Source organism: Salvelinus sp. IW2-2015, linkage group LG20, assembly GCF_002910315.2.
Source record: "Salvelinus sp. IW2-2015 linkage group LG20, ASM291031v2, whole genome shotgun sequence".
Lineage (NCBI taxonomy): Eukaryota > Metazoa > Chordata > Actinopteri > Salmoniformes > Salmonidae > Salvelinus > Salvelinus sp. IW2-2015.
This window is the reverse complement of record NC_036860.1, coordinates 46,563,834-46,619,594: the sequence shown is the minus strand read 5'-3', so window position 1 is coordinate 46,619,594 and position 55,761 is coordinate 46,563,834. Positions and strand designations below refer to the sequence as shown.

Sequence of the window (55,761 nt, the reverse complement as noted above, 5' to 3'; positions counted from 1 at the left end):
TGATCAGCTCCTTTGTCTTGTTGACTTTGAGGGAGAGGTTGTTGTCCTGGCACCATACTGCCAGGTCTCTGACCTCCTCCCTATAGACTGTCTCATCGTCATCGGTGATCAGGCCTACCACCATTTTGTCGTCAGCAAACTTAATGGTGTTGGAGTCGACATCCCACGCCCTAATTTTTTCTGGTTCATATACAGTCACTGAACTTGGCAGACCAGACCCAGCTGCTATTTCTTTGGTGCCTAATGGAGAGCCACAGCAGATCGGAACTGTGACCATTTTGTCCAACGTTAAACAGACTGAGTAAGGCATCTTAATTTATCCACCTTTGATGCGGCCCTATGTCTGATGGAGTTTCAGTCTTTTCTGCTGAGGTGATGGCACTAGTGTGGGCATTGGGGTGTGTGGAAGAAGTGGGGCGTAAAAGGGTTATTTTGGATTCAGACTCTGCCACTGCCCTGGTCGGGCTGAGATAAGGGAGGTGTAGAACACAGACTTGTTATTTGAGCTGTTGATGGTGCTTTATAGGGTGGGGAAGAAAGGGTGTTTTTTTGTGGGTTCCAGCTCATGTGGGGGTAGGGAGAAATGAGGCAGTGGATAAAGTAGCTAAGGAAGCTCTGAAGAGGGAAGAGGGAGGAGGTAGATGTGGTGGTCCCATTAGGGGGGATGGAATGCAGAAGTATTATAGCGGAGGGGACGACCCAGAAGTGTCAGCGTGAGTAGGAGATAGAGGAGAGGGGGTGGCAGTTTTTCAATATTCAGAAGTCAATAGGCACCTGGGGAGTGAAAGGAGAGATGGGGTTCTGTTGACAAGGATGAGATTGATTCATTGTGGATTGGGAAGTGGGTAACTTTTAGTCTGGAAAGACCTAGATGGGAAGTGTGGGGAGGTGGAGACTGGGAAATGTTGTATTGCAGGCAGTATGGGGAGATAGGAGGATATTTTTATGTGAGCTGGCTGAGTTGGGGGTAACCACCTTTTCACTTGTAACCACAACAATTCCGGCAGACTGAGATAGGAAGTTGTTGACATTTCTCTAGTCTATTCCACTGGCCAGCATCTTCCAGTGTTAGGCTAGTAGATACAAAATTTAATATATAATATTAAGGCACAGCAAAAGACTGAGCTGATCAGAAAAGCTTTCAAGGACCTATGTTTATTTTGTTCTCCTGCCTAACCAACTGTGCTATTGTGTGTGTTTTTTCGCATTGTTTGTAACTTATTTTGTACATAATGTTTAATGCAGGCAAACTTAAATCCATTTTACCTCATTTCTACCAGCATGTTACATGTGCAACCAGAGGAAAGAAAACTCTAGACCACCTTTACTCCACACACAGAGACGCAAACAAAGCCCTCCCTTGCCCTCCAATCTGACCATAATTCCATCCTCCTGATTCCCGCTTACAAGCAAAAACTAAAGCAGGAAGCACCAGTGACTCGCTCAATATGGAAGCGGTCAGATGACACGGATGATACGCTACAGGACTGTTTTGATACCACAGACTGGAATATGTTCCGGGATTCATCCAATGGCATTGAGGAGTATACCACCTCAGTCACCGGCTTCATCAATAAGTGCATCGACGACGTCATCCCCACAATGACTGTACGTACATATCCCAACCAGAGCCATTGATTACAGGCAACATTCGCACTGAGCGGAAGGCTAGAGCTGCCGCTTTCAAGGAGCGGGACACTAATCCTGACGCTTATAAGAAATCCTGCCTTGCCCTCAGACGAACCATCAAACAGGCAAATCATCAATACAGGACTAAGATTGAATCATACTAAACCGTCTCTGATCCTCGTCGGACGTGGCAAGGCTTGCAAACTATTACGGACTACAAAGGGAAACACAGCAGCGAGCTGCCCAGTGATGCAAGCCTACCAGGGCGAGCTAAATGCCTTTTATGCTTGCTTCGAGGCACGCAACACTGAAGCATGCATGAGAACACCAACTGTTCCCGATGACTGTGTGATCACGCTCTCTGTAGCCAATGTGAGCAAGACCTTCAAACAGGTCAACATTCACAAGGCCACGGGGCCAAAAGGATTACCAGGATGTGTACTCAAAGCATGCACGGACCAACTGGCAAGTGTCTTCACTGATATTTTCAACCTCACCCTGACAGAGTCTGTAAAACCTATATGTTTCAAGCATACAGTACCACCATAGTCCCTGTGCCCAAGATAGCGAAGGTAACCTGCCTAAATGACTGCGGCCTCGTAGCACTCACGTCGGTAGCCATGAAGTGCTTTGAAAGGCTGGTCTTGGCTCAAATCAACACCATCATGCCGGACCCATTCCAATTCACATACGGCCCCAACAGGTCCAAAGACGACGCAATCGCCATCACACTGCACACTGCCCTATCGCATCTGGACAAAAGGAATACCTATGTAAGAATGCTGTTCATTGACTACAGCTCAGCCTTCAACACCATAGTACCCTCCAAGCTCATCATCAAGCTAGAGGCCCCCGGTCTCAACCCCGCCCTGTGCAATTGGGTCCTGGACTTTCTGACAGGCCGCCCCAGGTGGTGAAAGTAGGAAACAACATCTCCCCTTCGCTGACCCTCAACACTGGGGCCCCACAAGGGTGCGTGCTCAGCCCCCTCCTGTACTCCCTGTTCACCCACGACTGCATGGCCATGCACGCCTCCAACTCAAATCATCAAGTTTGCAGACTACACAACAGTAGTGAGCTTGATTACCAACAACGACGAGACAGCCTACAGGGAGGAGGTGAGGACACTCTGAGTGTGGTGTCAGGAAAAAAAAAACTCTCACTCAATGTCAACATGTCAAAAGGAGATGATCGTGGAATTCAGGAAACAGCAGAGGGAGCACCCCCCTATCCACATTGAAGGGACAGCAGTGGAGATGGTGGAAAGTTTTAAGTTCCTCGGCGTACACATCACAGACAAACTGAAATGACCCATCCACACAGACAGTGTAGTGAAGAAGGCGCAACAGCGCCTCTTCAACCTCAGGAGGCTGAAGAAATTTGGCTTGTCACTCAAAACCTTGACAAATTTTTACAGATGCACAATCGAGAGCATCCTATCGGGCTGTATCACAGACTGGTATGGCAACTGCACCGCCCTCAACCGCAAAGCTCTCCAGAGGGTGGTGCGGTCTGCACAACGCATCATCGGGGGCAAACGAACTGCCCTCCATGACACCTACAGCACCCGATGTCACAGGAAGGCCAAAAAGATCATCAAGGACAACAACCACCCGAGCCACTGCCTGTTCACAATGCTACCATCCAGGGGCGAGATCGGAGGGCCTCCCGGGTGACGCAGTGGTCTAGGGCACTGCATCGTATCGCAGCGCTAGCTGCGCCACCAGAGTCTCTGGGTTCGCGCCCAGGCTCTGTCGCAGCCGGCCGCGACCGGGAGGTCCGTGGGGCGACGCACAATTGGCCTAGCGTCGTCCGGGTTAGGGAGGGTTTGGCCGGTAGGGATATCCTTGTCTCATCGCGCTCCAGCGACTACTGTGGCGGGCCGGGCGCAGTGCGCGCTAACCGAGGGGGCCAGGTGCACGGTGTTTCCTCCAACACATTGGTGCGGCTGGCTTCCGGGTTGGAGGCGCGCTGTGTTAAGAAGCAGTGCGGCTTGGTTGGGTTGTGCTTCGGAGGACGCATGGCTTTCGACCTTCGTCTCTCCCGAGCCCGTARGGGAGTTGTAGCGATGAGACAAGATAGTAATTACTAGKGATTGGATACCACGAAAATTGGGGAGAAAATGGGSTAAAAAAWTTTAAAACAAAAAAATTWGAAGGCGAGATCGGTACAGGTGCATCAAAACCGAGAGACTGAAAAACAGCTTCTATCTCAAGGACATCAGTCTGCTAAACAGCAATCACTAACTCAGAGCGGCTGCTGCCTACATTGAGACCCAATCACTAGCCACTTTAATAAATGGATCACTAGTCACTTTATATAATGCACACTAAATAATGCCACTTTAATAATGTTTATATATCTTACATTACTCATATCACATGTATATACTATATTTTAGACCATCTATTGCACCTTGCCTATGCCGCTCGGCCATCACTCATTCATATACTTACATGTACATATTCTAATTCACCCCTTTAGAGTTGTGCATATTAGGTAGTTGTTGGGGAATTGTTAGATTACTTGTTAGATATTACTGCACTGTCGGAACTAGAAACACAAGCATTTCGCTACACTTGCATTAACACCTGCTAACCATGTGTATCGTGACATGGTATGGCAACTGCTTTGCATCCGACCGTAAGGCGCTACAGAGGGTAGTGTGTACGGCCCAGTAAATCACTGTGACCAACATTACTGCCAACAAGGACCTACAGTTGAAGTCGGAAGTTACATACACTTAAGTTGGAGTAGTTAAAACTCGTTTTTCAACCACTCCACAAATTTCTTGTTAACAAACTATAGTTTTGTCAAGTCGGTTAGGACATTTACCTTGTGCATGACACAAGTAATATTTCCAACAATTGTTTACTGACATATTATTTCACTTCACTATTATTTCACATAATTCACTGTATCACAATTCCAGTGGGTCAGAAGTTTACATACAGTAATTTGACTGTGCCTTTAACAGCTTGGAAAATTCCAGAAAATTATGTKATGYCTTTAGAAGCTTCTGATCGGCTAATTGACATAATTTGAGTCAATTGGAGGTGTACCTGTGGATGTATTTCAAGGCCTACCTTCAAACTCAGTGCCACTTTGCTTGACATCATGGGAAAATCAAAAGAAATCAGCCAAGACCTCAGAAAAAAATTGTAGACCTCCACAAGTCTGGTTCATCCTTGGGAGTAATTTCCAAACGCCTGAAGGTACCACGTTCATCTGTACAAACAATAGTACGCAAGTATAAACACCATGGGACCACGCAGCCGTCATACCGCTCAGGAAGGAGACGCGTTCTGTCTCCTAGAGATGAACATACTTTGGTGCGAAAAGTACAAATCAATCCCAGAACAACAGCAAAGGACCTTGTGAAGATGCTGGAGGAAACTGGTACAAAAGTATCGATATCCACAGTAAAACAAGTCCTATATCGACATGACCTGAAAGGCCGCTCAGCAAGGAAGAAGCCACTGCTTCAAAACCGCCATCAAGAAGCCAGACTACGGTTTGCAACTGCTCATGGGGACAAAGATCGTACTTTTTGGAGACATGTCCTCTGGTCTGATGAAACAAAATAGAACTGTTTGGCCATAATGACCATCGTTATGTTTGGAGGAAAAAGGGGAAGCCAAAGGCTTGCAAGCCGAAGAACACCATCCAAACCGTGAAGCACGGGGGTAGCAGCATCATGTTGTGGGGGTGCTTTGCTGAAGGAGGGACTGGTGCACTTCACAAAACAGATGGCATCATGAGGAGGGAAATTATGTGGATATATGGAGGCAACATCTCAAGACATCAGTCAGGAAGTTAAAGCCTGGTCGGAAATGGGTCTTCCAAGTGGACAATGACCCCAAGCATACTTCCAAAGTTGTGGAAAAATGGCTTAAGGACAACAAAGTCAAGGTATTGGAGTGGCCATCAGAAAGCCCTGACCTCAATCCAATACAAAATGTGTGGGCAGAACTGAAAAAGTGTGTGCGAGCAACGAGGCCTACAACCTGACTCAGTTACACCAACTGTCAGGAGGAATGGGCCAAAATTCACCCAACCTATTTTAGGAAGCTTGTGGAAGGCTACCCAAAACGTTTGACCCAAATTAAACAATTTAAAGGCAATGCTACCAAATACTAGTCGAGTGTACGTAAACTTCTGACCCACTGGGAATGTGATGAAAGAAATAAAAGCTGAAAGAAATCATTCTCTCTACTATTATTCTGACATTTCACATTCTTAAAATAAAGTGGTGATCCTAACTGACCTAAGACAGGGAATTTTTACTAGGATTAAATGTCAGAAAAACTGAGTTTAAATGTATTTGGCTTAGGTGTATGTAAACTTCCGACTTCAACTGTATATACTAGGAAGGCCCAAAAGATTGTCAAAGACTCCAGTCACCCTATTCATAGACTGTTCTCTCTGCCGCACAGCAAGTCTAGGTCCAAAAGGCTCCTCCCAGCTCACGGATCCCGCTAGCGGGATCAAAATCGACAACATCCGGTGAAGCTGGAGCGCGCCAAATTCAAATGACAAAATCGTAATATTAAACATTCATGAAAATACAAGTGTCTTTCATCGTTTAAAAGCTTAACTTCTTGTTAATCCAAAGCTGTTTCAGATTTAAAAAAGGCTTTACGGCGAAAGCATACCATGCAATTATCTTTGGACAGCGCCCCACACCAAAATACTTTTCCAAACCAGCACAGGCGTCACAAAATCCCAAATAGCGATAAAATAAATCACTTACCTTTGAAGATCTTCCTCTGTTTGCAATCCCAAGGGTCCCAGCTACACAACAAATAGTCGTTTTGTTCAATAAAGTCTTTCTTTATAATCCAAAATGTCAGTTTAGTTGGCACGCTTGATTCAGTAATCCACTCTTTCAACATGCATWCAAACAAATCCAAAAGGTTACCAGTAAAGTTCGTCCAAACAAGTCAAACGATGTTTCTAATTAATCCTCAGGTACTCTAATATCTAAATAAACAATACAATTTTAGACGGACAATAGTATTTTCAATAGGGAAGATAAATAACGAAGAGCGCCCACCTCATTCACGCGCAATAAGACTACATTTCTAATGAGAGACACCTTGGAAAAACTACAACTACTTAATAATTTTTCAAAAAACAAGCCTGAAACCCTTTCTTAAGACTGTTGATATCTAGTGGAAGCCATAGGAACTGCAATCTGGGAGCTATTTATTTGTATATCCCATAGACAAGCATTGAAATGGACTGTGACCTCAAAAAATCTTTTTCRGGGTGGATTTTCCTTGGGTTTTCGCCTGCGATATCAGTTCTGTTATACTCACAGACATTATTGTAACAATTCTAGAAACTTCAGAGTGTTTTTTATCCAATGTTGCCAACTATATGCATATCCTAGCTTCTGGGCCTGAGTAACAGGCAGTTAACTTTGGGCAAGTCATTCAGCCGAACTTCCGAACACTGCTCCCTAGCCCTAAGAGGTTTTAACGGCTTCTACCCCCAAGCCAATTAATCATATAGCCACCCAGACTATTTGTTTGTTTTTACACTGCTGCTACTCACTGTTTATTATCTATGCATAGTCACTTTACCCCTACCTACATGTACAAATTACCTCGACTAACCAGTACCCCCGCACATTGACTCGGTACTGGTACCCCCTTTATATATATTTTTATTTTATTGGGTTAATTTTCAAGCACTGCATCGCAGTTTGGTAGGCCCGGGATTACCTTGTCTCATCGCGCCCTAGCGACTCCTGTGGCGGGCTGTGCGCATGCACACTGACACGGTCGTCAGTCGTATGATGCTTCCTCCGACACGTTGGTGCGGCTGGCTTCCAGGTTTATAAAAAATAAATAATTTAAAATATTACATTTACATAAATATTCAGACCCTTTACTGAGTACTTTGTTGAAGCACCTTTGGCAATGATTACAGCCTCGATCCTTCTTGGTTGTGACTCCACAAGCTTGGCACACCTGTATTTGGAGAGTTTCTCCCATTCATCTCTGCAGATCCTCTCAAGCTCTGTCAGGTTGAATTGGGAGTGTTGCTGCAGAGCTATATCCAGGTCTCTCCAGAGATGTTTGATCGGGTTCAAGTACAGGCTCTGGCTGGGCCACTCAAGGATATTCAGAGACTTGTCCCGAAGCCGCTCCTGCAATGTCTTGACTGTGTGCTTACGGTAATTGTCCTGTTGGAAGGTGGACCTTCGCCCCCGTCTGAGGTCCTGAGAGCTCTGGAGCAGGTTTTCATCAAGGATCTCTCTGTACTTTGCTCTGTTCATCTTTCCTTCAATCCTGACTAGTCTCCCAGTTCCTGCCACTGAAAAATATCCTCACAGCATGATGCTGCCACCACCATGCTTCACCGTATTGATGGTGCCTGCCAGGTTTCCTCCAGACTTGACGATTGGCATTCAGGCCAAAGAGTTCAATCTTGGTTTCATCAGACCAGAGAATCTTGTTTCTCATAATCCAAGAGTCCTTCAGGTGCCTTTTGGCAAACTCCCAGGGGGTTGTCATGTGCCTTTTACTGAGGAGTGGCTTCCGTCTAGTCACTCTACCATAAAGGTCTGATTGGTAGAGTGCTGCAGAGATTAGGGGTTAATTAGAACAGTGGTTAAAACCAAATGGCAAGAGTTTTGGCACAGGGAGAGAAAGGGAAGACACCTGTATAAGATCCAGGAAGAGAAGGGGGCAGGATGTCCTCAGGCCAAGAGAGAAGGGAGGAAAGTGTAATCACAAGGCTAAGACTGGGACACACAAGGCTCAATAGTACATTGAAATTGGTCGGAAAACATCCGACTGGGAGGAGAAGATGGAGACAGTGGAACCTGTTCTAGTTCAGTGCCAGAAATATGCGAGGAAAGTGAGCGATTGTTATTATATTTGAGGAGTAATGCGGTTGAAGAGTCAGGATTAAGTGAACTGTTGGGTAAATCTTCAGGGGATGTGGTATTTACTTATGTATTTTGTTTCCCTTTGGAGATGAGAATTTTGGGTAGGATTTAGACCTTCACTGTCTCTGGTCCACTCTCCAGTCCAGTTGATGGCGGTAAGGCACCTTAAAGTTGTTTGCCAAATGCTATTGAACAGGAATATGTGATGGTGGAGGTGTGGTTGAGAGGAGGGGTGCTAGTGGTAATGAACTACTATAATGTCAGATATTGAAGCTGGAGGTGCTGGAGAGGGTGGAGGGCCAGGATAGAATTAAGGTAATGTGGTGTGGGGATTTTAATGCATACAACACGCTTTAGGGAGGGGGGGTGAAGTCTGCCTTGAACCTCGACAGTAGGGAGTGATCATTACCCCATAGTATGCACAGTAGGCCGGAGGGAGGAGGAGGTGCCAGTGGATAGAGTAGGCAGTGGGATTCGTTTCAGGAGCTGAGTGAGCAGGTGATGGCTCGGGTGGATATGAGAGGGGATGTGGATAGTATGAATAACTGGGTGAGAACTGTGTTAAAGGAGGCAGCTACTGAGGCTGTACCTAAGAGTTCAGGGAGGAGGAGGAGGAGGAGGAAAAGAGTCCCATGGTAGACGGAGGATTCAATATAAGCAAGCTCTGGTGAGGAGAACTATCCGTCAAGGAAAGAGGTCATGTTGGCGTCGGTCCTGTGACGCCATTGGAAGGACGACACCTGTGGGAGAAGTGTGGGGGATGATTAAAAGGATGAGTGGGGTCAGAAGAGAGTGGGATTATCCACTGTTGATGAGTGGGAAGGATGTGGCAGTAACAGATGAGGAGAAGGCAGAGATGATGGCCTAAGCGTTTGTCCAAGTGAATAGCTCTGTGGCAGAGGGGGAGAGAGAGAACGAGAGATTAGAATCCTGGAGTGCTGGATAGGAAGGAGAATGTAYATGATGCCTTGAATGCACCATTTACCATGACAGAGGTGAAAAGGGCAATAGGTAAGGCAGGGTTAACTTCACCTGGGAAAGATGAGGTGTACTATGTTATGTTGGCCCATCTTAGTGATGAGACACACTACAGGTGGAGATGGGGGATATGCCATTGCAGATTAGGAGACAGCAGCTGGCAATTAATTATTGGGTCAACCTACAGGGACATGGGGTGTCTCATCCTGCGAAAGGGATTTTAGAGGCATGCTGGGTACATAAGCGAAGACAGAACATAAGTTTTGGGTGGGTGGGTAATGCCTAAGCGAAGGAGATGGGACTGTATGGAAGGGAGTTTAGTCCATCGGGAGCTATTCCTGTAAATTCAACATGGCTAGTATTTGATCTAGAAGTGTTGGAGAGACTACAGAAAGATAGGGAGGGTGTTGATCCATCTGATTTGTTTAAGAGACGTCTGGATACTGTGTATCAGGATTAAGTGGCCATTTATATAAATGGTTCAAAAGATCCAAGGACAGGATGTACTGGGTCAGCATTTGTAGTGCAGGKATGTGGGGTGGTAGTCAGGAAACGTATTACAGATCATCTGGCTGTATATACGGCGGAGCTGATGGCCATACTGTTGGCCTTTTATTTTATTTTATTTCACCTTTATTTATCTAGGCAAGTCAGTTAAGAACAAATTATTATTTACAATGACGGTCTACCAAAAGGCAAAAGATAAAAAATAAAATATAAAATTTAGGACAAAACACACATCACAACAAGAGAGACACCACAACACTACATAAATAGAAACCTAAGACAACAACATACCATGGCAGCAACACATGAAAACACAGCATGGTAGCAACACAACATGAAAACAACATTGTAGAAACACTACATGGCAGCAGCTCAACATGGAAGCAGCACAAAACATGGTACAAACATTATTGGGCACAGACAATAGCACAAAGCGTAAGAAGGCAGAGACAATACAATACAATACATCACATGAAGCAGCCACCATTTTCAGTAAGTGTCCATGTTTGAGTCTTTGAATGAAGAGATGGAGAGACAACGGTCCAGTTTGAGTGTTTATTGCAGCTCGTTCCAGTCGCTAGCTGTAGCGAACTTAAAAGATAAGCGACCCAGGGATGTGTGTGCTTTGGGGACCTTTAACAGAATGTGACTAGCAGAACGAGTGTTGTATGTGGAGGATGAGGGCTGCAGTAGGAATCTCAGATAGGGAGGAGTGAGGCCTTGCAGTGGATGGAGGAAGTCAAGCCAGACAGAGTAGTTATTTTCTCTGATTCATGTGCAGTGTTGCTGAGTCTCCAGTCCTTTAGCTCACGTAGCAGACAAGACCTGCTTTATGAGGTGCAACAAACCCAGCCCATGTGGGGGTGGAGGGGAACGAGGCAGTTGATGTACTGGCTAAACAAATAAAATAACATTTAATTTGTCACATGTGCTGAATACAACAGGTGTAGACCTTACAGTGAAATTCTTACTTACAAGCCCTTAACCAACAATGCAGTTTCAAGAAAATCCCTAAAAAAGTAAGAGATAAGAATAACAAATAATAAAAGAGCAGCAGTAAATAACAATAGCGGCAGGGGGTACCGGTGTGTCAATGTGCACCTCAACCGGTGTCGAGGTAATTGAGGTAATTATGTACATGTAGGTAGAGTTATTATAGTGGATATGCATAGATAAAAACAGAGTATAGCAGCGTAGGGGGGGGGGGGGGGGGGGCAATGCAAATAGTCTGGGTAGCCATTTGATTAGCTGTTCAGGAGTGTTATGGCTTGGGGGTAGAAGTTGCTTAGAAGCCTCTTGGACCTAGACTTGGCGCTCCGGTACCGCTTGCCGTGCGGGAGCAGAGAGAACAGTCTATGGCTAGGGTGGCTGGAGTCTTTGACAATTTTTAGGGCCTTCCTCTGACACTGCCTGGTATGGAGGTCCTGGATGGCAGGAAGCTTGGCCCTGGTGATGTACTGGGCCGTACGCACTACCCTCCTTGCGGTCGGAGGCCGAMCAGTTGCCATACCAGGCAGTGATGCAACCCATCAGGAAGCTCTCAATGGTGCAGCTATAAAACCTTTTGAGGATCTGAGGACGCATGCCAAAACGTTTCAGTCTCCTGAGGGGGAATGGGTTTGTCGTGCCCTCTTCACAACTGTCTTGGTGTGCTTAGTTTGTTGGTGATGTGGACACCAAGGAACTTGAAACTCTCAACCTGCTAGGAACAGTGGGTTAACTGCCTTGTTCAGGAGCAGAACAACAGATTTGTATCTTGTCAGCTCGGGGATTTGAACTTGCAACCTTTCGGTTACTAGCCCAACGCTCTAACCACTAGGCTAACTGTCACCCCAGATCTGTGGATCTGTTGGTGCGGTATGCAAAATGGAGTGGGTCTAGGGTTTATGGGTTGATGTGAGCCATGACCAGCCTTTCAAAGCACTTCATGGCTACAGACAGAAGAGAGGAGGCTATTTTTACAAGATTAAGGGTGGGACACAGCCGGTTGAATAAGACCTTAAATGTGATAGGAAAGCATCCAACATGAAAGTGTGGTTATTGCCAAGAAACACAGACCGTGGAGCATGTATTGCTACAGTGTGGGCAGTATCAGAGGGAAAGAGAGGCTGAGATCTAGTATGAGGGAGAAGGGGATACAGGAAATTAGTTTAAAAAGTATATTGAGTAGAACGTCATTAGATATAGTCTCAAATATTTTGTTATCTTTTTTTAAGAGCAACGGGGCTGGCAGATAGGATTTCGTTTCTCCCTGTCTCTGGCCCACACTCCAGTACAGTAGGTGGCGGTAATGCACCTTAACATTGGATGCCAACCGCTGATAAAGAAGAAGAAGACACCGTTTGACGTCATAACTGTGCGACACTCAAAAGCTGATACGTGGGGAGGTGACTTGGCGAAAGAAAAAAAAACGATTTTGAGTGAGATTGTTTGAGAAACAAGTTGACTCATTTAGCTGTTCATTTGTTTGATTTAAAAGCTAGTTTCTTAAGAATTGCAAACAGTCAGTATGTTGTCTGGCCAGAGGCTAACTAGACGGCTTGCTATCGAACCAACGMTAGCTAGCTAACACGGTGGCCAGTTAACGTTAGCTACCTTGCTTACCAAACAACAAGGACTGAATCCCGAGGCTTCTGTTATTTTGCATTTGTAACTTTTTCGAACTGTTGGAAACATAACATCGAGCTAATCACTACCATGAGTTTGACGATGGAGACCAGTGTCTCTTTCCTCAAATATGAACTTGCATCGACCATCGAACAGGCAGTGAGGTGTGCAGTAGAAGCCGTTTTGAAGGAAACTGCTAGAGTAGTCGGTATCAAACTGGCCGCTGCTCGGACTGCTGCTGCTGAGTCTCATCGTGAGAACCAAAGTTTGAGAGAGAGACTTGACGTATCTGAGGGTGAACTCAAAGCAACACGGTACTACATGACAGCAGCCGAGAAGAACATCAAACAGTGTTTACTTCTTAATCACAATCAGCCTAGATCAGGTGCTTTAGGACCTGGTTCCGAAGAGTCTCCTTTTCTCTTTCCCCCCACTGCTTCGGGGAGTCCTTCCAATATGCTCACGACCCGTGGCCCCAAGTCGTTTCGAGCCTCATCCACACGATCACAGTTTTCTAAGTCACTCCCCAGTGTCGGTCTTTGCTTACCAACAGTGCAGCATGAATGGCCCAGGAGCAGCGAAAACTTGAGAAGAATACGGACATCCTCCTCCACTGTCTCTTCTACCAATCCCTCACGAACATCCAAAGTGCCACAATTAGAGGTTGGAAACTCATCTCATCACAATGAGGAGGATACAGAGGGTCAATTCTACATTACAGACGATGGCGTTGCAGAGAAAGGTAGGCTTACATCCTACACATATACATTTATACTGGGCGATTCRAGCTCAGCCCAAAAATATTTTGGGTATCTCAGATTTTATAGTCAATTCTCACAACTTCATTGGGAGAAAGGATGTTTAACATGCATTTTACCCTTTTCACAAACAATTTGAGAAAATATGACACATGGTTCCTGAAAGACTATGATCTGTGAACCGTACACGATTCAGATATGTTGGTGTCATTATACTCCTAATAGTATGCTCTAAAATATGGAGTGTGGCTATATTCTTAAGAAGAAAAAAACAGAAATGTATTCAACATAAAATGCCCTTTTTGATTTAGCTTATTCTTTAGACATTGTTTGCAACAATATACTCATCAAACACATCACATTTCCAGAGTGGGCTCTGCCACTTTTGAAGAAATTATCATTTTTATACATAGAAATTGACATTATAGTTCATTAACCAACCACTGCCCTCCTGTAGGATTCAGCAAATCACCATCAGAGGGAGTTATAATATATGCCATTTAGCAGATGCTTTTATCCAATGCACCTTGCAGTCATGCGTGCATACATTTTACACGTGGGTGGTCCCGGGAATCTAACCCACTATCCTGACATTACAAGCACCATGCTCTACCAACTGAGGTACAGAGGACCACTGAGTTCCCCTTGAATCCATTTTTGCATTCACTGTGTTGGTCATAAAATTAATCAGAACTTTAAAAGTAACAGTCCCTAATCAGGAAATGTGACGTACTTGTATATTGTTTAAAACAATGTCTAACAATTTACCAAATCAAAAAGGGTACTTTTGAAATATTAATATTAGTTTTAATGTTGAATAAATGCATGTGTGCAATTTGTATTTTATAATATAGCGATTCTCCATATTTTAGAGCACTCTATTATGAGTATAACGACATTAAGCTGTTGTCTGTATCATGTACGGTTGGTTCATGGATCATTGGGTCCATGTATAGGTCTAAAAAGTGCCAAAATTGCCACTTAAATGTATTTTAAWTMTTTTATCATGATTACAAATGTAAAAAACATATCAAACATCCATCTTCCCAATGAAGTTTCTATGTGATAACTGCCAGAACAATCTGAGATACCAAAAATATATTCAGGCTATGCTGGCATGGAATCGCCCTATTTGCATGTACTCAACAAATGAAAAGTCTCCTGCTCACTGATCATGATGATATCATTTATCTCTTTCAGAGTACAAAGTCCGTGCAAGTGGAGGAGAGGACTCTGGAATAATTCAACAGGAGCAGGAGGGAGGAACAGTGGCAGCAGAGGACCTTCACAGAACTTCTGATATTACCAACTTTGAGTTGGAGATGGACCAGAGTCACCCAGCAGGCAATGTGAATGACCTGGGCCTGATCCAGGTGCTGGATGAGGTGGATGAAGTCAAAAGAACAGTTAAAATTGAAAACGACCCTGAGGTCCCAAGTATGCTGGAGTCCCACCTCCCTGGGTCATCACAACAACTGCCACAGACGCCAGCTCACATTGATAATGATGGTGACAATGATGGTAACTTCATGGGGTTTGTCCCACCCTCTGCAGGGGACGCTGGTCTTCTAGGGGCTTTTGAAGTCCGAAGGGAGAGCTCGGATAAGGTGCATCGTTGCAACGTGTGTGGCCGGGGATTCCGCCGCTTCTACTGCCTGAAGACACACCAGCGCATTCACACGGGTGAGCGGCCATATCCCTGCAGGTATTGCGAGAAGCGTTTCCGACACCTGGACAGTTTGCATAAGCACCAGCGCATCCACACTGGGGAGAGGCCCTACCGCTGTGCCCAGTGTGGCTGCTGTTTCAGGGAGCTAGGCCAGCTCAAGAAGCACAGGCTGACCCACTCACCTGCTCCCACCACAACCCACCCGGCAGTGGCACTGTCTCTACTCCAAGCAGGGCCCTCCTATACATGGCCACACCTCCACTCACAGTCCCTGGATTCCTAATCAGGATGGATTTGGTACACACATTCATACAAACATATTTTGATGTTTGGGGTGACATGATATGATGGTACTAATTTTGTGTGTTAAGTTCACCCTAATCAAAGTTAATATTATTTAATTGACAATGTACATAAGCTGATCATGTAAGAATCATCTATTTCAGGTAGGCTAGTGGTTAGTTACCCTTTCCTTTTCTGGGCCTCTCGAGTGGTGCAGCAGTCTAAGGCACTGCATTGCGGTGCTAGAGGTGTTACTACAGATCCGGGTTCATTCCCGGGCTGTGCCACAACCGGCTGTGGCCGGGAGCCCCATAGGATTGCGCACAATTGGCCCAGCGTCGTCCAGGTTAGTGCTCATCGCACTCTAGCGATTCCTAGTGGCGGGCCGTGTGCCTGCGGACTGACTCCGGTTGCCAGTTGAACCGTTTTTCCCCCAACACATTGGTGCAGCTGGCTTCCGGCTTAATTTGGCGGGTGTTAAGGAACGCGATTAGGCAGGTCATGTTTCGGAGGACGCATGACTCCACCTTCGCCTCTCCTGAGCCCGTTGGGGAGTTGCAGCGACGCGACAAGATCGAAATTTGGGGAGAAAGGAGGGTAAAATACGAAAAACAAGTAAAGAATAATCTATTTCTATTACTGCTTGTTCACAATGTTCTTAATTGGCATAAAAGGGTGTTCATTATGCAGTCACAGATAGGAGCAGGTCTGCAGATTCCACCTGGAAAGGTTTATACAACAGTTTGGCATCAAGGGTTGATTTTCGTTAACTACACACACCTGGTAAAATGGAAATAGAGAACACTTTGGCTGAGTTGATAGCACAATACAGAAATTAAGTGTTTTTGTTGGTATTAAATGCAGATCTTTATCAACAGTTTAACACTATAATTATAAAGCCAAAACTGAAMGGAAAATATGTATTTAAAGTGATGCTTCGGTTGTATATTGTTTTCATTAGCCTGTTCATTTTGAACAGGAATGAATTTATTTTGTACATTTTTGATTTACCAATAAAAAGTCACATTTTCAGAGTGTTATTGGATTATTTTGTTTAATATTGTTACATTAAAATATGACTTCATAAACAGTACACTAGACACCAAGTTTATTAATTATAAAATATGGTTATTACAATATGTTCTACACATCATAAAACGCAGATAACTATACTACCCTGCCCTTGCTGTCTGGCATTGCTCATCTAGGGCCCTGTGTTTTGTACAATCATGTAACAGCAAGATTGTTCTACATTGTAGAATAATAGTGAAGACYTCAGCTATGAATAACACATGGAATCATGTAGTAACCAAAAAAGTGTGAAAAAAATCTAAATATATTTTAGATGAAAGATTCTTCAAAGTAGCCACCCTTTGCCTTGATGACAGCTTTGCACATGCTTGGCATTCTCTCAACCAGCTTCATGAGGTAGTCACCTGGAATGCATTTCAATTAACAGGTGTGGCTTAAGTTAATTTGTGGAATTTCTTTCCCTAATGCATTTGAGCCAATCAGTTGTGTTGTGACAAGGTAGGGTTGGTATACAGAAGATAGCCCTATTTGGTAACAGACCAAGTCCGTATCATGGCAAGAACTGCTCAAATAAGCAAAGAGAAATGACAGTCCATAATTACTTTAAGACAAAGGTCAGTCAGATAGCCTAGTGGTTAGAGCGTTGGGCCAGTAACCGAAAGGTTGGATCGAATCCCTGAGCTGACAAGGTAAAAATCTGTTCTGCCCCTGAACAAGGCACTTAACCCACTGTTCCTAGGCCATCATTGTAAATAAGAATTTTTTCTTAACTGACTTGCCTAGTTAAATACAAAAAATAAAAGTCCATCCTGAAACTTTGAAAGTTTCTTCAAGTGCAGTTGTAAAAACCAAGTACTATGATGAAACTAGCTCTCCATGAGGACTGCCACAGGAAAGGAAGACCCAGAGTTACCTCAGCTGCAGAGGATATGTTTATTAGAGATAACTGCACCTCAGATTGCAGCCCAAATAAATGCTTCACAGAGTTCAAGTAACAGACACATCTCAACATCAACTGTTCAGAGGAGACTGAATCAGGCCTAAAATCTAAAATATATTTTGATTTGTTTAACACTTAATTGGTTACCACATGATTCCATATGTGTTATTTAATAGTGTTGATGTCTTCACTATCATTCTACAAAGTAGAAAATTGTAAAAATAAAGAAAAACTTTTGACTGGTACTGTATTTGTTGTGTTTTCATCATAAACCACATTTCCATCCACAGTTTTTATGCAGGTAAAGTCATACCATATAAAAAATAATAACGACAGCTGCGATGGAAACAGGACGTTTTGGTACAATTTTATAAATGCTGACAGATAATTTGTTTGTTCAACATGGTAGGATCTTTTTGTGTCGGTAAAATTAATTATGCGAATTATGGCGGTGGAAACGCCTTTATGCGCATATATTGATATAATAACCATCATATCAAAGTAAACTTGATATGGTGTGTGGTCCTCCCACTACGACTCGTCTGGAAAGCGTGCAGCTTATTAGACTACAGATGAACAGTGGCATAAAGTATGCTACATGACCAAAAGTATGTGGACTATTGTCGGAATATGGAATGTGGAATATTTTTTACGTGTTTCAGCATTTGGCGGTCCCGTTCTGTGAGCTTGCGTGGCCTGCCACTTTGCGGCTGAGCCGTTGTTGCTCCTAGACGTTTCCACTTCACAATAACAGCACTTGCCATTGACCGGGACAGCTCTTGCAGGGCAGACATTTTACGAAATGACTTTTGGGAAGGTGGCATCATATGATGGTGCCACGTTGAAAGTCACTGAAATCCTCAGTAAGGCCATTCTACTGTTTGTCTTTGGAGATTGCATTGCTATGTGCTCGATTTTATACACCTGTCATGTGGCTGAAATAGCAAAATCCACTAATTTGAAGTGTATTTGATATTTTGGTATATGATTGTAATACCCCTTTATTTATCCATACTGTTTCCCACATATGCTCTACAGTACATTTAATAAACTCTTATTTAAATGTACAGTGGCTTGCGAAAGTATTCACCCCCCTTGGCATTTTTCCTATTTTGTTGCCTTACAACCTTGAATAAAAATTTATTTTTGGGGGGGTTTGTATCATTTGATGTACACAACATGTCTACCACTTTGAAGATGAAAAATATTTTTTATTGTGAAACAAACAAGGAATAAGACAAACAAAAAAACATGKGCGTGCATAACTATTCACCCCCCAAAAGTCAATACTTTGTAGAGCAACCTTTTGCAGAAATTACAGCTGCAAGTCTCTTGGGGTATGTCTCAAAGGCTTGACACATCTAAACACTGGGATTTTTGCCTGTTTTTCAAGGCAAAACTGCTCCAGCTCCTTCAAGTTGGATGGGTTCCGCTGGTGTACAGCAATCTTAAGTCATACCACAGATTCTCAATTGGATTGAGTTCTGGGCTTTGACTAGGCCATTCCAAGACATTTAAATGTTTACCCTTAAACCAGTCGAGTGTTGCTTTAGCAGTATGCTTATGGTCATTGTCCTGCTGGAAGGTGAACCTCCATCCCAGTCTCAAATCTCTGGAAGACTGAAACAGGTTTCCCTCAAGAATTTCCCTGTATTTAGCACCATCCATCATTCCTTCAATTCTGACCAGTTTCCCAGTCCCTACCGAGGAGACACATCCCCACAGCATGATGCTGCCACCACCATGCTTCACTGTGGGAATGGTGTTCTCGGGGTGATGAGAGGWGTTGGGTTTYCGRCAGACATAYRGTTTTCCTTGATGGCCAAAAAGCTCAATTTTAGTCTCATCTGACCAGAGTACCTTCTTCCATATGTTTGGGGAGTCTCCCACATGCCTTTTGGCGAACACCAAACATGTTTGCTTATTTTTTTCTTTAAGCAATGGCATTTTTCTGGCCACTCTTCCATAAAGCCCAGCTCTGTGGAGTGTATGGATTATAGTGGTCCTATGGACAGATACTCCCATCTCTGCTGTGGAGCTTTGCAGCTCCTTCAGGGTTATCTTTGGTCTCTTTGTTGCCTCTCTGGTTAATGCTCTCCTTGCCTGGTCCGTGAGTTTTGGTGGGCGGCCCTCTCTTGGCAGGTTTGTTGTGGTGCCATATTCTTTAAATTTTTTATAATGGATTTAATGGTGCTCTGTGGGATGTTTCAAGTTTCTGATATTTTTTTATAACCCAACCCTGATCTGTACTTCTCCACAACTTTGTCCCTGACCTGTTTGGAGAGCTCCTTGGTCTTCATGGTGCCGCATGCTTGGTGGTGCCCCTTGCTTAGTGGTGTTGCAGACTCTGGGGCCTTTCAGAACAGGTGTATAAATACTGAGATCATGTGACAGGTCATGTAACACTTAGATTGCACATAGGTGGACTTAATTTAACAAATTATGTGACTTCTGAAGGTAATTGGTTGCACCAGATCTTATTTAGGGGCTTCATAGCAAAGGGGGTGAATACATATGCACGCACCACTCTCCCGTTTTTTTTTTAAGAAGTTATTTTCTTCATTTCACTTCACCAATTTGGACTATTTTGTGTATGTCCATTACATGAAATCCAAATAAAAATCAATTTAAATTACAGGTTGTAATGCAACAAAATAGGAAKAACGCCAAGTGGGATGAATACTTTTGCAAGGCACTGTATCTTTGCTCTGTGCAACAAATGCAATGTGTTGAAGACAGACAGTGTCTCTCCGACTTTTATTTCTCTGACGTTTATTTGTGCAATGTGGATCAGCACTCTTGACAGGACACATGGGGGGGATGCGACAGTCTCGGTCAAACGCACCCCTAACCCATCCTCTCCTCTCTACCAACCTGCTCTTTTCACCTCTCTGGTCTTTAACTCGAACAGGTAGGTGGAGGACTGGGCAACACCACACATCTGTGGAGAAAAAAATCTCATTTACTGTATTATCACTTAAAAGGATATTGTAAAATCAGCACAATGGGTTTGTATGTACCTGAATTGACATCACTCACATTACAAACCATTTGGGGAAATAAAGTAATTGTAAATCTAGAATTTGATAGGTAAACCAGGCGCACCTTACAGGCTGCTTATTCCTCCACATAATGTTGTATATTTAGTGTATGTAACAATAATTTAAAGTACTAAAGTAATTTTTTGGGGTATCAGTACTTTACTATTTATGTTTTTGACAACTTTTACTTCACTACATTCCTAAAGAAAATAATGACTTTTTACTCCATACATTTTCCCTAACACACAAAAGTAGGCCTAGTCGTTACATTTTGAATGCTTAGCGGGACAGGAAAATGGTCCAATTCACGCACTTACCAATAGAACAGCCATGGTCATCACTACTGCCATTGATCTGGTGGTCTCACTAAACACACATGCTTCGTTTGTAAATGATGTCTGAATTTTGGAGGGTGCCGCCGACTATCCGTAAATATAAAAAAACATGTTGCTGTCTGTTTAGCTTAATATAATGAATTTGAAATTATTTATACTTTTACTTTTATACTTAAGTATGTTCAAAATGTAATACTTTTAGACTTTTACTGAAGTAGTATTTTATTGGGTGACTTTTACTTCAGGCATTTTTTWAACTTTTAATCAAGTATGAAGATTGGATACTTTTTCCACCACTACAGATTAAATACATGATGATGACATTCACAGGGTGGTGAAAGTGATGATTTTATTCTGGTGACATAATAATCGATGTTTTGCTGCCGTTTAAGAAAAATAAAAAATCTCGCTCTTTTGGCCATAATAATCTCATGTAGGTTACACATGCGCTCTAGCCACAAGTGTGCAGGTTAGCTATTTGTTAGCAGCAATTGTTAGCTAGAGCGCACGTTTGTGAGAAAACCATCAGTAGAGTTGGAAACCCATTTAACTTGTATTTTTTATTCGGTWCATGGGAATTTAATCGCAAACGGTATTTGTATGTGCACAACGTCATCACGCACATGTTCTATCAATTTGATAGAAATACATCTCTGGTGGGAAAATGCGCATATTGTTTTTATGCGCAGTTTAGAATATTCGCATGAAAATCTGTCGCCAATTGGATGGAAACCTAGCTACAGACAGATTTTCACCCTCCCCTTTTTGGCAGTCACATGAACAGTTTTTACTGTCCCGTGACCAGCACATAACAAATAGCAAGTAACTAGATGAGTGTGCAAGTAGGTCAATGTTCATTGTAATAGGGGGAATACGCATGTAGATTTGAATGAAAACTGGTCAGATTGCGGCATTATAATTTCTACCTTTTATGAGCTATTGGAGAATTTATCTGTAGCCTATGCTAACTATAGCCAGTAGTTTTCTAATCTAGTTAGATCAACTAACAAAGCACAGTTGTGTATGCTTTTATATTACTTTGTGATAACTTGCAGAGATCATTCAGCTGTAAACTGAAATAACGGAGCAGTGGGCTACAGTAGGCAGCCAGATGCAGACGGTGAGTGTTTAACAACCGGAAGTGCGCGCGCTTATTCCCACTGACGGAGAATAGGTGAGTGGCTGATTTCATCTGGCTATAGCTACAATAGCCATGATTGCAAAGTAAACAAAAATGTTATCATTAGTCAAACACCAAGTGTACGGAATTGCGAGTTTGAATTGTTGCATGACCTCACCAAGAACCGTTCTGTGTCACAGCTCCACTTCCCCTTTTTGGATACATGAAAGAAACGTCAACTCGATACTATCGCGTAACTCTTGTTAATTTGTAACAAATACAATATGGTGTATGTTGATGTTGCATGATGTGTTGTGTTGTGTAGTCAAGTGTTTTAACTCGCGCGTCATTGAAGTATGCTATTTATTTAGACTTTTTCTGGTGGATCGTAGCCTGAAGATGTTGTTTTTCCAATGTAAAACCCTCCCCTCTCCCGTTATTTTTTGTTTGTAAAACCTACTATTTTTCGTAAATATGTTTTCAGTAATCTGTCAAATTGTCAGTTTTGTTACCAATTTATTTTTATAATCTAATTTATACAAAGAATGTCAACATTTTAACAGGGTTACAAAAAAGGACGTCTAGACCATCTAAATATACAATAGGCTTCTCCCGAAGGCCATGTCTAATGAACACGCACCCCTCCTCGCCCATGGGGTTTGTGGTCTGTCTGTAGACACAGCAGTATGTGGCATGGGGGGGTCCGAGGGCACTGGGGAGGCCAGCACTCCTAATGCTGTACCCCGAAAACTCAACACATTCTTCGGGGTGATAGTGCCCACCGTCCTCTCCATGTTCAGCATTGTCCTCTTCCTCAGAACTGGTGAGTGCAGCATCGATGTCAGACATATACAAATATAGACTGTGAATGTGGAATTATTCACCATGCAACATACAGTGATGCTTGTTGGCTCCAAGCTATGCTAGATATTTTTAAGAAGGTGTATGTGTGTAACTGTGTGAATGCATTAGTCTACTGTATTGTGTTCCTGTAACAATACTAATACTGTATAATGATGTTTCCCCATAGGGTTTGTGGTTGGCCATGCGGGGCTCTTGCAGGGTCTTGTGATGCTGCTTGTAGCCTACACCATTATCTCCCTCACCATCTTGTCCATCTGTGCTATTTCCACCAATGGTGCTGTGCAGGGAGGCGGGGCCTATTGTATCCTTAACTCTGGTTCTTTCTCACACCACAAAAAAACCTATACAGTGCCCTCAGAAGGTATTCATACCCGTTGACTTATTCCACATTTTGTTGTGTTACAGCCTGAATTCAAAATAGGTTCAATTGATTTTTTTTCTCTCACCCATCAACACATAATACCCCGCAATGACAAAGTGAAAACATGTTTTTATAAATGTTAGCAAATTTATAAAAAATTAATTACAGAAATATGTAATTTACATACAGTACAAGTCTAAAGTTTGGACACACCGACTCATTCCAGGGTTTTTCTTTATTTTTACTACTTTCTACATTGTAGAATAATAGTAAAGACATCAAAACTATGAAATAACACATGGAATCATGTAGTTACCAAAAAAGTGTTAAGCAAATCAAATATATTTGAGATTCTTCATTGATAACAGCTTTACACACTCTTGGCATTCTCAAACATTTTCATGAGGTAGTCAGTCACCTGGAATGCGTTTCAATTAACATGTAGTCCTTGTTAATTTGTGGAATTTCTTTCCATCTTAATGCGTTTGAGCCAATCAGTTGTGTTCTGACAAGGTAGGGGTGGTATACAGAAGATAGCCCTATTTGGTAAAAGAACAAGTCCATATTATGGTAAGAACAGCTCAAATAAGCAAAGAGAAACGACATTCCATCATTAATTCATTAATTAATTGAGTTCAGTTAATCCGGAAAATTTCAAGAACTTTGAAAGTTTCTTCAAGTGCAGTCGCAAAAAAACATCAAGTGCTATGATGAAACTGGCTCTCATGAGGACTGCCACAGGAAAGGAAGACCCAGAGTTACCTCTGCTGCAGAGGATAAGTTCATTTGAGTTACCAGCCTTAGAAATTGCAGGCCAAATAAATGCTTCAGAGTTCTAGTAACAGACACATCTCAACATCAACTGTTCAGAGGAGACTCCGTGAATCAGGCCTTCATGGTCGAATTGCTGCAAAGAAACCACTACTAAAGGACACCATTAAGAAAGAAGAGACTTGCTTGGGCCAAGAAACACAACCAAAGGACATTAAACCGGTGGAAATCTGTCCTTTGTTCTGATGAGTCCAAATTTGATATTTTTGGTTCCAACCGCCGTGTCTTTGTGAGACGCGAAGTAGGTGAACGGATGATCTCCACGTGTGGTTCTCACTGTGAAGCATGGAGGAGATGGTGTGGGGGTGCTTTGCTGGTGACACTGTCTATGATTTATTTACAATTCAAGGCACACTTAACCAGCATGGCTACAACAGCATTCTGCAGCGATACGCCATCCCATCTGGTTTGGTCTTATTGGGACTATCATTTGTTTTTCAACAGGACAATGACCTAACACACCTCCAGGCTGTGTAAGGGCTATTTGACCAAGAAGGAGAGAGATGGAGTGCTGCATCTGATGACCTGGCCTCCACAATCACCTGACCTCAACCCAATTGAGGTGGTTTAGGATGAGTTGTACCGCAGAGTGAAGGAAAAGCAGCCAACAAGTGCTCAGCATATGTGGGAACTCCTTCAAGACTGTTGGAAAAGCATTCCAGGTGAACCTGGTTGAGAGAATGCCAAGAGTGTGCAAAGCTGTCATCAAGGCAAAGGGTGGATACTTTGAAGAATCTAAAATATTGTTGAACACTTTTTGGTTACTACATGATTCCATATGTGTWATTTCATAGTTTTGATGTCTTCACTTTTATTCTACAATGTAGAAAATAGTAAAAAATAAAGAAAAACCCTTGAATGAGTAGGTGTGTCCAAACTTTTGACTGGTACTGTAAGTATTCACACCCCTGAGTTAATACTTTGTAGAAGCACCTTTGGCAGCGATTTCAGCTGTGAGTCTTTCTGGGTACGTCTCTAAGAGCTTTATACACCTGGATTGTGCAACATTTGCCCATTTATTCTTGTCAAAATTCTTTAAGCTCTGTCAAATTCATTGTCCATCATTGCTAAACAACCATTTTCAGGGCTTGCCATAGACTTTCAAGCAGATTTAAGTCAAAACTGTAACTTGGTCACTCAGGAACATTCACTGTCTTCTTCGTAAGCAACTCCCATGTAGATTTTGGCCCTGTGTTTTTGGGTTATTGTCCTGCTGAAAGGTGAATTCATCTCCCAGTGTCTGATGGAAAGCAGACTCAATCAGGTTTTCCGCTAGGATTTTACATGTGCTTAGCTCCATTCTGTTCATTTTTTATCCTGAAAATCTCCCCAGTCCTTAACAATTACAAGTGTCGTGTCTTTGGCTATGCCGGATTAATTGCTATGACATGCTATTCTATAAAATACTTTCTCCGTAATTAATATCACCTGATTGAGCTAATCGGGTACATGTAATTAACTAGAGAGTCGGYCACCACYAAAMAATATTTAMAGAGCRGTTATCTTCCGAATAAACTCTTAAAGATTTAGCAATATTTTACATCAATAGCAGTCAACATCAATCGTCATCTTTCTTCAGTCTCATATTCTGAAAGTTGTAAATTCTTGGTTATCTGCAAGAATCCTGGCTAACAAGTTGAATCAGCAATACAAAATTGGGTTTAATTATTTATTTACTAAATACCTAACTAATCACACAGAATCACACATACACAATTAAATCATAACTTGATTACAAATTACCGTCATAAAGGAAAACGTCCCTAGCGGGCGGAACAGATATGACAGCTTGTTACACAAAGGAAAGGGGGCTGGGTTTTAGTGAAAGAGCGGTAGACTGGAACAGAGGCGAAGCTGTGCTATCGTAAATACAGTATCTTATGCATTCTAAATTACCGCCCATTTGGAAAAGGAAAATGCAATAAATATTTACTCTGAGCTGCGCTTCAGTAGGTTGGTGGTAGATGGAAGACCGTGTTGCCAAACCGAGTCCTCTGTCCTTTGAAGAATGTCTCTGGTGGTCACTGGATACGTTGTAGTAACGTCGTTGTGTAGTAGACGGGATACTCTGACTGTCCTTCCTAACCTGCGTTTGTAGCAGCTGTTGCTAACTCAACGGCTAGGAGGTATAATTTCTGTAGTGAATACGAGTTCAAAGTTCATACCATTCACAACCAAAGTTCATGCTGATGTTGGCTTAGTTCTGTAGTTATTATCTGAACCATTCTGACATGGGATCGTCACCCTCATKTCCTCGGAACYGAAYGTTATATTTTTGTCAATGYCTTMATATAGTGGAGGGAGAGGGGTGTGTCTGAAAAGTTTYTWACCCATGTCTCTTCACAGGGGCGGGCCACTGGTTGAGCAGAGGCCCAAACTTATGAAAATCCAAATCTCTCATTTGGAAGCTAAAATTACATTTAATCTCTTCACAAATAATTTCATATTCAAACATTTGAATTAAACAACAATTCCATGTGAATCTGATACCTCTGATGTTTAGACTTTCCACAGTAGAGTTTATGTCATTCTATCATTGATGAGAATGTGTCAGAGGGCAACCGAACTGACATAATATACCTTAAGTACCACCGCATATGTTCAGTTGGTCGGATTACCAGAATATAGTTCATTTCCCCCCAACTTCTGATGTTCCCAGAATCTCTATGTTAACCAAGGGGTTTTCTTATGTCACATCAGTATAGTAGGGAGAGGGAAAAAGGGGGAAAGAGGTATTTATGACTGTCATAAACCTACCCCCAGGCCAACGTCATGACACAAGCATACCCAAAACATGATGCAGCCACCACTATACTTGAAAATATGGAGAGTGTATGGATTTGGCCCAAACATAACACTTTGTATTCAGTGCAAAAACGTAATTTCTTTGCCACATTTTTTTTGCAGTATTACTTTAGTGCCTTGTTGCAAACAGGATGTATGTTTTTTAAATATTTTTGTGTACAGGCTTCCTTCTTTTCACTCTGTCAAGTAGGTTAGTATTGTTGCGTAACGACAATGTTGTTGATCCATCCTCAGTTTTCTCCTGTCACAGCCATTCAACTCTGTAACTTTTTTAGTCACCATTGGATTTATGGTGAAATCCGTGAGCGGTTTCCTTCCTTTCTGGCAACTGAGTTAGGAAGGATGCCTGTAAATCAAATTAAAATCAAATTGTATTTATCACGTACATGTGTTTAGCAGATGTTATTGCGGATGTAGGGAAATGCTTGTGTTTCTAGCTCTAACAGTGCAGTAATAGCTAACCGCAATATCTAACAATTTCACAATACACACATCTAAAGTAAAGGAATGGAATTAAGAATATATAAATATTTGGGTGAGCAATGTCAGAGCGGCATAGACTAAGATACAGTTGGATAGAATACAGTATATACATATGAGATGAGCAGTGGCGACCCGTCATTCAGGGCAGGTGGGACTCTGTTTGAGGCCCACATTTTTAGCAAAAAAAATAATGTTTGGGGTCTTGCCTGTTTTGCATGTTCTTTTGGCAWTAATATGTGTCACACATCAGTTTGCCAACAATGTAAAAAAAAATACAAATATATAATCGAGTTAATAAACCTGCATACAAACATGGTCTCTTTTTTGATTTCTGAGTAAGGCAGCTCCAACATGCAGGTGTTTCAGCCTAGCTCAGTGCTTTCTGTGGTGGTGGGGCAAGCCAGCAGAAAATACGGAGTATTGAGCCGCAATCATTAGCCTGCTTTTCACAGTGGAGTGGCTGTGTGGTCCCAAATCTAAGATTAAGGGTATATTTTCCTATTATAAACATTCAAGATTGGCCATGCTGTCAATGAAGCGTTATTTGTGCTGCGCTCAAAACAACTGTTAACCCGGAATTGCAAAGTTTGACTTTAGTGAGTTCAAGACAACTGGGAACTCGGGGGGAAAAACGAGCTACGACAGGGAAAATATGTTTTGATTTTTCATCCAACTCGGAATTGTAAATCGGAACTCGGGCCTTTTCTAGAGCTACGACCTGAAGATCACTGACGTCATCATGGTTAAACTTTTTTTCTCAGAGTTCCAAGTTGTCTTGAAAGCACCATAAATCCAGAGAATGCCAGACTTTGATGACAAAATTTGCCCACGAAGGACCGCCGCACCACCTTTCTGTTCAAGTGAGCACAGCACAACAAGGTGAGTCCAAAAATGTCTTGTATGCTGCTGCATAAATTATGTAATATGTCAGGGAGATATGTATACTGTAGCTAAGAAAGTAATACTAAGTGTATGTTGTGTAGTAAGCTGTTAGTAGCCCATGTGCCTCACCCCAATAATTTGGTCTATTTTCACCTCTTAATTTCACCTACTGTTCTGACTTGGTGGTGTACGTGTAGCCTATAACCTGTTTGTGAGAAATGTCATCATCGGATATTGTAAGAGCTTTCATTGTCTGCTTATATCCCCCCTTTATTTATCCTACGGTTCTGACTTGGTGTACAGGGAGAACACTGTAAGAACGGCCCATGTTCTGAATTCTGTCGCTGTACATTTCAAAAGTGCTGAACAAATAGTTATATTGACTACGTCCGTCCTAGCTCGCTCATTGTCTTAATCGAAATGACGGATTGCCATTTATCCGCTTGTCGTCCCCTTCTGACATAGTTTGTACATCTCAATTGTCAGTAGAAACCACATTTGTTTATTAAGCAAGTCAGCTATATTAGCTATGTTTTTTTTTTAAAGGCAGTAAATGAGGCTGAATGAACTGTTTCGCTGCCAGGCTCCGCTCATAGCCAGGTGTATCAAATCAAATGTTATTGGTCACATGCACATGGTTAGCAGATGTTATTGCGAGTGTAGAAAAATGCTTATGCTTCTAGATCTGACAATGCAGCAGTATCTAACAGGTAATATCTAACAATTCCACAACAAAACCTAATACACACAATCTAGTAAAGGAATGGGATAAGAATATATAAGTATAAAATATATGGATGAGCAGTGACAGAGCGGCTAAGATGCAATAGATAGTAAAGAATGGATAGTGAAGAATACAGTACATTATATATACATATGAGATGAGTAATGTTAGATATCTAAAAATTCTTAACGTGGCATTATTAAAGGGACTAGTATTCCATTTATTAAAGTGGGCAATGATATCAAGTCTGTAGGTAGGCAGCCGCCTCTCTGTGCTAGTGATGGCTGTTTAACAATCTGATGGCCTTGCGATAGAAGCAGTTTTTCAGCTTTGATGCACCTGTACTGACCTTGCCTTCTGGATGGAAGCGGGGTGAACAGGCAGTGGCTCGGGTGGTTAATGTCCTTGATGATCTTTTTGCCTTCCTGTGACATCGGGTGTTGTAGGTGTCCTGGAGGGTGGGTAGTTTGCCCCCGGTGATGCGTTGTGCGGATCGCACAACCCTCTGGAGAGCCTTGAGGTTGTGGGCGGTGCAGTTGCCATTCCAGGCGATGATACAGCCCGACAGGATGCTCTCAATTGTGCACCTGTAAAAGTTAGTGAGGGTTGTTGGTGACAAGCCACATTTTTTTCAGCCTCCTGAGGTTGYAGAGGCGCTGTTGCGCCTTCTTCACCACACTGTCTGTGTGGACCATTTCAGTTTGTCTGTGATATGAACACAGAGGAACTTAAATGTCCACCTTCTCCACTGCTGTCCTGTCATTGTGGATAGAGGGGTGTTCCCTTTGCTGTTTCCTGAAGTCCACGATCATCTCTTTTGTTTTGCTGACATTGAGTAAGAGGTTATTTTCCTGACACCACACTCCGAGGGCCCTCACCTCCTCCCTGTAGGCTGTCTCGTCGTTGTTGGTAATCWAGCCTACCAATGTTGTATCGTCTGCAAACTTGATGATTGAGTTGGAGGCGTGCATGGCCACGCAGTCGTAGATGAACAGGAAGTACAGGAGGGCTGAGAACGCACCCTTGTGGGGTCCCAGTGTTGAGGGTCAGCGGAGTGGAGATGTTGTTTCCTACTTTTACCACCTGGGGCGGCCCGCCAAGAAGTCCAGGACCCAGTTGCACAGGGTGGGGTCGAGACCCAGGGTCTCAAGCTTAATGATGAGTTTGGAGGGTACTATGGTGTTGAATGCTGAGCTGTAGTCAATGAACAGCATTCTTACATAGGTATTCCTCTTGTCCAGATGGGATAGGGCAGTGTGATGGTGAATGCATTGTCTGTGGACCTATTGGGGCGGTAGCAGTGGTATAGTGCAATTCATGTATTGTTTCATGTTGTGTAGTGACTTTGTTGGCATGCATCCCACAAAATGTTTGTCTTGCACCACCAAGATTTACATGCTAAAATCGCCACTGGAGATGGGTAATGCAAAATATGTAAACGTTATTAAAGTGAATAGTGTTCCATTATTAAAGTGGCCAGTGATTCCAAGTCTATGTATATAGGGCAGCAGCCTCTAATGTGCTAGTGACGGCTATTTAAAACTATTAAACAGTCTGATGGCCTTGAGCTAGAAGCTGTTTTTCAGTCTCTCGGTCCCAMCTTTGATGCACCTGTACTGACCTTGCCTTCTGGATTATAGTGGGGTGAACAGGCAGTGGCTCGGGTGGTTGTTGTCCATGATGATCTTTTTGACCTTCCTGTGATTTTGGGTGCTGTAGGTGTCCTGGAGGGCAGGTAGTTTGCTCCCGGTGATGTATTGGGCAGACAGCACCACCCTCTGGAGAGCCCTGCAGTTGCGGGCGGTGCAGTTGCCAAAGCAGGCGGTGATACAGCACGACAGGATGCTCTCAATTGTGCATCTGTAAAAGTTTGTGAGGGTTTTAGGTTCCAAGCTGTTGCGCCTTTTTCACCACACTGTCTGTGTGGGTGGACCATTTCAGTTTGTCAGTGATGTGTACGCCAAGGAATCTTTCCACCTTCTCCACTGCTGTCCCGTCAATGTGGATGGGGGGGGGTGCTCCCTCTGCTGTTTCCTGAAGTCTAAAATAACCTATCACTTGTTTTGTAGACGTTGGGTGATAGGTTATTTTCCTGGCACCACACTTCCAGGGCCCTCACCTCCTCCCTGTAGGCTGTCTCGTCATTGTTGGTAATCAAGCCTACTGTTGTCGTCTGCAAACTTGATTGAGTTGGAGGCGTGCGTGGCCACACAGTCATGGGTGAACAGAGAGTACAGGAGGGGGCTAAGCACGCATCCTTGTTTTTTCCTACCTTCACCACCTGGGGGCGGCCTGTCAGGAAGTCCAGGACCCAGTTGCACAGGCGGGGTTCAGACTCATGGCCTCAAGCTTAATGATGAGCTTGGAGGGTACTATGGTGTTGAATGCTGAGCTATAGTCAATGAACTGCATTCTTACATAGGTATTCCTCTTGTCCAGATGGGACAGGGCAGTGTGATGTCGATTGCATCGTCTGTGGATCTATTGGGGCGGTAAGCAAATTGAAGTGGGTCTAGGTTAGCAGGTAAGGTGATATGATCCTTGACTAGTCTCTCAAATCACTTCATGATGGCAGAAGTGAGTGCTATGGGGCGATAGTCATTTAGTTCAGTTACCTTTGTTCCTGTACCCAAGAAAGCAATGGTGGACATCTTGAAGCATGTGGGGACAGTAGACTGGGAAAGGGAGAGATTGAATATGTTTGTAAACACTCCAGCCAGTTGGTCTGCGCATGCACTGAGGACGCGGCTTGGGATGCCATCTGGGCCGGCAGCCTTGCGAGGGTTAACACGCTTAAATGTCTTACTCACGTCGGCCACGGAGAAGGAGAGCCCTCAGTCCTTGTTAGCGGGCCTCGTCGGTGGCACTGTTATCCTCAAAGCGGGCGACGTTGTTAACTTGTCCGGAAGCAAGACTTCGGTGTCCCTTTGTAGTCCGTGATTTTCTGTAGACCCTGCCACATACGTTTCAGGTTTGAGCCATTGAATTGCGACTCCACTTTGTCTCTATACTGACGTTTTGCCTGTTGGATTGCCTTACAGAGGGAATCACCTTGCCATGGTTAAATATGATGGTTCGCGCTTTCAGTTTTGCGTGAATGCTGCAAACTCTCCACGGCTTCTGGTTGGGGTAAGTTTTATTAGTCACAGTGGGTACAACATCTCCTATACTCTTCCTAATAAACTCAGTCACCGTCAGTGTATTCGTCAATATTGTTCTCGGAGACTACCTGGAACATATCCCAGTCCGCGTGATCAAAATAATCTTGAAGCGTGGATTCCGATTTGTCAGACCACTGTTGAATAGTCCTTAGCATGGGTACTTCCTGTTTTGAGTTTCTGCCTATAGTAAGTGAGGAGCAAAATGGAGTCGTGATCAGATTTGCGGAAAGGAGGGCCTTGTAGGCATCCCGGAAGTTGGAGTAGCAGTGGTCGAGTGTTTGAGCAGTGCGAGTACTACAGTCAATGTGTTGATAGAACTTCTGCAGGCTTTTTCTCAAATTTGCTTTGTTAAAATCCCCAGCTACAATAAACGCGGGCTCAGGATATGGTTTCCAGTTTACATAAAGTACAGTGCAGTTCTTTGAGGGCCTTTGTGGTATCGGCTTGAGGGGGTTATACACGGCTGTGACTATAACTGAAGAGAATTCTCTTGGGCGATAATACTGTCGGCATTTGATTGTGAAGTATTCTAGGTCGGGTTAACAAAAGGACTTGAGTTTCTGTATGTTATCACAATCACACTATGAGTAGTTCATCTTGACACATATAACCCCGCAATTCTTCTTCCTGGAGAGATATTTATTCCTTTCTGCGCGATAAACTGAGAACCCAACTGGCTGAACGGACTCAGACAGTATATCCCGAGAGAGTCATGTTTTCGTGAAAAAGAGTATGTTGCAATCCCTTATGTCTCTCTGGAAGGAAATCCACTCCCTGAGCTCGTAAACGTTATTATCCAGAGACTAAACATTAGCGAGTAATATACTTGGAAGCGGTGGGTGGTGTGCGCGCCTCCTAAGTCGGACTAGAAGACCACTCCGAGTACCTATCCTCCTCCGGCGGTGTTTTGGATCGGCCTCTGGAATCAGTTCAATTGCCCTGGGGGCTACGAACAGAGTATCCGATTCGGGAATGTCGTATTCCTGGTCGTAATTCTGGTAGTGCTGGTGAGTTACCGCCGCTCTGATATCCAATAGTTCTTCCCGGCTGTATGCAATAACACCAAAATATTTCTGGGCTAATAATGTAAGAAATAAAACAGGAAACTTTGCAGTATTTTGTTTTTTTATAATGCGCTAGAAGCACGGCAGCCCTCTCTGTCGGCGCAATTTGTGTACCTTTGTAGAGACCTTATCTATGTAGTAACTAGGTTTATTGATTTACCATCCAAAGTGTAATAACTTCACCATTCTCAAAGGGATATTCAATGTCTGCTTTCTAAAAGAAAAAAAACATCTACCAATAGGTGCCCTTTGCGAGGCCTTGTAAAGCCTCCCTGGTCTTTGTGTTTGAATCTGTGTTTGATATTCACTACTCGACTGAGGGACCTTACAATTATCTGTATGTGTGGGGTACAGAGATGAGGCAGTCATTAAAAAATGATGTTAAACACTTATTGCACACAGTCCATGCAACTTATTTTGTTATGCTAAGTTTTACTCCTGAACTGCTATAACAAAGGGGTTGAATACTTATTGACTCAAGACATTTCAGCTTTTCAGATTTGATTAATTTGTAAACATTTCTAAAAACATAATCATCACTTTGACATTATGGGGTATTGTGTGTAGCCAGTGACAAAAAAATCTCAATTTAATCCATTTTAAATTCAGGCTGTAACACAACAATGTCGAAAAAGTCAAGGGGTGTGAATACTTTCTGAAGGTATTGTATTTTGCAAATGTGTATTGGTCTGAAGTATGAGTGCAGTTTAAAAGTTCTTACTAGTCAAACTTGATGCCACATTATTTTATAGACAATTCTAGCCCTTATATCTCTAACGGGAAATTTCATTATTTTCAACCTCATATTCATCATGTCCAGAACCACCCTAACATCATCATAGTGCCAGCCAGTGGGTGTTTATGTTTTGTAGTCAAAAAGATAGAAGATAAGTGTTTTGGATTACATCATCTGAATACACTGATGACAACATCTGGTGTGCATCATGTGATTTAACCAGCTGAGCAGAGTGACTTTGTGATTTAACCAGCTGAGCAGAGTGACTTTGTGATTTAACCAGCTGAGCAGAGTGACTTTGCTAACCTTTATTAATGAAGCACACCAGATCAGTAATATTTAAACCCTTGACCTAATGTCTGCCAGTCATGATCAGTCGATCGTTGGGCCCAGAGTTTGGAGGAAGCATTGGCCTCATGTTCTTCCTTGCTAAGGTGTGCGCGTGTGGAGTGTATGTGCTTGGTCTGGTAGAGGCCATACTTGACATATTTGGTCAGGATCCAGGTTAGTCTTGACATTCTATAATTACTAGTTTAAGGCCTAATACTTAAAATTCCAAGCATGCCAAGATTTTGTACTTTTGCTGAAAACAAATTCTATATAATATTTCTTAGAATGTTGGTGCCACATGCATTCAAATGAGTCATTCCACCCAGTGTTTTATCTTGTCCTCTTTGTCCACCTCCCACTCTAGCGTCGTCCTCTGCATTGCGGGTGCTTCCCCAGGGCTACTGGTACACAGTGCTGTACTCTTCCATAGTTCTCCTGCTGGTTCTGTTGGTGTGCCTAGTGGGCGCCCACATCTTCGCCCGCACCTCCTTTCTCATCCTGCTGGTGGTGACCATCTCCTTGCTGTCCATCTACATCAGCCCCCTGGCGCTGACCACGCCCCTAAACTTCCTCATCTCCCACCAGGGCCCTGGCAACCAGACCCTCACCTACAACGCCAGCTACACAGGCTTCAACGGCACAACACTGAGGGACAACCTGGGCTGTGAGTACTGTCTGTCTGGGGTCATATTTCAGATGCATTATAGGAGTAGTAAGCCTTGATGGGGAGGTGAAACTGTACATGTATAGAGTTGTTAGTTTTATGGTTTGAAAAAGAGCTGTAATAGCAATGGTGTTCTTCCTCTTTTTCCTCTTCAGCGAGCTACACTGTGGACTATAGCACCGGTAAAGTAATGTCATTCGCCTCCGTGTTCGCTGTCATGTTCACCAGCTGTACCGGAATCATGGCCGGAGCCAATATGTCAGGTACTCTCCACACGCATCATACTGAGTATACCCCCCCCCTTTTGCCCTCAGAACAGCCTCAATTCGTCAGGGCATAGACTCTACAAGGTGTTGAAAGCGTTCCACAGGGATGCTGGCCTATGTTGACTCCAATGCTTCCCACAGTTGTGTCAAGTTGGCTAATGTCCTTTGGGTGGTGGACCATTCTTGATACAGACGGGAAACTGTTGAGGGTGAAACCCAGCATTGTTGCAGTTCTTGACACAAACCGGTGCGCTTGGCACCTACTAGCATACCCTGTTCAAAGGCGCTTAAATCTTTTGTCTTTCCCATTCACCCTCTGAATGGCACACATACACAACCTTGAAAGTCAATCTTTAAGCTGTCCCCTMCCCCTCATCTACACTGATTTAAGTGGATTTAACAAGTGACCTCAATAATGGAGCATAGCTTTCACCTGGTCAGTCTGTCATGGAAAGAGCAGTTGTTAAAGTTTTGTATACTCAGTGTAGCTGTTACTTTACCTGTGCCATATGCATTCTGACTAAAGGTAATGGAATATTTTACTTCCGTTAGTTAACATCMTATTAAGCTTCACATACAGACTCAAACTTGACATGTTCAACTATCTTTCCCTTAATCTGTTGTCTGTAGGAGAGCTGAAGAACCCCAGTGCTGCCATTCCCAAAGGCACCATTATTGCAGTCCTCTACACCTGCATAGTCTATGTCCTGCTCTTCATCCTGGCCAGCTCCACATGTGAAAGGTCTGAATGGATGAGGCTGGGAGTGGTGGGAACTCTGTCATCTATCTAATTTGCTCATAATTGACTGCCCGAATATTCATCATACTGTAGCTACTATATACTTTAAATAGTCAACTAATTAATGTATTTTGTGTAGGACCCTGTTGGTTCAGGATTACGGGTTCTTCCAGCGTATAAACATTTGGCCGCCATTTGTAACCATTGGGATCTACTGTTCCGCCCTATCAGCAGCCATGTGCTCTCTGATTGGGGCGTCCCGGATCCTCCATGCCCTTGCACTGGACCAGCTGTTTGGTAAGGATGTTGTTGAACACGTTTCGCAAAGAGTAACAGAGCAAAGGACATGTTTTGGGCTGACACAGAATAAGGAGCATAATGTTGATGTAATGTTGATGTTACCCATAGGTTTTCCATTGGCTCCTGCTGCTATCACTTCCAGCTCTGGTAACCCATGGGTGGCAGTGCTATACACCTGGGGGTTGGCACAGGTGATGAGAGGACGTGTGTATCGTATTGACAGTTTATTTTGGAATTTTAAACAGGCTCTGAGACAGTGTCTTTGGTGTGACTGTGTTGCAGTGTGTGGTGTTTGCAGGCCAACTTAATGCCATAGCTGGCCTTGTGACAGTGTTCTACCTGCTGGCCTATGCTGCTGTCGACTTGGCCTGTCTGGCTCTGGAATGGGCATCGGCCCCCAACTTCAGGTAATCAGATKCTAGTATCATGTTGTACAATCTGATTTTTAAAAAGAAGACAATGACCTTGCGCTGATGCTCCTCTTTTTGTGTTTTGATGTCGTTGTCCTTAGTGAAGTAGCGTTTATCTGGAATACTTTTGACCATCATTGTCCAGTCTAGTTTTTACCTGTCTTTCACCTTTCCCCGGTTTCCCTTGCCATTCTATCTCCCCAGGCCCACCTTCCAGGTGTTCTCCTGGCACACATGTCTGCTGGGCATTCTGAGCTGTCTGGTGATGATGTTTGTCATTAATCCTGTCTACTCTTCAGCCAGCATCATCCTCCTCTTGCTGCTGTTGCTCTTCCTGCACTACAGATCACCCACCAGCAGCTGGGGATACATCAGCCAGGCTCTTATCTTCCATCAGGTACCCACACATGGAGACACGCGCACACACACCACACGCATATACTTGTACCAAAGCAAACATGTGCTCATGGGCCAGTTCCACCCATGTTCAGCAGGGAGGAATCATTTTGAAACGGTGAAGAACTATCTGAAGGTGTTCAGTTTAGAAAACAGATTTAGGTTTTCTGATGCAAAATATTTTGCTACGGTGTTCCCCACTTAACAGGACCCTGGGGTGTCACCGCTGTCATTCTTGGTGCTTTGAATCTACTTTCCCCCATTCCCCCTCTCCTGTAGGTGCGTAAGTATCTGCTGATGCTGGACGTGAGGAAGGACCATGTGAAGTTCTGGAGGCCCCAGGTGTTGTTGATGGTGGCCAACCCTCGCTCCTCCTGCCAGCTCATCAACTTTGTCAATCAGCTGAAGAAGGGCGGCCTGTTTGTGCTGGGACACGTGAAGCTGGGAGATCTGGGTAACATTATAGGGACCGTGACTGGGGTTCTGGTGCCAGTGGTATCATAGAATTATGACTCTTACAATAAATGCTTGTAATTTTTATGACTGCATGAAACCTAAAGCTTCCACTATTTGATTACAAAAGGAGTAATCTGAGTGTGATATTTCTGGGGTCCAAAATGATTGACACCCTTGCTAAAAGATGTGCAAAACATACGGTATAAAATATATAGTTAAAATACTGAGCTATATTGTATGCTCCAAAAATTGGGAAATTATTTTATACTAATGCTAAGAGCTGCTCTATTTTTATGTTATCCAACAAATGTAAACACCTGGAGTTTGCTAAATGACATTGGCACTTGGATTGGAAACAGTCAGATGACATAAAAATTGAGCTTTTAGGCCATGCACACTAGTGGTGGGTTTGGCTTCATAATAAGAATGCATAAGCAGAAAAGAACCCCATATCTACTTTAAAATGTGGTTGTGATTCTTTGATGTTGTGGGGCTATTTTGCTTTCTCTGGTCCTGGGGCCCTTGTTAAGGTCAATGGCATCATAAACTTTACCCAGTACCAGGACAGAGGCTGAACCTTGAGCACTTGCGGATCTTCCAGCACGACAATAACCCAGAGCACACATCAGTACCTACAAAGAAATTGTTAATTGACCACAAAATCAACATTTTGCCATGGCCTTTTCAGTCGCCAGACTTGAAACCCATTGGAAACCTGCYGTTTGAATTGAAGAGGGGAGTCCATAAGCGCAGACGAAGGATAACAACGATCCGGAAGGATTCTATATGGAGGAATGGTCTAAGATCCCTTCCAAAGTGTTCTCCAGCTCATAAAACATTTTGAGAAAAGGCTCAGTGCTGTTATCCTCGCAAGGTCAGGCATTGAAAAAAGTGGTGTCAATCATATTGACCCCTACCATCTGAGCAATTGCATCAGTTTAAAATAATATAATTTACCGATTTTTTTTTGGGGGGGGGGGAGCATAAAATGTCAACTGAGTATACCAAATATTAGGAACTCCTTTTGTCCTCAGAACAGCCTCAATTCGTTAGGGCATGGACTCTACAAGGTGTTGAAAGCGTTCCACAGGGATGCTGCCCCATGTTGATTCCAATGCTTCCCACAGTTGTGTCAAATTGGCTGGATGTCTTTTGGGTGGTGGACCATTCTTCATACACACAGGAAACTGTTGAGCGTGAAAAACACAGCAGCATTTCAGTCCTTGACACAAACCGGTGCGCTTGGCACCTACTATCATACCCTGTTCAAAGGCACTTAAATCTTTTATCGTGCACATTCACCCTGTATGGTGCACATACACAATCGGTGTCTCAATTGTCTTGAGGTTTAAAAATCCTTATTAAAAATCCTTATTTAACCTATCTCCCCTTCATCTACAATGATTTGAAGGGGATTTAACAAGTTATTATACCTTTATTTTAACAAGGAACACAGACTGAGACCAAGGTCTCTTTTACAGCTGGGCCCTGTGTATACATGTTTACACATACAGTTTAGGTACAATGATTAAGAAACTAAACAAGACAAACAGATTATTACATTTACACATAGGTTATTCCCCTAACAGCACAATAACTTGTATTACCCGAAACAGTTACAAGCAATACAAAAATAAAAATCCTCCAATAAATATCTAAAATGGGCAAGGGGGACAAGAGTCTCAAGTTTAAGTTTAGTATGCAGGCTATTCCATAGGCAAGGAGCGTAACAGGAAAAGGCAGCCATACCCAACTCTGTGGAAATCGCACGGGCCTCAAGTGTAATCCATGCTTGAGACCTGGTTTTAGGAATTATAATTCTAATATTGATGAGTGATGATAAATAAGGTAGTTTATTCAGAAGTGCTTTATAGACAAACACGAGAGTATGTTGTTCTCGTCTCATGGACAGCGAAGTCCAACCCACACTTTTATATAGAACACAGTGGTGAGTACTGTAGCTAGCACCCGTAATAAACCTGTGCGCAATGATAAATAGCATCCAGCGATTTAAGTGTTGATGCCGTAGCATGCATGTAAATAATATCCCCATAATCTATAACAGACATAAAAGTAGCTTGCACAATTTGTCTTCTATTTATAGAGGACAAACATGTCCTGTTTCTATAGAGGAAGCCTAGCTTGATTTTTAGCCATTTACAGTTCGTCAACATGCATTTTAAAAGACAGTTTATCATCCAACCATATCCCTAAGTATTTATATGCAGAGACCTGATTAATTCGAAAACCATCTAAGCTCGTAAGTGCAAGTGTATTTTCAACCAACTTTTTTAACCTATTAAAAATCATAAAATGTGTTTTGTTTGCATTTAAAACAAGTTTCAGCTGTATAAAAGACCCTTGTAATATCTTAAAATCTGTCTCCAATAGTGACATCAATAAGGGATCATAGTTTTCACCTGGATTTACCTGGTCAGTCTATGTCAGGGAAAGAGGTGTTCTTAATGTTTTGTATACTCAGTGTAGGAATATGAATTATTTGTTTTATTCAGTCATTTTTGCTCATCTTAATCAAGTCATTTCAGACCCCATAGAAAATTTAAGGGAAACTAGTTTGGCTCTGCTCTTGTTTGGGAATCCAGGCAATCCAGCCTCTCTTCTGTTTCAGACACCCTGCCCTCAGACCCTGTCCAGCAGCAGTATAACTTCTGGCTGAGTCTGGTGGATAAGCTGGGAGTGAAGGCCTTTGTGGATCTGACTCTGTCCCCCTCTGTGAGGCAGGGCACACAGCATCTGCTGCGCATCACTGGCCTGGGTGAGTCACACAACCTCCTATTTACCATTCTGGATCATTGTTTGTTGTTTTCCTCCTCTTCACACACAACTGTGTCGTAAAGAGCATTGACATACTGTATTAATAATAATATTACTACTTTGGAAAATGGAATATAAAACAGTTTAACCCGTCAAGCAATGTACTCTTTAATCCATTTGATTATCCTCCTTCACTCTTTATCTCTTCAAGGCGGCATGAAGCCCAACACTCTGGTCTTGGGGTTCTATGACAGTTGCACCCCTGAGGACTACTTCCTCCAAGACCCTGCCTTCTATGAGTCAGAAGAGGCCGGAGGGGATGATTTTGGGGTAGATCTACCCTCTCTGCAAGCCCACTTCCCTCCAGTCCGCCATGTGGAGAGTCCACGCTGGCTCACGCCAGAGGAGTATGTGGGAATCATCTCGGATYCCATCAAGATGAGTAAGAACGTGTGTCTGGGCCGCTACTTCTTCCAGCTGCAGGGGGAGAGCATGGGGACCAAGATGGACGGGGCTGGGAGGATCATCGACGTGTGGCCCCTCAACCTGCTGCGTCCGGGCAGCACCTCAGCAGCCTCTGTTGACGTGTGCAGCCTTTTCCTGCTGCAGATGGCGTGTGTCCTCAACATGGCCAGCAGATGGCGCCATGCCAGAATGAGAATATTTCTGTGTGTGGAGGCAGAGTCAAGCGACCAGGGCTGGGTGGTTAAAGAGGAGACCTTCCGGGAGCTGTTGAGGAAGCTGAGGATCAGGGCCTCCATCAAGATAGTGCCTTGGGACTCTGTGGTGCAGCTGTACYGACAGAAACAGACACAGGACGCAGGGCTGGGGGAGCTGGGCCTGACGAGGCCGGCCCCAGCCCTCTCAGAGGACTTCTTGTCTGCAGTCAACTGCCTGCTGATGGAGCACAGTGCTCAGGCTGCTGTCCGCTTCCTGTATTTACCACGCCCCCCTACTCACTCTAGCCAATCACAACAATACCTTAGTCAGTTGGAAGCTGTGACTCACGGTTTAGGCCCAACCCTCTTGATTCATGGTCTCACCCCAGTCACGTGCACTGAGCTTTGAGTGTGTCACTGTGTGTTTATGGGATCAATATGTCATGTAGCTAACTTAATCCTGAACATAATAGAAAGGGCAGTCTGTTGATTGCTTAACATATGAGGTACATGATGTATGTGTTAGTTAGACAATAAACACACAGGCACGCTACACAACAGGACCTATTGGTATAGCTCTGTTCTGTAGGCACATAGTTTCACATCTTGTAATGTAACTCATTTACACATCTACTAATTTCAGAAATGAACACATTTGGCACCTAGTCAGTCGCAGTAAAAGCATCCTTTAAGCTGTCTCCTCCCTTTCATCTACACTGATTAAATGGATTTAACAAGTGACCTCAATAAGGGATCATAGCTTTTACCTGGATTCACCTAGTCAGTCTGTCATGGTTTGCACACTGTGTATATTTATTTGTTCATACTATAATTTAATGGAGTAGAAGAAGAGTTGAGTTCCAACTCTGGATTCTGAAATGGAGAAAAGGCTACATATGTTTACTAGCTATGGAAACTAGAATTTTGTGTTCTTTTATTTGATGTTGAACACATTCTCTTTCCATTGACCCCTTTTCCCAGCATATTCCTCTTCAGATTGTGACCCAGTTTGGGAGAGCTCACGACTGTCTGGACCACATGATCTCTTAGGATTTTAGGTCATTCACCAATTGGTCATGTTGAAATGCTGCTTTTCCGGACTATTATCTGGTCCATGATGGAACATGAATTCAAAGTTCCTGACCCCGCTCTTAACAAGATGAGTCCCTAATGCTTGACAATATTATGTAATGTTAAACAATCACAAAGGCACTAACAGGCAGATTAAATATCAATTGCTAATTTATTTTGTCACATTTTTTATGTATCAACTTTATGCCAAATGCTACGGCGCATTCCATTAATTTATTACTTGGGGAAAGTATTTGAATTCTTCTGCTGTGCTTTTCTTATGTACAGATGTAGGAAACAATGTTACGGAGTTACTGCAAGGAGTTTTGTATTCATGCAAGCTATTTTTAAATACTAATTGAAGCATGTATTAGGCGCTATGTGAAAGCTTCTACATTTAACAAGACTTGTGGGACTTTTGTGCTTTAAGCAGAAATAGGACTATAAAGAGAACTGAAGTTACTATATGTTTCTGACTGCTCAGAATCCATGTACTGTTCTCTCGTTGTGTGACAGACTGTTCTCCAGCGTCTGTGGATTTCTTATTGAGTGCCAGATAGGTCACAAGCTAGTTTTGCAGAACATACTTTATTCAAGAATAAGAATAGACAACGTATAGCATACTGAGTAACATATGTGTAGAGGAAACAGTAACAAATATGACAGTAATTTGTGAATGGGTTTGTAATATGCAATAAAATAAACAATAGTAATTTGTATTTTTTATTAAAAAAATTAAAGATCACAAAAATGAACACGCACATTTTCAACAGTCCAGTTATGTTGTAGTCTATATCCCTATTGGTATATTACTCCAGTATATAGCTAGAATATGTAGTATAGAAGTTTGTTTGAGAGTTGCATCTGTATCCAGGCAGAATACAGGCTTTGGAAGTGATTACCTACAGATCATTCTCTGCTTCAATCAGGCTATATAGGTCAGGACAAGACATGATAGATTTGGGGTCAGCTTGTTTAGGCTACATCACAATATCATCAACTTTACAGTCTTCCTATTACCAATATATTTCAATGGCAGTCAATGCAAATACAGGACATGAAGTAAAACATATCTCATCTCAATTTCCAATGTGACCRATAGCACCACATACAGTGCATTCGGAGAGTAGTTAAACCCCTTTTTGCACAATTTGTTACTTTAAAGCTTTATTCTAAAATGAATGAAGAAAGTGCCTCAACATACACACAATACCCCATAAAAGCAAAAACCGATGTGTTAATTTATAAAAAATAAAACAAATACCGTATTTACATAAGTAATCAGATGCTTTGCTATGAGACTTGAAATTGAGCTCAGGTGCATCCTGTTTCCATTGATCATCCTTGGGATGTTTTTACACCTGTGGTAAAATCAATTGATTGGACATGATATGGAAAGACACAGTGGGTCACTCCAGAAACACCAGCGGCTGTCTCACTTGCACTCTTCAGGTAGGAACTCTTTATCAACTCATATAGTCCAATCAAACTACTGTATACTGTTTGTTACTTAAGCCAAAACGGAGCCAGCAGAATGTACAGTATATACATTTAGACTATTTTGTGTGATTGTAAATATCTTTGCCATCTTCCCTGATTGGCTGTGCCCATCTTCCTACTGTGTGAAGCAGAGAGAAGCTTCTGCTAGAAAAGAGGACTAATGAGTGCAAAGGAGGTTGCTACTGAATTGCATACAGTGCAATCAGAAAGTATTCAGACCACTTGACTTTTTCTACATTTTGTTACGTTACAGTCTTATAAAATGGATTTWAAAAAAAATCTACACACAATACGCCATAATGACAAAGCAAAAACAGGTTTAGAAATTGGGAATTTATAAAAATTTAAAAAAAGAACATTTACATAAGTATTCAGACCCTTTACTCAGTACTTTGTTGAAACAACATCGGCAGCAATTTCAGCCTCAAGTCTTCTTGGGAATAATGCTACAAGCTTGGCACACCTGTATTTGGGGAGTTTGTACTATTCTTCTCTGCAGATCCTCTCAAGCTCTGTCAAGTTGGATGGGGAGCGTCGCTGCACAGTTATTTTTGCTCCGTTCATCTTTCCCTCGATCCTGACTAGTCTCCCAGTCCCTGCCGCTGAAAACCATCCCCACAGTATGATGCTGCCACCACCATGCTTCACCATAGGGACGGTGTCAGGTTTCCTCCAGACGTGATGCTTGGCATTCAGGCACAGAGTTCAATCTTGGTTTCATCAGACCAGAGAATCTTGTTTCTCATGGTCTGAGAGTCCTTCAGGTGCCTTATGGTAAACTCCAAGCAGGCTGTCATGTGCCTTTTACTGAGGAGTGGCTTCCGTTTGGCCATTACCATAAAGGCCTGATTGGTGGAGTGCTGCAGAAATGGTTGTCCTTCTGGATGGTTCTCCCATCGCCACAGAGGAACTCTGGAGCTTTGTCAGAGTGACCATCYAGTTCTTGGTCACCTCCCTGACCAAGGCCCTTCTCCCCCGATTGCTCAGTTTTGCCGGGCGGCCAGCTCTAGGAAGGGTCTTGGTGGTTCCAAACTTTTTCCATTTAAGAATGATGGAGGCCACTGTGTTCTTGGGAACCTTGAATGCTACAGAAATGTTTGGTACCCTTTCCCAGATCTATGCCTCAACACAATCCTGTCTTGGAGCTCTATGGACAATACCTTTGACCTCATGGCTTGGTTTTTGCTCTGACATGTACTGTCAACTGTGGGAGCTTATATAGACAGGTGTGTGCCTTTCCAAATCATGTCCAATCAATTGCATTTACCACAGGTGGACTCCAATCAAGTTGTAGAAACAGGATACACCTGAGCTCAATTTCGTGTCTCATAGCAAAGGTTGTGTGAATACTTATGTAAATAAGCTATTCATGTTTTTTATTTTTTATTTAAAAAAAATTAAATCAAAAAACCTGTTTCCACTTTTTCATTATGGGCTATTGTATGTAGATTAATTAGGATTTTTATTTATTTAATCCATTTTGGATTGAGGCTGTAACGTAACACAATGTGGAAAAAGGGAAGGGGTCTGAATATTTTCCAAATGCGCTGTATATGTAGAAACTGCTTCTTCAATATAAATCCTAGCTCACACTTGTAGGCAATGTTAAGATCACTTTATTGATCAATTGTACATAAGGTCTCCAACGAAAATGTGACTTCCGTTTTTAACCTAACAGATCCTAAAGACATGCACAGGTTTTGAAGCAGCGCGGGGGGCTGCTGCATTGGACACCCTGGGAGTTGTTGTTGTTTGGGGTTAAGTGCCTTACTCAAGGGTATAATAGCAGACAAATCTAGGATTTGAAACCAGCAACCCTCCGGTTTCCAGCTCACTTCCCGATATATATTTTTTCCCGTCGGACCCGGAATTCAAACTGGTAACCCTCCGGTTCCTGGCTCGCCCCTCTAACCGCTAGGCTACCTGCCGCCCTATTTAAGCTCATGTGCAGAAACACGTCATCGGTCTAACGGTCGGGCCCTGCTATCCGGGGTCCTTGGAACGTCCAACTCTGACATCACGTCGTTGAAGTTTTCATTTGTAATGGTTAAGGTGAGGGTTAGAGTTAGTTATGGGTAGGGTAGGGTAAGTGTAGGGGTTAAGGCGTCTGCATACTACGTTTGGTTTGGTCCTAGCAGAACTCGGCGAGACGAACGGTCTTGTTCGACAGTGCAGATGACTGCCGACTGAAAGATCTACAAATCACCTTGCATCATAAATAATAATTATTATTTGGCAATCAGTCAGTCACAATTTTCCCATCATACATCATGGTTGTGATGCTTTCAAATGGCCAACTTCTGTGCCTCACATACTCGCTTAAAGCTGCAATATGTAACTTTTTGGGCGACACGACCAAATTCACATAGAAATGTGTGTTATAGCAATGTCATTCTCATTGAAAACAAGTCTAAGAAGTGGTAGATCTGTTCTATGTATGCTATTTCTATGCATCTCGTTCCTAATTTTCGTTTTTTGCGTCTTTTGCTTTCGGTTTTGAACACCAGCTTTAAACAGCTGAAAATACAATCTTTTTGGTTATGGAAAATATATTTCACAGCGGTTTAGATGGTACAAGGTGCGGCAGGTAGCCTAGTGGTTAGAGCGTTGGGCCAGTACCCGAAAGGTTGTTGGATCGAATCCCCGAGCTGACAAAGTAAAAAGCTGTAATTATTCCCCTGAGCAAGGCAGTTAACCCACTTTTCCCCGTGCACTGAAAACGTGGATGTCGATTAAGGCAGCTCTCTGATTCAAAGGGGTTGGGTTAAATGCGGAAGACACATTTCAGTTGAAGGCATTCAGTTGTACAACTGACTAGGTATCTCCCTTTCCCTTACAATGATTGTCTATACATTGATTGTTTTGTCACATGAATTGAAATTAGGCCACTATTAGAATTTTAGCAACCAGGGAATGGCGGAGCCAACAAATCAAAATCAAATCAAACTTTATTTGTCACATACAAGTGTAGGCCTTACCGTGAAACATGCTTACATGCCCTTAACCAACAGTGCAGTTCAAGAAGACTTAAGACAATATTTACCAAATAAAGTAAAGTAAAAAATTATAAAAAGTAACACAAAATAACAATAACGAGGCTATACCGGTACCGAGTCAGTGTGCAGGGGTACAGGTTAGTTGAGGTAAATTGTACATGTAGGTAGGGCTGAAGTGACTATGCATAGATAATAAACAGCAGTAGTAGCAGTGTACAAAACAAATGGAGGGGGGGTGTCAATGTAAATAGTCCGGTGGACATTTTATTAATTGTTCCTAGACTTGGTGCTCTGGTACCGCTTGCCGTGCAGTAGCAGAGAAAAGTCTATGACTTGGGTGACTGGAGTCTCTGACAATTTTATGGGCTTTCCTCTGACACCGCATATTATATAGGTCCTGGATGGCAGGAAGCTTGGCCCCAGTGATMTACTGGGCCGTACGCACTACCCTCTGTAGTGCCTTACGGTCGGATGCCGAGCAGTTGCCATACCAGGCGGTGATGCAACCGGTCGATACCTCTTCAAAATTGTCTTTGTGTGTTTGGACCATGATAGTTTGTTGGTGATGTGGATACCAAGGAATTTGAAACTCTCGACCCGCTCCACTACAGCCCCGTCGATGTTAATGGGAGCAGCAAGGCTTAGTGCAACATGGCAGTGTTGCCATTGTTTTTAACAGTTGTTCATTATATATATGTTTTATTTCACCTTTATTTAACCAGGTAGGCCAGTTGAGAACAAGTTCTCATTTACAACTGCGACCTGGCCAAGATAAAGCAAAGCAGTGCGACAAAAACAACAGAGTTACACATGGGATAAACAAACGTAGTCAATAACACAATAGAAAAATCTATATACAGTGTGCAAATAAAGATTAGGGAGGTAAGGCAATAAATAGGCCATAGTGGCAAAATAATAAAAATGTTGCATTAACACTGGCGTGATAGATGTGCAGATGATGATGTGCAAGTAGAGATACTGGGGTGCAAAAATAAATAACAATATGGGGATGAGGAAGTTTGGTGGGCTATTTACAGATGGGCTGTGTACAGGTGCATTGATCGGTAAGCTGCTCTGACAGCTGATGCTTAAAGTTAGTGAGGGAGATATGTCTCCAGCTTCGGTGATTTTTGCAATTCGTTCCAGTCATTGGCAGCAGAGAACTGGAAGGAAAGGCGGCCAAAGGAGGAGTTGGCTTTGGGGATGACCAGTGAAATATACATGCTGGAGCGCGTGCTACGGGTGGGTGTTGCTATTGTGAGCTGAGATAAGGTGGGGCTTTACCTAGCAAAGACTTATAGATGACCTGGAGCCAGTGGGTTTGGCGACGAGTATGAAGCGAGGGCCAGCCAACGAGAGCATACAGGTCGCAATGGTGGGTAGTATATGGGGCTTGGTGAAAAAACGGATGGCACTGTGATATACTACATACAATTTGCTGAGTAGAGTGTTGAAGACTATTTTGTAAATGACATCGCCATAGTCAAGGATCTGTAGGATAGTCAGTTTTACGAGGGTATGTTTAGCAGCATGAGTGAAGGAGGCTTTGTTGCGAAATAGGAAGCCAATTCTAGATTTAATTTTGGATTGGAGATGCTTAATGTGAGTCTAGAAGGAGAGTTTACAGTCTAACCAGACACCTAGGTATCTGTAGTTGTCCACATATCCTAAGTCAGAACCGTCCAGAGTAGTGAGGCTAGTCGGGCGGACGAGTGCGGGCAGCGATTGGTTGAAGAGCATGCATTTAGTTTTATTAGCATTTAAGAGCAGTTGGAGGCCACGGAGGGAGTGTTGTATGGCATTGAAGCTCGTCTGGAGGTTTGCTAACACGGTGTCCAAAGAAGGGCCAGAAATATACAGAATGGTGTTGTCTGCGTAGAGGTGGATCAGAGAATAACCAGCAGAAAGAGCGACATCATTGATATATACAGAGAAAAGAGTCGGCCCGAGAATTGAACCCTGTTGCACCCCCATAGAGACTGCCAGAGGTCCGGAACACAGGCCCTCCGATTTGACACACTGAACTCTGAGAAGTAGTTGGTGAACCAGGCGAGGCAGTCATTTGAGAAACCAAGGCTATTGAGTCTGCTGATAAGAATGTGGTGATTGACAGAGTCGAAAGCCTTGGCCAGGTCGATGAAGACAGCTGCACAGTATTGTCTTTTATCAATGGCGGTTATGATATTGTTTAGGACCTTGAGCGTGGCTGAGGTGCACCTGTGACCAGCTCGGACACCAGATTGCATAGCGGAGAAGGTACGGTGCGATTCGAAATGGTCGGGTATCTGTTTGTTGACTTGACTTTCAAAGACCTTAGAATGGCAGGGCAGGATAGATATAGGTCTGTAACAGTTTGGGTCTAGAGTGTCTCATCCTTTGAAGAGGGGGATGACCGTGGCAGCTTTCCAATCTTTACGGATCTCAGACGATACGAAAGAGAGGTTGAACAGGCTAGTAATAGGGGTTGCAACAATTGTGGCAGATTGTCTAGCCTGGCTGATTTGTAGGGGTCCAGATTGTGCAGCTCTTTCAGAACATCAGCTATCTGGATTTGGGTGAAGGAGAAGCGGGTGGGGGGGGGGATTGGGCAAGTTGCTGCGGGGGGTGCAGAGCTGTTGGCCGGGGTAGGGGTAGCCAGGTGGAAAGCATGGCCAGCCATAGAAAAATGCTTTTTGATATTCTCGATTATCGTAGATTTGTCGGTGGTGACAGTGTTTCCTAGCCTCAGTGCAGTGGGCAGCTGGGAGGAGGTGCTCTTGTTCTCCATGGACTTTACATTGTCCCAAATTTTGGGGGAATTTGTGCTACAGGAAGTAAATTTATGTTCTGAAAAAGCTAGCCTTTGCTTTCCTAACTGACTGTGTATATTGGTTCCTAACTTCCCTGAAAAGTTGCATATTGCGGGGGCTATTCGATGCTGATGCAGTACACCACAGGATGTTTTTGTGCTGGTCAAGGGCAGTCAAGTCTGAGGTGAAGCAAGGGCTATATCTGTTCTTAGTTCTCTTAGTTGAATGGGGCATGCTGATTTAAGATGGTGAGGAAAGCCCTTTTAAAGAATAACCAGGTATCCTCTACTGACGGGATGATGTCAATATCCTTCCAGGATACCCGGGCCAGGTCGATTAGAAAGGCCTGCTTGCTGAAGTGTTTTTGGGAGCGTTTGACAGTGATGAGGGGTGGTTGTTTGACCGCGGACCCATTACGGACGCAGGCAATGAGGCAGTGATTGCTGAGATCCTGGTTGAAGACAACAGAGTTGTATTTAGAGGGCAAGTTGGTCAGGATGATATCTGAGGGTGCCCGTGTTTACGGATTTAGGGTTGTACCTGGTAGGTTCCTTGATAACTTGTGTGAGATTGAGAGCATCTAGCTTAGATTGTAGGACGGCCGGGGTGTTAAGCATATCCCAGTTTAGGTCATCTAACAGTACGTACTCTGAAGATAAATGGGGGGAAATCAATTCACATATGGTGTCCAGGGCACAGCTGTGGGCTGATTGGGGTCTATAACAAGTGGCAACAGTGAGAGACTTATTTCTGGAAAGGTGGATTTTTAAAAGTAGAAGCTCGAGTTGTTTGGGCACAGACCTGGATAGCATGACACATCTCTGCAGACTATCTGCAGTAGATTGCAACTCCTCCCCCTTTGGCAGTTCTATCTTGACGGAAAATGTTCTAGTTGGGGATGGAAATTTCAGAATTTTTGGTGGCATTCCTAAGCCAGGATTCAGACATGGCTAGGACATCAGGGTTGGCGGAGTGTGCTAAAGCAGTGAATAAAACAAACTTCGGGAGGAGGCTTCTAATGTTAACATGCATGAAACCAAGGCTTTTACGGTTACAAAAGTCAACAAATGAGAGCGCCTGGGGAACATCACCAGAGGAACAGAGGAGTAGGATAAGGGTACGGCTAAGGGCTATAAGAACTGGTCGCCTAGTGCGTTCGGAACAGAGAGTAAAAGGAGCAGATTTCTGGGCGTGGAAGAACAGATTCAAGGCATAATGTACAGACAAGGGTATGGTAGGATGTGAGTACAGTGGAGGTAAACCTAGGCGTTGAGTGACGATGAGAGGTTACATCTTTGGAGGCACCAGTTAAGCCAGGTGAGGTCTCCGCATGTGTGGGGGGTGGGACAAAAGTGCTATCTAAGGCATGTTGAGCGGGACTGAGGGCTCTACAGTAAAATAAAACAATAAGAATTAGCCAAGACAGCAGTAGACAAGGCATATTGACATTAGAGAGAAGCATAAAGCAATCACAGGTGTTGATCGGGAGAGCTAAGACAACAACGGGTAAATGGCGATGAATGGGCAGAGCGGGTCAGTTAGGTACATACAGGACCTGAGTTTGAGGCTGGGGCCGACAGATAAGCAAAATGAGGTACCGTGTTATTGAAACAGTCCAGGGGGCATCAGCTGTGTAGCCGAGGGATCATAGGGTCCAATGAGCAGCAATAGGTAAGTCAGGGAGACGTTTGGTAGTCACTACTACGCTAGGCGAGTGGGAGACACGGCGTTCAGAAAGCTAGCGGTCCGGGGCTAGCAGATGGGTCTTCGGTGACATCGCAACGGAAAAGCCTGTTGAAACCACATCGGACGATTACGTCGGCAGACAAGGCGAAATGGATTTGCGGGGCTCCGTGTCGACAATAAAGGGTCCAGGCCAATTGGCCAAAGAGGTATTGTAGCCCAAGAATTAGCTGGTATATGGGCCTAGCTCGAGGCTAGCTCAAGGCTAACTGGTGCTTGCTTCAGGACAGAGGCGTTAGCTAACAGTAGCCACTCGGTTGCAGCTAGCTAGCTGCGATGGTCCGGTTTAATGATCCAGAGCGGCAGGAATCCGGTGATGTGGTAGAGAGAAGCAGTCCGATATGCTCTGGGTTGATATCGCGCTGTGCAGACTGGCAGGTATTGTCCGAGCTAAAGCTGGCTGCTGTCAGAGCTAAAGGTGAAGACCGCTAGCCGTGGCTAACAATGGAGGTTCCAGTTATAAGGAATAAAAATAGCAGATCCGTACCACATTGGGTGAGGCGGGTTGCAGGAAAGTATATTTAGTTCGTAGATAGAAAGTGAGATTAAAATATATACGAAAAAACGGCTATTTACACAGGTTAAGACACAGGATAAGACAAACACACGTCCGACTGCTACGCCATTTTGGGGAAAAAATAAAGATGTCTCCAACCCCCATTTCACACACTCACAAACTGAAAATATGTGTGTACAATAAATTGGGGAGAGAGACTTAAACATCACATTAATTTGTACATAATGGGCGTGTTCGAGCAGATCACTTTTGTCAAATCAGTGAACATTGTTGGTCACCGTCTTTCAAAATGTGTTGCACTATGGGGATCAGAATTTACCGACTTGCACATACATGTCGACTGCATGAACTTTACAAAAATCAAGTGATCACGATTGAGGGTATTTTCGTCCATATCGGCTGAACCGTTTAGAAATTACAGCACTTTTTATACATAGTCCCCTCATTTTAGGGGACCAAAAGTACTGGGACCGAGAGACTGAAAAACAGCTTCTATCTCAAGGCCATCAGACTGTTAAATAGTCATCACTAGCCGGCTGCCACCCGGTTATGCAACCCTGCACCTTCCAGGCTGCTGCCCTATGTACATAGACTTGGAATCACTGACCACTTTAATAATGGAACACTAGTCACTTTAATAATGTTTACATACTGCTTTACACATCTCATATATATATACTGTATTATATTCTACAGATTTTTTGTCAATGCCACTCCGACATTGCGCGATCTAATATTCTTTACTTTTAGATTTGTGTGTATTGTTATGAATTGTTTTAGATACTACTGCACTATTGGAGCTAGGAACACAAGCATTTCGCTACACCTGCAATAACATCTGCTAAATATGTGTATGTGACCAATACGATTTGATTTGACAACTTGACTGATGTGTATTAAAGTTGTCAAAAGTTTAGTAGGTCCCATATTCCTAGCACGCAATTATTATATCAAGCTTGTACAAGCTTGTACAAAATAATCTGAAACACAACCTAAAACAAACAGCAAATGCAGTCAATGTTAAATAATGTTTTGTTCATTTTGGATTCAGTTTTAGTGTAAATAAGAATAGAATATGTTTCTAAACATTTTTACATTAATGTGGATGCTATCGTGATTAGGGATAATCCGTAATGAATTGTGAATAATGATGAGTGAGAATGTTAGACATACAAATATCATACCCCCAAGATATGCTAACCTCTCACCATTACAACAACAGGGGAGGTTAGCATTTTTGGGGGGATATGACATTTATGCCTAACTTTCTCACTCATCATTATTCACGATTCATTCATTCAAAACAAACAGCAAATGCATCCAACAAGTCTGTAGAGTCACAAGCTTGATGTCATTTCGTACTAGGAATATGGGACCAAATACTCAACTTTTGACTACTTTAATACACTACAAATTAATTTGTCTCAATACTTTTGGTCCTCTAAAATGGGGGGACTATGTACAAAAAGTGCTGTAATTTCGAAGCGGTTTACCCGATATAGATGAAAATATCCTCAAATGAAATTGTATCATTTAAAATCCAAAGTGCTGGAGTACAGAGCCAGAACAACTAAAACATTTTCACTGTCGCAATACTTTTGGAGCTCACTGTCTCTACCACAAATACCTTGTACCTCTGCATATTGATCTGGTACTGGTACTCCCTGTATAAAGCATAATTCTTGTGTATTTAATTTTATTTCTCTTTTGTTACTATTTTGTGTTATTATTTTTTAATTCTGCATCATTGGCAAGGGCTCGTAAGCAAGCATTTCACGGTAAAATCTACACCAGTTGAATTCGACGCATGTGACAAATAAAATTTGATTTGATAAAAGTCCGACTGTAGACGCTACACAACACTAGAGGGAGCCAGCAGCATTGCTTTTACTGGCACCTCAGCCTAGAAGCAGCCAACAGAGAGACTGATAGGAAGGCTACTGGCACCTCAAAAGTTTTACAGGTGTCATATCTTAATTTGATCACTCTGTTGTCACTGAGAGTGTTCCTGCACCTCAGGAAATTAAAATAAACCATATGATTTACATAAATTCACTGAAAACCCGCAGTTCTTTCTCTCTCGTGTTCAACTACACTTTTAAAAGTTAATGGAAAGAGCCAATGGCACTTTAACAATTCATGTTCACAGCAACAGGAAATAAATGTATACTGTATGTACTGTAATTACCAGAGTTTATAAATGTGCAGGGTGTCATGTATGTATTACAGGGTTCAGAAAGTATGGTGGTGTAGTAGTGAACAAAAATGCAAGATCACTCTGCATTAGACCCAGTTTGTTCAAAGTGAAAGTGAAAATGTAATGGCCATGTAAAGTAACTTTCAGTTCAAGTCCTGGAATTACCCCCGCTCTGTGAAATGAAATGCAAAAGCACATATCGTCCTCTCACAGTGGATTCGTGAAGAGAAAGGAAGACGAGCTGACGTTTTTTCTGTTGGGACTGACTTATGATTAAAAGGTAATACAAAATGATTGTATGTCATTGGTATGTTTGCAGATTGATAGATCGATGTCTAATAAGGAGTGTACGTCCAAGTAAATCAAGTAGTTCATAATCAATCTTTGAACTGTGTTCTTTGATTCTTGAGATATGTGTTTTGAAATGACAGTATGTATTGCATCTTCACAAGGAATCTCTTTAAATGTGGTTAATATAGCAATCAATAAAAAGGCATGTTCCTGGAAGTTTCATAGAATAGAAGAGCCCTTTACTTAGAATACATCTACCTAATTTCACTTGACCCTCTTTACTGTAATGTTCTATTTCCCTAGCCTCTGAGGACAGTTGATAATGAGTGGCTCACTCCTGCTCGCACAGGTAAGCTGTGTAACACTTCCACAGAGACAAAGTACGGCTTCAGCGCCTTGTACTCACTATTTTTGGTGCCAATCAAGTCGGGCTGTCCAGAGCCACTATAGGACAGCATTAAGTTATTAAGATGTATTCTTGTCCACAGTGTAAGGTTGAGCATTTCAATGGCTATGTGTTATGTGCACACGTCAAAATGTGATATGTTTATTGACCCACACTATTTACAGACAATTGAATCAATAGGTTGTTCATCTTTATCTCACAACTAATGGTTTATGACATATGTCTCTCTCTTTCCCCGCCTCACCAGTCCGTTCCGCCAACCCCACTGAAGTGCCCCAGGTGCCACCAGGCTGGGGCCAGAAAGGTCAAAGGTCAGTGTGCTGTGTGTCAGCGCTGCTCCGAGGCCCTGCGCCGTGTCTACCAGTTCTGCTGGGCCTGTGGGAGAGAGTGGCACCAGTCAGGAGGAACCCTGGAGGGTCAAGGGGTCCATTTCTCCTGCCCTCTGCCAGGCTGTGCCCTCAGGGCTGCCCTCCTCTCCCCAGAGGTCATAGTTGATCCATGCAGTTCAGCCCAGGGATGCCCCTTCTTCAGGGCCTGTCCTCAGTGTAAGGCCATCCTCACTCACACTGGAGAGGGATGCTCCAATATCATCTGTCCACACTGCCAAAAGGAGTTCTGCTTCCGCTGCTTGAAGAAGGAGTGCTATTATTATGAAGAGGAAGATGATGATGATGATGATGATTTTGAGTATCCTTTACCATGCACTGTGGTGGATAACAGTCAGTCTCTCAGAGAGTTGGAACTGTAGGGGCTATGCAACGGTCTGTAGAACATAATTTACGGCCTCATTCATTACCACTTGCAAAAGGAAATCATCTTGATTGTAATTACTATTGGAATTATTATATTAGTTCTATGGTACAAAGACATCATATTGCTATGCTGCATTGCTTCTATGGATGCCAAGGGAAGCCAGACTTCTCAAAAAAAAAAAAAAGAAATAAACATAAAAAATCATTTATATATAGTTTCTCTGTGTTTTCATATTTTTTTTTCAATTCGCAAAGGCTGAATGCACAGTATCTCACCTGAGAAAGCATCAGAGTGAGCAAAACAGCGCCCCGTGATGGCCATCTATCTGATTCTGTCTGGTCATAAAGAGTATGACATTGTTGCCGTCCAAAACATTGAATGCAAGGGAAAGAATAGCCAATCAGCGTTAAGCTAAACTGAGTGAGCTCAGCTGTGAATGGTCCTTGCACACCAAAAAAAGTCTCAAGGGAAGCCAGTTTAGATTTGACTTTACTCCTATCACATCGCATGAAGAGAAATATGTCATTGACAGAAACAATTTGAATTGTTGCATCTTATTGTGTTGTTGTCCTAGCTAATATGTTGRGTTGTTAGCTAGCTAAAATCGGCCCTTTCCTAAATTAGCCATGGATGAAGATAGGGATTTGGACTTGTGGTTTTACTTATTTCTCCGTACTGGCCAGTGATCATGGCTCACATTAACATCATCATGCCGGAAACCCTAGACCCACTCCAATTAGCATACCGCCCCAACAGATCCACAGATGACGCAATCTCAATCGCACTCCACACT

At 43.0% G+C, this 55,761-nt stretch overlaps 3 protein-coding genes across 7 annotated transcripts; all 3 read left to right on the top strand.

Moving 5' to 3' along the window:
- Positions 1–12,376: 12,376 nt before the first annotated feature.
- LOC111981616 (uncharacterized) lies at positions 12,377–15,701 on the top strand. Its single transcript, XM_024012984.2, has 2 exons — positions 12,377–13,364; positions 14,581–15,701. Exons 1-2 carry the CDS (start codon positions 12,713–12,715, stop codon positions 15,330–15,332), a joined length of 1,404 nt encoding a protein of 467 aa, XP_023868752.1. The 5' UTR covers positions 12,377–12,712; the 3' UTR covers positions 15,333–15,701.
- A 5,778-nt stretch (positions 15,702–21,479) lies between these two features.
- On the top strand, positions 21,480–42,489 carry LOC111980751 (solute carrier family 12 member 9). Of its 4 annotated transcripts, none has more exons than XM_024011694.3 (14): positions 21,480–21,521; positions 21,735–21,853; positions 22,363–22,622; positions 22,830–22,964; positions 34,077–34,214; positions 34,405–34,704; positions 34,860–34,967; positions 35,601–35,712; positions 35,849–36,200; positions 36,292–36,416; positions 36,624–36,816; positions 37,095–37,269; positions 39,901–40,047; positions 40,258–42,489. In XM_024011694.3, the coding sequence occupies exons 3-14, from the start codon at positions 22,421–22,423 to the stop codon at positions 41,112–41,114; spliced, it is 2,844 nt and encodes a 947-aa protein (XP_023867462.1). In that variant the 5' UTR covers positions 21,480–21,521; positions 21,735–21,853; positions 22,363–22,420; the 3' UTR covers positions 41,115–42,489. The 4 variants fall into 4 exon arrangements, with proteins under 4 accessions (XP_023867462.1, XP_023867464.1, XP_023867463.1 ...); XM_024011696.2 differs by lacking the exon at positions 21,480–21,521 and having other exon boundaries at positions 21,528–21,853; positions 35,849–36,006; positions 36,118–36,200; XM_024011695.2 differs by lacking the exon at positions 21,480–21,521 and having other exon boundaries at positions 21,528–21,799.
- Positions 42,490–43,184: 695 nt separating this feature from the next.
- On the top strand, positions 43,185–55,168 carry si:ch211-284e13.9 (E3 ubiquitin-protein ligase RNF144A). 2 transcript variants are annotated; one of them, XM_024012620.2, is made up of 4 exons: positions 43,185–43,228; positions 53,732–53,798; positions 54,113–54,158; positions 54,463–55,168. In XM_024012620.2, the coding sequence occupies exons 3-4, from the start codon at positions 54,132–54,134 to the stop codon at positions 54,961–54,963; spliced, it is 528 nt and encodes a 175-aa protein (XP_023868388.1). In that variant the 5' UTR covers positions 43,185–43,228; positions 53,732–53,798; positions 54,113–54,131; the 3' UTR covers positions 54,964–55,168. The 2 variants fall into 2 exon arrangements, with proteins under 2 accessions (XP_023868388.1, XP_070305529.1); XM_070449428.1 differs by lacking the exon at positions 43,185–43,228 and having other exon boundaries at positions 53,605–53,798.
- The last annotated feature ends 593 nt before the right edge of the window (positions 55,169–55,761 follow it).

Excerpts from the sequence above, each read along its gene's own strand:
- si:ch211-284e13.9 (XM_024012620.2), top strand. The coding sequence starts at position 54,132 with ATGAGTGGCTCACTCCTGCTCGCACAG. Across the intron at positions 54,159-54,462 it reads GCTCACTCCTGCTCGCACAG|TCCGTTCCGCCAACCCCACT; the intron begins GTAAGCTGTGTA and ends CCGCCTCACCAG.
- LOC111981616 (XM_024012984.2), top strand. The coding sequence starts at position 12,713 with ATGAGTTTGACGATGGAGACCAGTGTCTCTTTCCTCAAATATGAACTT. Across the intron at positions 13,365-14,580 it reads CGATGGCGTTGCAGAGAAAG|AGTACAAAGTCCGTGCAAGT; the intron begins GTAGGCTTACAT and ends TATCTCTTTCAG.